The sequence below is a fragment of the Peromyscus leucopus genome, chromosome 11 (genome assembly GCF_004664715.2).
Source record: "Peromyscus leucopus breed LL Stock chromosome 11, UCI_PerLeu_2.1, whole genome shotgun sequence".
NCBI classification, from domain to species: domain Eukaryota; kingdom Metazoa; phylum Chordata; class Mammalia; order Rodentia; family Cricetidae; genus Peromyscus; species Peromyscus leucopus.
Genome location: NC_051072.1, coordinates 50,366,658 through 50,438,746, shown reverse-complemented (window position 1 = coordinate 50,438,746; position 72,089 = coordinate 50,366,658). Strand labels below are relative to the sequence as shown.

General features: G+C 43.4%; 2 protein-coding genes across 3 annotated transcripts; one reads left to right on the top strand and one right to left on the bottom strand.

The window, feature by feature from the left end:
- Window positions 1-35,682: 35,682 nt before the first annotated feature.
- On the bottom strand, window positions 35,683-55,842 carry Utp15 (UTP15 small subunit processome component). The gene is made up of 13 exons (XM_028871700.2): window positions 55,672-55,842; window positions 52,639-52,810; window positions 51,006-51,098; window positions 50,727-50,911; window positions 49,218-49,396; window positions 48,200-48,325; window positions 45,929-46,064; window positions 44,962-45,046; window positions 44,055-44,204; window positions 42,589-42,690; window positions 41,328-41,461; window positions 40,793-40,851; window positions 35,683-36,839 (listed from the first exon to the last, which is right to left on the bottom strand). The coding sequence occupies exons 2-13, from the start codon at window positions 52,726-52,728 to the stop codon at window positions 36,592-36,594; spliced, it is 1,587 nt and encodes a 528-aa protein (XP_028727533.1). The 5' UTR covers window positions 52,729-52,810; window positions 55,672-55,842; the 3' UTR covers window positions 35,683-36,591.
- A 27-nt stretch (window positions 55,843-55,869) lies between these two features.
- Ankra2 (ankyrin repeat family A member 2) lies at window positions 55,870-68,415 on the top strand. Of its 2 annotated transcripts, none has more exons than XM_037209481.1 (10): window positions 55,870-56,226; window positions 56,339-56,446; window positions 58,693-59,073; window positions 59,981-60,139; window positions 61,883-61,948; window positions 65,580-65,677; window positions 66,062-66,187; window positions 66,881-66,947; window positions 67,445-67,525; window positions 67,886-68,415. In XM_037209481.1, the coding sequence occupies exons 3-10, from the start codon at window positions 58,785-58,787 to the stop codon at window positions 67,939-67,941; spliced, it is 942 nt and encodes a 313-aa protein (XP_037065376.1). In that variant the 5' UTR covers window positions 55,870-56,226; window positions 56,339-56,446; window positions 58,693-58,784; the 3' UTR covers window positions 67,942-68,415. The 2 variants fall into 2 exon arrangements, with proteins under 2 accessions (XP_037065376.1, XP_037065377.1); XM_037209482.1 differs by having other exon boundaries at window positions 55,878-56,226; window positions 58,693-59,086.
- Window positions 68,416-72,089: the final 3,674 nt, after the last annotated feature.

The following is a 72,089-nucleotide window of genomic DNA, read 5'->3' as shown; positions in this document are numbered from 1 at the left end:
AGAGGCAGGTGGATCTCTGTGAGTTCGAGGCCATCCTGGTCTACAGAGTGAGTTCCAGGTCAGCCAGAGTTACATAGAGAAACCCTGTCTCAGAAACAAAGAAATGAAAAAACATGATAAACACCTGTGACCCCCACATTTGAAAGATGGAGGCACTGGTCTAGGTTGGAGTCTCCACTTGCCTCCCATACCCAGATTTGTTCTGGAACTTGTTTGAGTAGAAGCTGTCCACAAGAGAAGAGTTCTTACGGCTGTTGGGAAAGGAGAAACATATTCCATTGTTCTATGTAAGCTGTGTGTCCCAGCTCAGAGCAGGTGAGGGCCCTAGGTGTCTGAGTGCATTGTTAGGGGAGGATGTGTGTGTACAGGCTGGTGAGAGCAGTAGGCTGCCAAGGGCACTGTAGAAGAGGGCTGTGTGAGCCAAAAGTTCAAGACCACCCGGGTCTACCCAGCACAATCCTGTCTCAAACAACAACAATCCAAAAACAAATAAGATAAGAACCAAAGTTCAAAATAGACATGAAGGACAAGCAGAGAAATAGCGGATATCAGTTATAAAAGAACTCCTATCTCTGAATATTTTTAGTCAAGTAATAGTAAATACTGACTATCCACAAAATGCACATGTTATAATCTTTGAATAAAAGAATATTTAGCCAGTTTTAAGTATAAAATCCTTCTAACAGGGCAAACTTCTATTAGGCAAAACCAGTTTTACACCAAAGACACTTTTCAAGGCATACAAAAATGTTTGGATTTCTCTTGAACTTGGAAGCAAAACACAAACTTTTAGGTCAAGGAAAAATTGTCTTACCATATAAATTAATATCTTTATCTACAGTAGTAAAGTATGGGTTTTTTTCTTATTTTAATTTTTCCAGAGGAAGAGGCTTATGAAGCTGGAGTACACAGAGCCCACAGATATCTCAATGCATATGGGTTCTCAAGGTCCATGTTCATCCCAGGTAGTTAGAAAAGCCTGTGGACTTCCCTGTTGTGGATGATATTTGCATGCAGCTGCTTACATGAGTGGCAGGGCCGTATTAGGGAAATCATAAATACACCTCTTGAGTGGAACCAGCCCTATAAATATACAGAGTGCGACAGTTCCCACACATGTGATTTGTGGGACATTGTCCATGCACAAGATAGTGTTTATTCAGGTGATCCCTAGAGACCTAAAACTCTAACATTAAAGATTTTTCCATCTCTATTGCCACCTTTTTTTTTTAGCATTTTTAACATGAACTTTTTATGTAAGTGTACCAAGCAATGGGTTTCATTATGGGTTGTGTGTGTGTGTGTGTGTGTGTGTGTGTATGTGTGTGTGTGTTTGTACTTTGTTCTTATCCATCTGCCTTCTCTCCCTATCCCTCTCCCCATCCTCCTCCAGTACTAGTCTTTAGGGAGAACACTATAAAGAGTCTCATCCTGTCGGGCGGTGGTGGCGCACGACTTTAATCCCAGCACTCGGGAGGCAGAGGCAGGCGGATCTCTGTGAGTTCGAGGCCAGCCTGGTCTCCAAAGCGAGTTCCAGGAAAGGCGCAAAGCTACACAGAGAAACCCTGTCTCGAAAAACCAAAAAAAAAAAAAAAAAGAGTCTCATCCTCTGTAAGCTTGTGACCAGTGATCCTGTCTGGACCCAGTGTTTCCAGGTTCTTGTCCCAGTCAAAAAATTAAAATGCAGATGCACACAGATTACAATGCGGCAAGGGACCCCCAGTCAGAAGCACAGCAATAGCACACTCCAATACTCGGTCAAAGCGCAGAGGTCAACCGAGTAAAGGAGCATTCAGGGGCCGGGTCATTGTTTGGGGCTTCGTTTTGTAGGCTCTAGGAGGAGGATGGGCTTGGATATTGAGAGGACTTGGGAGTATTGTTTTCTGTTTGGGCTGACAGGTTTAATTATGTAAGATTTTTTTCTCTGAGTGTTCTTTCCACACCATATCGGACACTCGGCTCTTTTCTCAAGTTCCCAAAAAGACTGCCTGGAAGTGCCAGATAGACCAAGCTGGACTCAAACCTGGAGTAATTTTCCTCACTGACTCACCAGTGCTGGAATTACAGGCATGTGCTGCCAAACCTGGGCCTCAAAACACCCATTTTGATTGCTGTCTCTCACCCTTCCAGAGAGCCAGATCATTCCAACTTGTGAAAAGCCAGCAAATCCGACCAGTGAGCCACCCAAGGAACCACTGAGATTTACCAAGAAGTCTATTCTAGAACAGACTTTATCTCAGAATATGATTGTTTACTACATCGGTGTGCATGTGCGTCTGTGTTTTCTTGCCTAAATGGCTACAGATGACTTCCAGTTATACCCTACTTCTTAAATAGTAAGCCAACTTAAGACATCCCCCCCCGGTTTTTTTTTTTTTTTAATCACCATGGCATAACTCCACAAGACATTTCAAATAGGTATTCCCAAATGCACACCGTGTCTATACATTCTCCATCCGTCATCAGATGTTCTGGAGTGCTCCAGTGTGGGCGTAGGCGAGAACTACATGGACCCAGTGTTTTTCCAATTCCCCAACACCTGCCCAACACTGATATGAGCATGTTAAATCTCATCCTGAAGCAAGCTTTCACGGTTATATAACAAAAGCCCTTTTTAAAAGACTTGATAATGGAGACACTAACACCATTTTAATTAGGGTGGCTCAACTAGTTACTGATTATACCTGTGGGAAGTAATGGATGCACAACTGTCCCACGGGCTGTAATTATATTGAAGGCTTCTGGTGACTGGGGACATGGCAGATGTGAGAAGGAGGCCCTGCTGCTTGGCTCATGATGTCATCTGAACGCTGTTAAATGCATGTATGGCTCTGGGCGCTCCTGCTCATCCCAGATGATCCAGTTCCTGTTTTCCTATTTACGAAGGGCAGGCAGAGGAAGAAGGGACCAGAGAGGAAACTCCATAAACAAACCGGGGATGAATCTGTTTCCCTCCCACAAGAAGTTATATAAAGTCTTTGCACTGAGCTTTTCAAACTTCATCTGATTACCATCTGATAACTTCTAACACAGACTCTAAGGTGAAATCAGATTCTGCCATAATTGGACCCCAGCACTTTTGACTAGCCTACCTTAACTACCCTGCAAGTTCTGAAGCTAATTTAAAAGACCTAGAGTCAGGGCTCAAGGCAGTGCACCAAAGCTGTTTTGTTATTGTTTTTAAGTCTGAAAGATCTGTGCCTGTTCACCTGGTATAGCTTCGAATCTGGCACTCAAAGGAGGCGGGCAGGGCAGGCGAGTTTACAGAGACGGACTTCAACCCAGCCGAACCAACTTAACAACTGTATGTAACGTGCAGAGAAACACTGCACACTTCTGTAAGCACTCACATTGAGAGGGGGCGGGAGGGGGAGAGAGAGAAAGATCAATTAAATAACCTAATGATATACCCCGAGAGTTTAGAAAAACATGAAGAAGCCAAATGCAAATGACTGCAAGAAATACAAACAAAAAAACTATTCTTTACTTAATCAATAAGTAACTAATGAACTAAATACAGTTCTCAAAAGAAATAAACCAAGAAACCAATAAGTATTTTTTAAAGTGTCCAATATCCTTAGACATGAGGGAGATGCAAATTAGAATCTCTTTGAGAGTCTATCTTGCCCCAATCGGAATGGTTAATAACAAGAAAATAAATACTAGTGAGGATATGGAGAAATAAAAACCTTTAGTCCTTGCTGTTGGGGGTGTAAATCAGTACAACTACTGTGATATTCGGTATGGAGGTTCCTCAAAAAAACTACAAATAGAACTCCCCTATGATCCAGCTCTATTACTCTTGGGAATACACTCAGAGGAGTCTAAGTCTTGCTATAGAAATGCTTGTACATCCATGTTCATGCCTGCACTGGGTACAATATCTAAGAAGGAGCCTAAGCCACCAATAGTTGAACAGATAAAGGAAATGTGGTATAGATTCATAGTGGGATTTTATTCAGCCAAAAGAAGAAAGAAAAACAAAATCATGGCATTTGCAAGAAAAATATGGAATTGAAAAATATTTTGTTAAAGAAAGCAAGCATGACTTTGAAAAGAAAATACCACATTGTTTTTCTCAGGTGTGGTTCCTAGATTTTGATTTTTATATATGGGTTGGAGGTGGGGCGCAGGGGCCATGAAACTAGAAAGGAGACCATGAGAGGGGAAAAGAGACGCTGGGGCCAGAAAGAGAGACACGGAAGGTAACTGAATTCATGTGATATGGAAGCTTAAGGGAGCTACTGGAGAGAAGAAGGGGCCAGTGGGAGGGGGAAGAGGCCAAGAGAGGGAAGCAAGAGGGGATTCTTGGGGGGACCTATGGAGCAGTGGGGTATGGTGGTATTCTATTTGTAGTGAAATGTGATTTTAATTGTATGTTAATAAAGTTGCCCGGGGGTCAGAGCTATTAGAGCCATAGAAAGAGCATGGTGGTGGTGGTGGTGGTGGTGGTGGTGGTGGTGGTGGTGGTGCACACCTTTAATCCCATAGATCTCTGTGTGTTCAGGCATACAGCCAGCATTGGAGACATATGCCTTTAAGACCTAGAGGGCTGTACTTACAGGCAGTGACGAGGCAGTCATGTGTTTGGGTTTACAACCAATGAGAAGGCAGAACAAAAGACTATGAAAAGACTTACACACAGGAAATAGCTCTCTTTCGGGGAGCTTGGAGCACTGCAGGAGGAAGGGTAAGATTTTAGCTCTGAGCTCTGACCTCTCGGCTTTCTCTTTTACATTGGTTCTGTGTTTCTTGTGAGTGAAAAGAAGATGAGAGGGGAGGTAGGGGAGGAAGACAACGTGATGTAGCAGGCTTTCTTGGACTACCAGTGTAGGCAAATTGCAAAACAGTCTTATTAATAATAAAAAAAAAAACCTGAGCCAGATATTGGGGTGAAAACTGAGAGATCAGAGGGATAGAATAAGCCACAGCCAACCTCACCTCACCAACTCCTCAGCCTCCAGAGAGAGCCACTTCCTGTATACTCACACCTATATCCTTTCTGTGCCCTGCCATCTCACTTCCTCTCTCCGCCCAGCTACATCACGTCCTGCCTGTCTGTACAGACCTCCAGACCTCCATGGTTAACTAGTGCTGGGAATTAAAGGGATGTGCCACCATGCCTGGGTCTGTTCCCAGTGTGGCCTAGAACTCACAGAGATCCAGATGAATCTCTGCCTCCTGAATGCTAAGATTAAAGGTGTGTCCTGACTTCTATGTTTAATATAGTGGGTGACTTTTTCCTCTCATCCGCTGAGGATTACATAGTTAAACAAATGCAGCATAAACAAAAGCAACACATCTTTACATACTTAAACAATTATTCTGCAACACAAACAAATGCAACACATCTTTGCATAGCTAAACAAATGTTCTATTCCACAACAAAGTAGGTTTGGAAATGCCATAATAAAACACATTTTTTTTATTATTTAATGTACATTGAGGTTTTGTCTGCATGTATGTCTGTGTGAGGGTGTCAGATCCCCTGGAACTGGAGTTACAGACAGTTGTGAACTGCCATGTGGGTGGTGGGAATTGAACCGGGGTCCTTTGGAAAAGCAGCCAGTGCTTTTAACCACTGAGCCATCTCTCCAGCCCCCAAAACCCATTATTTCATATGATAATTTTGAAAATTTAAAAAAAGGAACTAAAGCATGTAACTTCAGAATTTAAAACCAAGCCATGAAAAATTTAAACCAAGATAGTGTGTGAGAGAAAAAATAAATTCTTATTAGTATACTGTGGAGGTGTACAAGAAAATTACGTATCTATAAAACAAAAACAAGTCACTGTGAAAAAGTCATCAGAGGACAAGAAATTAAAAATATAAAATAGTGAATTTTAAAAATTTAAGCAGGGTTGATAATAAAGGTATAGAAATATCCCAGAACATTATGTTGTTACTGTTTTTAAGACAAACATACAGGACTATGGATGCAGCTCAGTGGTAGAGCACTTTGCTTCCCAATTTGTTCAGGACCCTGGGCTGCCTTCTCTGAGCTCTCTCTTTCTCTCTCTCTCTCTCTCTCTTTCTCTCTCTCTCTCTCTCTCTCTCTCTCTCTCTCTCTCTCTCTCTCTCTCTCTCTCTCTCTCTCTCTCTCTCATACACACACACAGGTACATGGAAAATATGAAATAATTTTTAAATCAATATTAATCTCACCTATCTAATATCCCACTAAAAGAAACTCCAGGTATAGAAAGAAAGGGACATGAAAGAAATGATTAAAGAACAAATTTTAAAGTCAGGATTCAGGACACTGTATGTGTCTTGGTTAGGGTGACTGTCGCTATAATGAAACACCATGACCAAAGGAACCTGGGGAGGAAAGGGTTTATTCGGCTTACACTTCCACAGCACTGTCAATCATCAAAGGAAGTCAGGACAGGAGCTCACACAGGGCAGGAACCTGGAGGCAGGAGCTGATGCAGAGGCGGTGGAGGGGTGCTGCTCACTCATTTGCTCCCTACAGCTTGCTCAGCCTGCTTTCTTATAGAACTCAGGACCACCAACCAGCCCAGGGAAGACACCACCCGCGATGGGCTGAGCCCTCCTACATCAATCACTAAGAAAATGCCTTACAGCCAGATCTGATGAAGGCATCTTCTCAACTGAGGTTCCCTCCTTTCAGATGACTCTAGCTTGTGTCAAGTTGACAAAAAAAGTAGCCAGCATAGTGCATTTCTAAGAGATATTCAAGACCTGTAAGAGTGTTAAGGTTCACACACAAGACTGTTTGCTCTATGCAACATTTTCGAAACAGCAAAAAATTGGAAACAATGTATTTGTTCACAGGGTTGTTTGGTTAGATTAAACTACAGAACGTACACTATGCAGTTGTTTTCAAATACTAATGGGAGGCTGAAGGGATGGCCCAGGTTGAGAGCACTGGCTGCTCTCCCAGCGGACCCAAGTTCTGTTCCCAGCACCCTCCAGGCAGTTCACCACTGCTGCTAACTCCAGTTCCAAATGACCCACCTCCAGCCTCCGTGAGCACCTGCACTCCCATACACTTACTCACACACAAATACATATGTCTGCACATGATTAAAAGTAAAACCAATCTTTTTTAAACACACAATAAGTAAATAGCAAGGGACTAGAGGTAGAGATCCGGGGTCAAGCCCCCAGTATTGCAGAGTGAAAAATAAAGTGAGAACAGGGCAGTGTTTATAGGTGTCTGTGTGTTTACAGATGTGCTGTGACAGGCCTCGAATGCCACTGAGAAAGTATCAACACGGTGACCTCAGAAGGGAAATGAATAACCTTTAACTTAACAGTAGACTGAGTAAATGAATGAATGAATGAATGAAAGCAGCTGGTGGTTGGTCCTATTCTATTAATCCACTGTCAACCTACTATAGTTCCCTTTTTTTTTTAGAACTTTTTAATTTAATTTTTCATTTATTTGTTTGTGAAGTATGTACACCCATGCCACATGAACATGTAGAGAACAACTTGTGAGATTTTGTTGGTTCTCTTTCTATCATGTAGGTCCTGGGAATTGAACTCAGGTTGTCAAGCTTGGCAGCAGATGCCTTTACCTGCTGAACCATCTCACCACCTCCCCTCAACAGTCCTCTAGAGAGGTTTATTACTATTCAGCTCTGTCCTCCTTCGCTACAGTATAGTGTAGACTTCTGGCCTTCATGTGCTGATAGAATCCACTTCTCTCTCTTTCCATCCACGTGCCAATAGCCTTGAAGATGTTGCTATAATAATAACTGTCACACTATAGTGGGTTGTTTATTATTTTGCAGGTGCAGTGGTTGAATAAAGGCAGCGTTGGATGCTGCCATTGAACAGAATTGGCATTCTGCGTCTCTATTCTTTTAACAAGTGACTGTAACTCACTAAGTTGGACTTTCCTCACCCTCAATGTGAAGACCCTCAGAGAAGACTTAGCCAAAGACTTAGTTCTTTTAGAACTGACTGGAGCCTGGTACGCTCCAGCAGGAACGCTGGACATGGAAACCCTAATGACTATTATTCTGTCCCTGCTGGACAGCAGGTACTTAAGGGCTTCCTTGTCTTTGTATGATTCCCCCGTGTCTGTTGATGCCCATTTTGGAAACCTGAATGTCACCTGGCAGTACTTTAGAAAAGCTGTAAGACTGGCATGCAAGCCAGAGCGTGGGTCAGTGAATGCCACCCCAACCATGACGTCCATGAGTCAGGTGGGAAGCTGTAGGAACGATACCACTCCTGGGGAGAGGTGGCGGTGCAGGATTCTCCCTGTGGGGCATCCTCAGGTTACAGACAACATTGATGCTTCTTTTCTGCATTCATATGTTAGAGCTTAATATGTATTATTCACACTAGCAACGATTCCTTCAGGCGCACTCTGGCCAGAGAGCTTGTGGTAGGGGCTTTCCCGGCAAAACTCCTGGGAGATGGTCCCTTTTAGTAGCAGGGGTGAAGTTGCATGCCTGCCTGGCCAGTGCCATTCTGTGTTCTATCATTGTAGGAGTGCACCTGTACACGGTAAGGAGGCTCTATGTCTTCCGTAACTGTTGCAAAAGCTCCTAGGACTATCACTTGCCTTGCCCAAGTGACATCTCTAAGCACAGGGCGTAGCCCTCCCTGAGTGTTTGGTGGCACCTCTCTGTGGCTGCTCCTGGCCTGCCCATCATTTGCCTCTCTCTACCTCCTGATGAGTACCCACTGCAGCACCGAATTGCGAAGTGCAAAAGGACTCATCTCTTTTCCGATACTCTGCATGAACCTGTCCAAAGCCCCCTGCCCAGCTGTTGCCTGATGTTAAGCAGAGCCCTTGCTGTTCCGGAGAGCTGGGGCCTGGACAGACACATCACTCGGAGGCTGATTCAGCAGTTCTGGTGCACTCTGGGAAATTCCTCCTATAGGGTGATCTATGGGTGCCTCTCCAGTTCCGACCTTGAGAATCATGAGTGTGAATGGGTCCTCCCTTCTAAGTAGCAACACTTACCAGCGGCTTCTGGAGAGTCACTTTGTCCCTGGTCACCATTCTCAGTCCCCTAGTCCTGCAGAGAATATGCACAGCCTTAGACGCACGATAATGGCATTTCATATTCAGCCATAATGTATACCTGGCACAGTTCTAAGCTCTTACCTCACTTAACCATCACCACAACACCAGGCAAGCAACAAATGACTAACCAAGCCCAGAGTTACAACCAGCCCAGCCTCCTCACCAAATCCCTACAACGGCCTCATGTGGGGACTTTTAGCTAAATCTCTGGAGTCACCTTGTTCTGAAGATCTAACTAGTACAAGTTGCCATACAGATCACTGCTACCCTGATCCATCTGGCTTCACCACCAACTCCAGCTCTCCCGCTCGGTCTTCTGCTCAGCCAACCCAAGTTCTGAAGACAATATTGCAGAGCTCCATGTCTTTCTGCCAATCTTCCCAGCCTCCTCCCAGCAGAGGCTCCTCGACCTGCCCATCCACACCCATCTGGGGTAGGTGTCATTAACTGCATTCCTCTCTACTCTGTGCCTTCCTTGGCCCTCGGGCCTCCTGTCCGGCATCCCTAGAACCGTTTCTGCCTCTGTCTCCCTCAGCTGAGCAGTCCCTAAGGTGATCCTGGTTGGTCGTTCTCTTGTATAACCGTCCATTGACTAAACAATGTTGGTCTCAATCACCCCTCTGGCCCTCACCTAATAGAAAAGGCTTATGCTTTGTCTCTGGTGTCAGGGGAAAGAAGGGGAACATCTTGTAATGGGCCCACTGTCTCCAAAAGCTGCGGGCTCATCCTTTGGATGGTTTGCTACCTTCCTGAGAGACCTGTATTCTTTTACTCCAACTGAGGAGCCAGGGATGCGGTGGTCTTCCTTAACGTGGAAAAGATGGGAAAAATTCCCATTCAGACTCAACGTTTTCATCATCCCTAAGGCTGTGGGAAACTGCCGCAAATCCAACACAAGCTGCAATCAGAGGTTGAGAGTTGAGGGGAGCGTGTCTGGGAAGGCAGTGGATAAAAACCTTGACTGCAGACTGCCGTTGGCCTTTGTTGCCGGCTGCATGACAAAGTGCACAGATCATAAGCAAACAGCACACCACAAGATGAAAGCCCCAAGTGGGAAAGCACCGGTGCTCACGCCAAACACATATTTGCTTTTCTGTTGGCACTGAAGTACCATTGTTTCTCCAGGAGTGAAGTGTGTCCTGTGGTACAATGCCATCCAAATCTGCACCCCTGGGAGCAGGAAAAGGGGACGGGTGCCACCTGTCCATTGTGTGGGCATGTTTCTCTAAAATGAAGGGTTGGTTTGTGTGTGTGTGTGTGGGGGGGGGTGTCTGTCCTCTGGAAATGCTGCCAAGCTCGGCATCTCAGGTTTGAAGCAATAAAAAGGAAATCTCTATATTAAGTGTTCAGTGAAGGAAAGAAGGACAATCACAAAGGCATGTGAGAATCTTAGAGACGGCTCAGAAGTCTTTTAGAGGACCCAGGTTCAAGTCCCAGCACCCACATTACAGCTCACACCTGTCTGTAACTCTAGTTCCAAGGGATCCAACACTCTCTCCTGGCCTCCATGGGCACAGGCACACATGTGGTACACATACATACATGCAGGCAAAACACTCATATGCATCAAGTAGAAATAAATAATTAAAAACAAAAGAAACACCTATTGTTATTCTAAAATAATGCCCGTTTCCCCCTCCCCGTCCTAGAGAGCATCTCAGAAGAGGAGGCAGAGAGTCGTAGGAGCTGAAGAACGGGAAGAAATGCTGTGACCTACCTCCCCCTGCATATGACAGGGCCATGGTAACCAAGACCACACAGCGGCTGCACCGACCTAAATAAGGTGGAGGGAAGCTGGGTGGGAAGAAGAGGGGATCAGCAGGAGTGCGGGACAAGAAAGGGTAATAGGGGTGAGTGTGATCACGTATGAAATTGTCAAAAAGGAAAAGAACATGTGCATTTGCTCAGATCCTTCCAACTGTCCATTGTTTTTTAAGGTTTTTGGGGTATAAGCTAATCACCTGTGTTTCTTGGAAGCCGTAACAAGCATAATTTGAACAACCACTTAATTCCCATGAATGATAAAGCAATTTGTTTTCTTAATTAAATTAGCATCACATGGCCTGAGGTGAAAAGATGAATCTGTGTTGACACTGGAGTCAGTCATAAGTCATTGTTTCTAGAAGGGAGCTCTATGGAGCCTTTCCAGCTAACTCTAGTCCACAGCACTTCCTGCCAGACGTCTCCCTCTGTAGACTCCATGACCCTATGCACTGTGGAGTCTTCCCACCTGGAAAACCTTGGCTCCCATCCGTGTTTTGATCGCAGTGAGTACGTTAGTTTTCATGTGTGCATCTGTGATGCCCTTTTAGACACGATTCCTAGGTTTAGAACATTCCCACCTTTGGGTTTTTCTTCCCCAGGGGAAATAAAATCTAATGAATCATTTTCCTCAGCACCTGTGTAGCTGAAACAGGCATGGGACCTGGCTCTTCCGCTCGGGTGCCTTCCTTCAGGACATAACACCAAACAGAATCTGCACACAAGTGGGGAGAGGAAGCATGGAACATTTTTCAGCCACAGAGAAAAAAGAAATCATGATATTCTCAGGAAAGGGGACAGAACAGGGGAGGGGAGCATTACGTTAAGCAAAATAAGCCACACTCAGAGGACAAGTCCCACAGGCTTTCTCTCGCATACAGAATCTAGACTTAAATTTGTCTGAAAGTAGAAAGGGTGATGGGGGAGGGGAGGAAGAGATCTCAGTGGGGAGGGGAGGAAGGGGAAAGACAGGGGACTGGAATTAATGTGATGTGAAGTGGAAGAGAAAGCTGTGGGGGGAAGGGGAGGATGAACGAGTAGAAACGGCACACAGGATTGACAATGCATAATGAAAACTCGGGTTTTGGGGATTTTTTTAAAGATACTTCTGGGCTGGAGAGATAGCTTAGTGGTTAAGAGCACTTGTCCTTGCAGAGGATCCAGGTTCGAGTCCCAGCCCACACAGAAGCTTACATCTGTCCACAACTTCAGTTCCAGAGGATTGCCAGACTTGTACATGGTGCACAGACATATTTGAGCCAGACATTTATAGACGATAAATAAATCTAATTGTCAAAGAAGATACTGCCGTTTAGAAATAATTTTTGCAAGGGCTTAAGAGACACTGCCTATGGGGACCCCCAGGGTTTCGTACATGGCATGGCAGAGGATCCAAGTATCCTCGAGTGCAGAACACAAGATCCCTGTCTGGTTACTGGGTGGGACTCTCCTGGAACAGTCCTGTGGCAAATCTGGACACTGGCCCTAGACACTAGACTTCAAGCTAGATTCTACAACCCTGGTGGAGGGAGACGCTATGAGCCTCTTGAATATCCTTTGGGATTTTTCTCTCCTCCATCATTAATTCATTCAGTAGTCACTGAGGGAATCATGCTGATGATAATATTCTGCTATGTCCAAACACGGTCACTGCTACTGGTATTGCAGGAACAATGGGTGAAGCTTGCGTTCTAGTGAATAAGAGCAGGCAGTAAGCAAATAAATAAACTAAATAAAGGGACACACAGGGCATCAGGTGAGTAGGGGAGAAGAAAAAGTGCGAAGGGCAGGTAGTTGAGTCACACGCTCGAGTGGGAAGAGAAGTCCTCTTACGAATGAAAAGACGATGGACATTTGAACACACCGGAGCATGCATGCTTCTGATATGCAGGTGTGGAGGGAGGGTATCCCCACAGCAGGAATAGCAGGGGCAAAGGCCACGAGGTAGGAGCATGCCCTAGAAAGGGTTACGGAGTGCTTAGTAGAGTGAGCTCCCTAACGTCATTCCCTAGCCCAACGGGAACTGTCCACGGGAAGACACCCCAACCTCATGCTAAGCACCCACTTGTTCATGTGTGGTCTGCACTGAGAATCTGGGCAAGCCTTCTGGGCTATCAAGCTCAATTGATGCAATATTAGACATCTACAGATAAACCTACCTGTATCTCCAAATACACAGAGGATATAGTTGCTTAGCAACAAAAAAAATACACCTAAAATACAAATCAATAGAGCTTTGATTATGTTCAAACTTCAGAGAGGCTTATTTTGGCATCATTGCCTCTCTTATAAATGTTTGCTTAGAGGCAATCATAAAATGTGGCACTTGGGGAAAATCATTTCCGTGTGTGTGTGTGTGTGTGTGTGTGTGTGTGTGTGTGTGTGTGTGTGCATGTGTGTGGCAGGGGATGTTTTCTTTACATTTAGAGCTCTGAAAGGAGAGATTTATCATGATATAGGATTTTTTTTCTTGGTTTTTTGAGATAGGATTTCTCTGTGTGGTTTTGGTGCCTGTCCTGTCCTAGAACTCACTCTGTAGCCCAGGCTGGCCTTGAACTCACAGAGATCCACCTGCCTCTGCCTCCCGAGTGCTGGGATTAAAGGCATGCGCCACCACCACCTGGCTATGACAAAGAATTTTTAATTCCAAGTGTAATTATGACTTGAAATAAAAAAGAAAATTTGATCAATGTAAGTGCATTAAAAGCAGCAATGTCATATGGCCAAACACCATGAAGAGAGTTAAAAAGAAACTGGAAGACTAGAAGAAAATATTTAAAACGGAGAAGAAGACTAACATCCCCATATGCAAAGTCAGTTGGCAAAATTATTGTCACATGAGCACGAAGACCTGAGTTCAATGCCCAGACCTCTGTAAAAAGCCAAGTGTAGCAGCACATGCTTAGAACCCCGGTGCTGCCAAGATGGGGACAGGCAGATCCCACAGGCTCACAGCTCAGCCTGCCTAGCACAACCAGCGAGTCCAGGCCAGTGAAAAATCCTGGGCAACCAAACAAAGTGGACAGTGCCTGAGGAGGACTGTGTGAGGTTGTCCTCTGCCCTACACACACATGCGTGTGCACATACATGTATCTGCACATGCACATATATGAGCAGAGCATGGACACATCCATCCTCATACACACAAAAAAGAACCCTTGAGAGCCAAAGGACAGGACAACAATTAGAAAAATGGAGAAAATACACAGGCAATTCATTATAAGAAGATATGAAAGTGTCCCACATACATATGAAAATTGTATAAACAGAATTACATTTAGAAAAATTCAAATAATGCTAGGATGTCAGTTCTCACCAATCATATTGGGAAAAAAAATTAAAAATATAACAACTCACCGGGCAGTGGTGGCGCATGCCTTTAATCCCAGCACTCAGGAGGCAGAGGCAGACAGATCTCTGTGAGTTCAAGGCCAGCCTGGTCTACAAAGCGAGAACCAGGACAGGCCTCAAACACAGAGAAACCCTGTCTCGAAACCACCCCCCAAAAAAGTGTAACAACTTATGGTGTGGGCAAGGCCTTGAGGAGACGGTCATTCTCTTACATCAATGGTGGGAGTGCCCATGGTACAGTGTGTCTGCAGAAAAACCAGGCAATCCTCAGAAACTCAAAAGGACCCAGTCATGTCACTTCCAGAAACTCACCATGAAGCCACAGCACCAAAAGCACAGACATCTTTTTTTTTAACATTTTATTTACTGTGTGTGTCTAGCATTACTGAAAACCATCTCAATGAACATGCACATAAAAGTAGCTAGATAAATGATGGTATATCCATACACTGAATTAAATAAATGGCAGCATATCCATTCCTTGAATTACTTAGCAGCTGTAAGAGCTAAGGACTGGAGTTCTAGAAAATGGTATTTTCTGGGGCTAAATAAGAAAAGGGAATTGTGGGCTGGAGAGATGGCTCAGAGGTTAAGAGCACAGACTGCTCTTTCAGAGGTCCCGAGTTCAATTCCCAGCACCCACATGGTGGCTCACAACCATCTGTAATGAGATCTGGTGTCCTCTTCTGGTGTGCAGACATACATACAAACAGAACACTGTATACATACTAAATAAACAAATCTTTAAAAAGAAAGAAAGGAAAGGAAATTGTAAAAAAGTGTTTTTATAATATACTAACTTTTGTGTAAGAAATAAGCAGATATGAAAATACATGTGCATCTGTTAATCTATGGAATCAACAACAACAAAACCCAACTGAGAAGCTAAAGAAGCCATCTCCCAAGGATGAGCAGAAAGGGGCGTAAGGATGGGGTAGGGGGAAGTAGTAGGAATAAGCTGGGAGCTTTAGTCTTAAAATCATAGCAATGCTACATGTTTTCCAAAAAGTAAATAATACTTAACTAAATACAATCAGGATGTGGAGAGAGCCCGAAATGGAATCCAAACAGCAACAGATGAGATTAGTATTAAGAGTAAATGGTAAAGGTACAATGTGGGAGATGTGGGATGTAGAGCGAATCTCGTAACTAGGAAACTTCATACTCTCTGAAAGCAGGTAGGCAGACAGTAGCCTGCTGTTGGTTGTTTTTACTCTTTACTCTTTTATTCTATTTGGGGGCAGCACCACTCAGCTCCCAAATAAATACACACACAGAGTCATATTCTTTCTTATAAATGCCCAGCCTTAGCTTGGCTTGTTTCTAGCCAGCTTTTCTTAACTTGAATTATCCTGTCTACCTTTTGCCTTTGGGCTTTTACCTTTCTCTATTTCTGTATATCTTTTCTTTCCTTCTTATTCCATGTCTGGCTGTGTGGCTGGGTGGCTGTGTGGTGGGCCCCTTCTTTTCTCGCTCCTGGATTCTCTCTTTCCACATTTCTCCTGTCCATTCTCTCTGCCTGCCAGCCCTGCCTACCCTTTCTCCTGCCTTGTTATTGGCTGTTTATCTCTTTATTAGACCAATCAGGTGTTTTAGACAGGCAAAGTAACACAGAGTTAAACAAATGCAACATAAAAGAATGCAGCACATCTTCGTACCATTAAACAAATGCTCCACAGCATAAACAAATGTAACAAATCCTCAACTAATATTCCACAACCGTGAGTGACCTATTCTAGTAAATCTACTTTTCATAGGAGGATGGGTTGATAACTCTATAACTTTTTAAAATATGCCTGGTAGGGACCAGGTGTGGTGGCTCACACCCCTAATCCTAACACTCAGGCAGTTGGATCTCTGTGAGTTCAAGGCTAGCCTTGTCTACATTGTGAGCTCCAGGACAGCCAAGGCTACATAGTGAAACATTCACACACACACACACACACACATACACACACACACACACACACACACACACACACTGTGTGTGTGTGTGTGTGTGAACAAGTGAATATTTGTAGTGCAGTCTGTCCCAAGAGTGGAGAAAGAAGTTGTAGCTAAGCTCTGAAATATCCCATGGATGTGTAGGAAGTGGAAGGAAGCCACAGAGCTCCAGATACATAGGTGAACACATGAAGAGAATGAGCAGAAATAAACAGGTGAAAACATAGATATGTGTGCTAGCATGCATTTCCTACTTCTGTCCGCTAGAAGAGCTATAGAGCGACGATCCTCTTACAGGTCATTTGTATTTTCAGGGCTCAGATCTTGAGGTCCAACATCATGCTCTAACACATAGAGAATTGTTTGGCTCTAGGGCTGAAGTAGGGAAAATGCAGATTGGGCCAGGAACATAGTGTGATACCAGCAAGGTTTAAAAAAATAAAAAATAAAAAGAAAGAAAGAAAGGGAGGGAGGGAGGGAGGGAGGGAGGGAGGAAAAACTTGGGCAAGCATTATGGGGACACAGAATGTAACCTTTGGGATAAACAAAATATCTTTTCTTTGTGTGTGCGTGTGGTTTTTTGAGACAGGGTTTCTCTATGTAGTTTTGGAGCCTGTCCTGGATCTCGCTCTGTAGACCAGGCTGGCCTTGAACTCACAGAGATCTGTCTGGCTCTACCTCCCAAGTGCTGGGATTAAAGGCATGTGCTACCACCGCCCGGCTAAACAAAATATCTTAAGTCCATACTCAGGGATGAATGGAAGAGAGACAACGTCTCCCTAGAAAGAATTCCAAAAATGAAGAAATGGAAATTTTCATTTGAACTCCACTATATTCATTGCTGTTGGCAAGATCAGCAGGTGCTAAAATTAGTGAGTGAAAATATAGTCATTAACTGGATATTCCTGCCAAAAACATAATCAGGAGCCGATGGAGAGAAAACTTCAGACAAACCCAAACTGACAGACAGTCTACAAAATAATTGACCAGTACTCATCAAAAGTTTCAGGTTCCTGAATCCTGAACCGGAAGCCACACATTTCAGGGGTGTGAAAAAAAAAAACAACATGACATCTAAATGTAATGAAGGATGCTGGACTGGATCCTAAAACAGGGAAAGGAAAGGGCAGAATGGACTGGAAAAACCAGTATGTCTGAGTGAACAGCATTAGACCAAAGCTGACTGCTGGTTCTGAGCCTCCTGCTGCGGCTATGAGAGTTGTTAACGTTAGGACAGGCTGTCTGAAACCTCGCTGTTCTTGGAGGTTTGTCCATCAGACAAAAACGACTTCAAAATAAAAATACATACGAGTTGAAGACTCTGAAGTCATCCGCCCTTGAAGGTTCCACTCTTATGTAGTTCTCCACAGAGCAAAGGCGTGTCTCCTTATCAACATGACCAGAGCAAGTGCCTCTCTGGCATTGCTGCTAGTCCCACGTCAGATATTTGCCCCTCAGAATTCATCTTTCAAAAGCAAACATTGATTCTGGCTGGTGTTGCCCTCTGGACATGAGGTTCCTACGGACCCTGTCACCATGCAGCCTGTGCCCACTACTGATTAAGAGAATCACAGCTCCCTATGCCCTTACCCCAGCTTTTCCTAGATGGATCCAGACGACCTACACCCACATCTCCTGGACTAGTCATAAAGAAATCCATAGGTAACTACCCATTGTGACTATTATAAAAGGGATATTGGTGATGCTGAAGCTTACATTAATATCCTCTGTCTGTCAAGTGACTTTCATGTCCTGTTTATAAGAGAAATTTGAATCAATAATGTAGCAGGGACAGTGTTTTAGCTGTGAGTACAGCCAGCTATCTTGGGTTTCTGTGGGAGGGTTCAGATGCACCTTGTGACAGCTTGGAAATCAACATACATTGAAGGGGGTAAAGTGGGTCATGGAGACGGCTCAGTGGGAAATGTGTTCTGTGCAAGCGTGAGGACCTGAGTTCAGGCCCCCAGCACTCATGTAAAAAGCCACCCGTTATGGTTCATGCCTGTAATCCCAGCTCTAGGAGGTGGAGCTCCACGGAGGTTAGGGAAGGTTTACAAAACAGACTGTCTAGCCAATCAAATGAGCTCCAGGATCAGGAAGAAACTTTGTCTCAAAATATAGGGTGGAAAGCAGCAGAAGAAGCCATCAACATTGGTATTATGTCTCCAAGCACACACTCACAATACACACACACACACACACACACACACACACACACACACACACATACACACAGGATATAAGATGTCCTCTACCCTCCACGTATACATGATGGTGTGATTGTGAGCGTGCACACACATGCATACATGCACACACACACAGAGGATGTAAGTTATCCTCTACCCTCCACATATACATGATGGTGTGATTGTGAGCGTGCACACACATGCATACATGCACACACACAGAGAGGATGTAAGTTATCCTCTACCCTCCACATATACATGATGATGTGGCTGTGAGTGTGCACACACAGAGGCATGTACTCACACACATGATAGATAGATGATAGATAAGTAGATGGGAAGGTGTGGAAGAAGGCAAGAGTGTTCACTCACTGCCCTTATTCAGTATCTTATTAGAAGTCCTTGATAATGCAGTAAGAAAAAGGAGGGAAAAGCAAAAAGATTGGCAAGGAATTAAAAAAAAATCTGTGCTTTCAGAACGGTCAAATGTCTATGTGAGAAATCTCAGAGAAACACACATACACTCAGATACACATATACACACATTCACACATGCACACACACACACACTCAGACACATACAATAACACACACACACCCCTACACATACACACCAGCTCTTAGAACTAGTAGGCAATTAGAGCAAGATTTCTGTGCACATGCTTAGCCTAGCAAAGAACAGTTGGAATTTAAAATTAACACATTGCCTTTTACATTATCACAAAATAAAATGTTTATGCATAAATGTACCCAATATCTTTAAGATATATATGCAGGGGCCTGGAGAGATAGCTCAGAGGTTAAGGGCACTGACTGCTCTTCCAGAGGTCCTGACTTCATTTCCCAGCACCCACATGGTGGCTCACAACCATCTGTAATGAGATCTGGCACCCTCTTCTGTATACAAAAAAATAAAAATAAAAAATAAAAAGGTATATGCAAAAAGCTACAAAACTCTGATGAAAGAAACCAGGAAATCAATGAGAATGTTTCATGGACATAGGTAAATTCAGCATTGTCGAGGCGTCACTTTTCCCAACTTCAGCTATAGACTCAATGTTATACCAACTGAAATAGCATGTTATGGGGGCCAGAAAGATTGGTCAGTGGTTAAGAACATGTTCTGCACAGGCAGAGGTTCCAAGTTCAGTTCCCAGCACCCACAGAGGGCAGGTCACAACTGCCTGTCACTCCAACTCCAGAAGACCCAAACCCTCTCCTGGGCTCCACCAGCACCAACACTCACACCTGCACATACCCACAGACAGACACATACACATTTACAAATAATTTAAAAGAGGAGGAATTTTATATATATATATATATATATATATATATATATATATATATATATATATATATATATATATATATAATCACCTTGTGCATACTGACAATCTTATTCCAAACTTCATTTGTCAAAGCAAAGAACCCAGAATAGCCAATACGGTTGAAGAAGAAAAAAGTCAAAGAACCATCACTACCCAAATTCAAAACTCACTATAATGGAGCAGAATAGAAAACCCAGGAATAAACCCCAATAGTCAGGATGATCTGAACTTTGGTCAAGAGGCAAAGGCAACTCTGTGGAACAAATCTAACAGCAACCAAAAAACTTTTTCAGCAAATGGGCTGCTGAGATGAGTAGGATGTACATTTGAGTATTTTTAAATGTAGACAGACTTGATCCCTTTCAGAAAATTTTAACTAAAAGATGAATCACAGACCCAACTTTAAACATCAAACATAGAAAACAGCATGGGAGAAATTCTAGACAGCGGGGATCTTGGCCATCACTGTTTAGATGTAACATCAAAAACAGTCCATGAAAGAAGAACTGATGTTGGACTTCATTTAAATTTACTTCACTTACATTTAAAAAGCTGTGTTCTATGAATAAAAAAAAAGTACATAAAAAGAAAAGCCACAGACTTGGAGAAAATCTTTCCAAAACATATATCCAATGAAGAGCTGGTACCCAAGACAAAGAAAGCACCCTTAAGAATTTATCCATGGGGCTGGAGAAATGGCTCCATGCTCTAGAGCACTGGCTGCTTTCCCAGAGGACCTGGGTTCAGTTCCCAGCACCCACATGGTAGCTCACAACCATCCATAAATCCAGCTCTAAAAGATCTGATGCTCTATTTTGACCTCTGCACACACTGTACCCATGTGGTGCACAGATATACATGCAGGCTAAACCCCCGTGCACATAAAATAAGATAAAAAAAATAATAATAAAAATGAACTTAACCATTAAAAACTCTCAGTTATTGTTGTAGGAATGCAAAGTGATTCAGCCACTTTGAATGGCAGTTTGGCCATTTCTTTTTTTTTTTTTAAGATTTATTTATTTATTGTGTATACAGTGTTCTGTCTGCACATATCCCTGCAGGCCAGAAGAGGACACCAGATCTCATTACAGATGGTTGTGAGCCACCATGTGGTTGCTGGGAATTGAACTCAGGACCTTTGGAAGAACAAGCAGTGATCTTAACCTCTGAGCCATCTCTCCAGCCCCAGTTTGGCCATTTCTTACAGAATTAAATACATTTACTATCTGATCCCTTAATCACACTCCCATAGTACTTACTTGCTGTGGGATGGTCTGTATGTCAAATGTGTTGCTCTGACTGGTCAATAAATAAAACCCTGATTGGCCAGTAGCCAGGCAGGAAGTATAGGTAGGACTAACAGAGAGGAGGATTGAGAGAACAGGAAGGTGTAGGGAGACACTGCCAGCCTCCGCCATGACAAGCAGCATATGAAGATGCTGGTAAGCCACGAGCCATGTGGCAAGGTATAGATTTATAGAAATGGATTAATTTAAATTGTAAGAATTAGATAGCTAGAAGCCTGAGCCATTAGGCCAAACAGTTTAAATAATATAAGCGTCTGTGTGTTTATTTTATAAGTGGGCTGTCAGACTGCCAGGGCTTGGTGGGACATGGAAAGAAAACTCTCCAGCTACACTTACTCAAATAAGTTTAAAACTTATGCACAAAAATAAACCTGCACATAAATAAACAAGTGTTTACAATCACTAAAACTTGCAATCAACCAGAATGTCCTCCAATAGGTGAAAAAATAAACTGTGGTGTGTTCATACAGTGAAATATTGTTCAGCAGCATTTTCTGAAAATGGGCTAGCAGGCCATCAAAAACCGCAGAGAAAACTTAATTAAATGCATTTGTTGACTGACAGGAAACAGCCCACAAAAGGTATACACTGCACAGGCGTTCTCAGATGAGAGCACTGTTATCTGGCTCATTTCCTCCGAGTGTTTGGGGACACTGCCAGACTAAATGGCTTCAAGCAACATTTATAGCTTAAAATATGGCTGTTTCATATATTTTCTGGATTTCTAGGTGTTGCTATCATTTTGCTTTGAGTGTTTTCAGCCTAGCTTCTCAGCTACCACAAGGGAAGCGGCTTTGCTACACTATGTACCCAGAGGCAACGGGACCAAGCAATCAATGACTTCTGAAATCATGACTCAATCATCTTACATTAGTCTTTCCTCTTTATAAGTTGATTTATCTTAGAAATTTGATATAGCCATGTGCAGCTTACCAACCCAAATTCTCAAAATTTTAGTAATTTAGAGCATCAAAGGTTTAATTCATGCTCACATGTTCATGATGTTCATCATCCCTGTTCCATGCCATCTCCCCTCTGAGATTAGGTGGTTTTTTTTTTATTTTTAAGAAATTTATCTAGCAAGTGGCTTTGCTCATGGCATAGATGAAATAACTTGAATTTACACTATTTTGTTTTGGGTGTGGGTGACCTGCTCACATACACATCTGTGTAGCATGGGCATGCCTAGTACTGGAGGGGGCCAGGAGAAGGGTTCGCATTTCATGGAATTGGAGTTGCAAATGGCTGTAAACTACCATGTGGGTGCTAGGAATCAAACCTGGGTGCTCTGGAAGAGCAACAAGTGCTCTTAACCTCAGGGCCATCTCTCCAGCTCCAAGAACTTGCTATTAAACATCTGCTTCGAAGTTGCATGGTATCCCTTCTGCCCTGACTCCATGAAATAAGTCAAATTGCACGGCTCCTCCTAACCTCAGCCAAGTGGAGATCTGTGGTCCTCCCAGAAGGGGAAGACTCAAGGCCTAAGGCCTAACTCAAATCCAACAAGGTGGAGATCTGGAATACATACAACAGCAACTGAAATGCACGGAAAATAGTCAGATCTAAGAACAAAGATGTCTGTCAGGTTTATCTTTATTTGGCTGACTTCAGAAACTACTTTTTCCTTTAAGTTCTAGATCTGTGTAAATGGCATTTGGCTTGAAAAGGTTAAATAATTCATTAGCACAACACTCACATCTAGGTCAGGCAAGATGGCACTTGCCACCAAGCAAGATAACCTGACCTTAATCCTGAGCATCCTTATGGAGAGAACCAGCTCTCACAAGTTGTCCTCTGACCCCCACACACATGCTGTGGTAACTGTGTGTACACGTGTGTGTGTGTGTGTGTGTGTGTGTGTGTGTGTGTGTGTGTGTGTGTTCGTATGCATGCACTGACGTGCTTTAAATAAATACATATAATTGTTTAAGACTTTTAAAAATTAAAACCGGTTTCATTGTTGAAGATATACCCGCTAGGGCTGGGTCTACTGCAAACAGTTCCCACACCTAAGGCTCAGGGAACATCGAGGACAAGGGGTAGAAAGATTGTAAGAGTCATAGCAGAAGGTCTGCTATGAGGCTGTGTCTCCTAGAAATACCAGAAAAGCTTCACCTTTTGTCCTGTTTTTATTTTTCTATTGCTGTGGCAAAATGCCATGACCAAGGCAACTAACAAAAAAGAAATCATCTGCTGTTCACAGTTCCAAGGGTTTAGAGTTGATACCTTGAAGGTGTGGCAGCAGGGACAGTTGAGAGCTCACATCACTACCCTGTGACAAGCAAGGAGGCAGGGAGCAGGAACTGGGAATGTCCTGGGCTTTTGAAACCTCAAAGCCCACCTCCAGTGACACGCCTCCTCCAACAAAGCCACACCTCCTCCAACAAGGCCACACCTCCTAATCCTTCCCCAACAGTCCCACTAACTGGGGATCAAGCATTCAAATATGGGAGCCTATGGGGGCCATTCTTATTCAAACCATCTACAATACCTTAACAATATTGCTGCCTAAAGAAGACTGGAACAATGACAACATCAATAGGCGAGCTGTGGCGCACGCCTTTAATCCCAGCACTCGGGAGGCAGAGCCAGGAGGATCTCTGTGAGTTCAAGGCCAGCCTGGTCTACAGAGCGAGATCCAGGACAGGCACCAAAACTACACGGAGAAACCCTGTCTTGAAAAACCAAAAAAAAAAAAAAATTCCAAGCAACTAAAGACTGCTGAGAGAAGGAGAATTAGTTTTTCCCAGGGATGACCTCCCTAACTGTTTACCTAATACCAAGTAGTTAGCCCTGAAATCATTCCCATACAAGTAACATAAGGACTAAGCAGGTTGTATTTACATATTTATTATATATATATATATATGTATATATATATACATATCTGTAATCGATATGTAAAATAAAAAAGAGATCATGAATTTGAGGAGGGGTGGACAGGGACATAGGAGGGGTAGGAGGAAGAAGATTGGAGAAAGGTTAGAGAGAAGAAAGGGAAAGGCTAAACTATTCATTATAAATTAATATATAATCAATATATTATTAATAATTATAAATAATTATATTTTAATTTTAAATTTTTGAATGACTCCTTCCCCAGAAATAAAAACTTACATCCATAATTTCTCATGTTACCTTTCCCAAAACTTCCCCCCTAGTCAATGGTCTGTCTCAGTTTCCTGTTTCTTTGGAATCTAGTGGTTCGTATTCAAATTCTAGCTGTACACAGCTGTACACATAAAAATACACCCACACCTGTGTGTGTGTGTGTGTGTGTGTGTGTGTGTGTGTGTGTGTGGCAGGCTGGTGAGATGGCTCAGTGGTTAAAGTACTTGCCACACAGGCAAGGAAACTGGAGTTCTAATTCCCATCACCCACATCAATGCCAGATGGGTGTGGCAGCCCACCCACAATTCCGGTTCCTAGAATGCAAGACCGGGGGTGGGATTCCCTAGTGTAAGTTAACCAGTGGAACTAGCTTTATGGGCGAATTCTGGGTTTAACTGATAGACCACGCCTCTGTGAATAACGTGGAAGAGCGATGGAGGAAGAGTCCCTGTATCAGCCTCAAACTGCCACATGAATACACATACAGATGCCCCTGCACACACGTGTACCCATGCACATGCACACAACACACACACACACACACACACACACACACACACACACACAAAGCACCACTGTCATCCAGCTTCTAGACTCATTTCCATAAAGATTTTCCACATAGTCTTATACGTTGCTTAATTTTCCTCTGCATATAGTTATGTCTTGTAGTGATTCATTTTTATTAATCTGTACAGTGTAGAACAGATGTTTGCACAAACTGGAATGATTGTGAGGTTAGTCATATGACCTTCCTGTGGGGTTCTGTGAAGGTCCAACAGGTAGTACGCACATAGATAGAGCAGTTTCCTATCCAGCTCACTGCTAGTGTTTGACTCTCTTGTCATTGTCTGTAATCGTCCAGGTTTGTTCTTGTTTGTTTTTCAAGGCAGGGTCTCTCTGTGTAGCCCTGGCTGTCCTGGAACTCACTCTGTAGACCAGGCTGGCCTCAAATTCAGAGACTCACCTGCCTCTGCCTCCCAAGTGCGGTGACTAAAGACGTGCGCCACCACCATCACCTGGCTCAGATCTGTTCAGTTTTACACTTCATCCTAGAGCAGAATTTTATACATTCTTCTCTAAGAGTTGGCCTCAGAGGTTGTTATCAACGGTGGCTGACTTATCCTGTGGTAATGACCTCGTTCTACATTCGTAAGTTAAGTAAATAGAACCACCGGGCTCTGCTGAAGAGCCACGACCTTACAATAACAAAGCATGTGTATAACGTAGAGTGTCTGTGTACAAGTTAATAAGGAAATTAACATTTGCTCTTATAATGTCACCGCACAGGATCTATTTTGCTCTTTCCCGATTTTCTGTCCGGAAGAATTTTATTCTTTTGACATCTACTTCCACCAAGAGATAAAAATGGATGATGCAGGGAAGCCATAAACTCACTCTTAACTGAGCCACAGAGAGAGAGAAAAAAAATCTGGCCACTGATTCCCCTTTGTTTCCTGTGAGGAAATTGCTTTTAGCTTGTGAACTCTCAATTTTTGTATTACTTTGTCAAAATTATGTCTCCTATCATATAGGTCACAAGGCTAAAAGTAGAGCCACAAAAAGGGAGGAAGAGTCTTAAGGAAGGTGGGAGGTAGAGAGGGTAATGGAATATGAGAAAACAGAAGCAGATTTGGGGAAAGCAGACTGGGCAGGGGAAGGTACGGAGGAGAACAAAGTATCTCGGTCTATGTACAAAGATACCATGATGAAACCCATGACATTGCGTGATAATCCCAAACACTGATCTAGAAAAGACAATGCCTTATAGTGATGCTCATAGGAAATTGCCAAACTCATTAAATTAGCATAGCTTATATTTTTAACCCTTTGGTCAATAAAGCTGTCATATATCCCAAGCTAATAGGGATTTGAATAGGGGAAGTCTGTATTAATATATATGTTTGAAGATGACAACAGTGTCATAAATCTAAAACATCCCCCAGAGGCTCACGTGTTTTCACACTTGGTTCCCAGCTGCTGCCATCACTTTATGAGGTCACTGAACTTTGGGTGTGGGGGCCCTAGCTGGTGGAAGGAGTCACTGGGTGAGTCCTGAAGGCTACGCCTCCAGGGCCAGCTCATGGTTCCCGTGTCTGGGCTCCCCACCACACACTCTGCTACCATTAGCTCTACTGTGACCCCTACGCCTTCTCCACCGTGGTAAAGGGTGCCCTCTAAAACCGTGAACCAAAACAACCCCCTCCTGCTTTCCTTTAATTCCTTCACTCGGGTCACAGTGTTGAGTGACGTCATAGACAAATACCATCAAATATCCTGCCAGAGCATCAATAACACAGTGATCTGTATAGACTCAAACCATACCGTGTGCTTCCAAAATTCTTGTTAATTCAGTCAATCTGAAATCAGCTATGTGCTTATTTTGCCATTTTGTGTATCTTGTTTATTCAGAAAATATTCACAAGAGCTGGGTAAATAGCTCAGTGTCAGAATGCCAGCCTAGCATGTGTGGAACCCTGAATTCAATATACATATCACACACACACACACACACACACACACACACACACACACACACACTCATATCCTTTATAGTAATATAAAATTTTATAAGATATAAAAAGAAAACTTGACTTTAACTCTTACCCAAGAGAACCAGATAATGTTAGTAATCAGATAAGCTAAGTAAAAGCTCAGACCAAAACCAGTGAAGTTCTCTGTGTGTCAGTACCTCCACCTCCCAGCAAGCCTGAAGGGGAGGCCATGTTTGCCCCATCTTGCAGATGTGGAAGCTGATGTTCATGGAGTTGTGACTTTCCCAAGGTTAGAGAGCTCAGGTTCTTCCCATTACTCTACATGGTTGAACACTTAATCTTTCTAAATAGAGCCTTGCTAAGATTTATTTCCATATTTCTGGTTGTAATATACTAATAACTATTCTTTAAATCTACTTGCTCAGCACAGCAATCAGCAAAAATCTTGAGTTCCTTCTGAAGGGACTGAAATCACTCCTTGAGAACCTGCATTCAGAGAAGGGACAGAAGAGGGAACTGTTTCTCACGGTTTTCTAAGTAACACTGCCCCCTTGTGGACGAAGGGTGAGTTGAGGCACCGTTTCAATTTCTCATGATCAACAAGCAGCGAGAAGAGTAACTTCCAGAACGTCTTTCTGTTTGAGTTGGATCTCGCAGAGAAACGGAAGCTATCTTCATGTTACCTTATAAATTCTAAGTAAAATATTTTTATACAGCTCAGCACCTAACGACAATTCATTCACTCAGCACAAGAGATGTACTGTGCAAAAAGTTAATATAAAGGTGAATAAGGGCATTCTCCATTTTTGTAGAACATAAGACATTATTCCTGCACGGCCTGAAAACATGCACTTTTAAAGCTGGCGACTTGAGCTCAGTCCAAATTTGCCACTAACTAATCATGTGACATGTCACCTAAATTATCACCCAGGTGTGTCGTTGTGTGCAGAACTGGATACCAGCATTACCTGCTTCAAGTAGATAGATAACTAGTACTCTGTGAAATATTAAGCACTCTGTGTGTGTGTGTGTGTGTGTGTGTGTGTGTGTGTGAGGTTTCGGGGAAACTGATATTTTCTCAGATGAAAGAAAGCCCCTTGGGGATGAGGGGCTACCAAGCACAGACTTGGTAGTGGGAGAAAAGACCCATTCTCCAGGATCTATGTTGATAATGTGCTCTCCTCAAAATGCACCAAAGCTTAGGCAAAACATTGCTAGATGTATAACTGCTTGCACATATAACAACCTGAAAGCCAGATGTATAATTGCTTGTAGATATAAAACACCGAAAGCTGTCAGAATGCCCATCTATGGGGGACCAATGATACTGATCGTGCTACATCTGTATGGTGATGTAGGAAACCAGCCTAAGAAAGAATGAAGCAGAGCTATATGCACTGAGATGGCTCAGACAAGTTGTATGCTCTCATTTGTTCAAAAGCGAGCTAACACATACAACTGTATTCAAAGATGTGCCGACCACTGCGGGGGGAGGGGGGAGTGTACTTATCAGCATCCTGACCCCCTTAGGATGCTAGAATGTCTTCAGGACTGTGGGGCTGGACATTTAAAGCCACATTTCCCAGAAAAACCTTTGCTAATGATGCCCCAGATGAAAATCGGGCTCCTAGATGAGATGGATGTGACAGTGAATCACATATGTAGATTGGGAATCACCTGGGATAGAGAGCTCTGGGCATGTCTCTGTGTTTACAGAGGTTTAACCGAGGACAGAAGAGCCACCCTGAACGTGGTGGCACCATTCCATGGGCTGGAGTCCAGGACTACATTCCAAACAGGACAGAGAAGTTGAGAAGCAGCGTGCATCTCTCTGATTCCTGACTATGGGCCAATGGGAGCATCCGCCTCACAGCCCTGCCACCATGCCTTCCTTGTCCTGATGGACCGACACCATTGACTAAAATAAACCCTTCCTTAAGCTGCCTTTGCGAGACAATTTGTCATGAGAACACTAATACAATATACCAACACGTGATCTGGAAGGCAGGGGTAAGGAGAAGCCAGTTTTCTGCTTGTTACTGTTCTCAAGTCAGGAGATGGAAACTGAAAGGTAACTAGACCACCCAGGATCTATTCTCTAGCTTGTAGACAGCGGAAGTCGTGGACTTTTGCTTTCTGGGGCTGTGCTGAGCAGCGGCTCCATTCCAACCCTTTGATGTCACAAAGACCTAGTTCCCTATATTAAATCCTTATCTACATTAGCTTCCTAGCACCTGGATAGATACTTAGGACACAGGTACTTGCTGTGTTGTGGTTAATAGGAACTGTCAGCCTGATTGCCCTAAAGGAAACCAGAGAGCTGGTAGAACATTACCATGGGCGTATCCGCACGGTGTTCTCTGAAGAGATTAGCATTTCAATCAGTTGACCCAGTTAGGAAAATCTGCCCTCAGCAATGTGGGTGTTTCTTGAAGGCCTAGAAAGAAAAGGCATAGGAAAGGCAACTTCCCACTCTTCTCCCGGACACTAGAATTCCGAGTTCTCCGGCCCCCAGATTTGGAGGCATAGGTTGGAATCCCCTCTATCACATACCCTCTTCCAGATTCAGCCTGGAGTCCACACCCTTTCTGGTTCTCCATGGCGCCAGCAGCAGATCATGATATCTCTGAGCCTTGGCAATCTTATACAATACATCAACCATGGGTTCTGTGTCTCCGAGTAAGCCTAGGACAAGTCTCTACCTGGAACAAAGATCTTTCTTTTCATCGTGAGCTTTTCTATGTTATCAGAAAATGTATGCTATGCATCTTCCCCCCGCCCCCTTTTTAAGATTTACTCGTTTATTTTATGTATGAGTGCTCTATCTGCATGTACACCTTTAGGCCAAAAGAGGGCATCAGATCCCACTATAGATGGCTGTGAGCGACCATGTGGGTGCTGGGAATTGAACTCAGAACCTCTGGAAGAGCAGCCAGTGCTCTTAACCACTGAATCATCCCTCGAGCCCGAATATATTTTATAAAAGGCAGCTCTGTAGGTGCTGATCTAAAGCCAACAGCTGTGTCATTAAATTTCTAAACAATGAAGACTGCATTATATATAGTATTTCTCAGGCACATTGGGAAAAATCCGTATATAGACTCTCTCTATAGATTTAAACATCCCCAGACACTCAGAAATGTGCACATACAAATACTTATTTGGTTTTGTTTTGTTTGTTTGAGACAGGATTTCTCTGTAGCTTTGCACCTTTCCTGGATCTCGCTCTGTAGACCAGGCTAGCCTCAAACTCACAGAAATCCACCTATCCCTGCCTTCCCAGTGCTGGGATTAAAGGCGTGCACCACCACCTCCCAGCTTAGATTTACTTTAAATAACACCTCCAGCCAGGTGTGGTGGCACACACCTTTGATCCCAGCACTCAGAAGGCAGAGGCCGGAGGATCTAGCCTGTTCTAGGGACCCCAGGTAAGACACCACCCACCATGCACTAACACTCTTTAAAGCCCCACAACAGCCCCCCAACAGCACCCCCTCGCCTGGACTCCAGATCATGGCCCACAACTCCAATAGAAGACTTCTGCTTTATGGAAGGCCAGGCCAGCACTAGGAACCCTAGAACTCAAGCAGGTACCCAGAACCCCAGAGGCCACACAGGTACTTGGAACCCCAAAGGCAACATAGGCACCCAAAATACCAGAGGTCATGCAGGCCATGAAAACCTCAGTGGAGGAGACAACCTACTGGGCCTAAAAACTCACTAGTCACCAGAACCTCACTCAGTCCAGAAGACAAAAAAGGAAACAGAAACCAAGGGGGGAAACATCCAAAAAACATCCATCTATCAAAACTCAGAAGGCAGCACCTAACCCTATAATAACGCCAAACCCTGATGAATAGAACACAGTATAGGAAAACCATCGGCAGCAACCAGGGAAATATGACATCGCCAGACCCAAGTTATTGTTTCTAACAAAATCTCAATTGTTCGATTTTACCAATAGACTCAGGAGCCAGATGCTGGGGTGAAAACCTGCTAGCTCAGAGAGGTAGAGGAAGCATCCACCCAACCGTTCTCCCCTGCCGACACCCTAGAAGCTTCCTTTCTCCTCCACTGCCTCCAACTACCCTCCTCCAACTGAATGTCCCTCCCTTCTACTTCCTGTGCATCTCTTTATCCGTCCTCCTGACTCCTCTCACTCTCTGTGGTTTTTTCTTAATCATCCTATGTCCACTTCCTGTCAACTGGTTGCTTGCTCTGCCTCTTGACCTGTGGTTGACTTTATTTAATCCTTTTACAATATTCAAGCAGAAAGCTCTTTGATTAAAGGTGTGTGGCAGGGCTGAGCCACACCACAACTAGTAACAGGTTTTTCCAGGAAATAACACAATTTTGGGGTTCACAGTGTAATCAAATATCCTGCAACAGCCGGGCGGTGGTGGCGCACGCCTTTAATCCCAGCACTCGGGAGGCAGAGGCAGGTGGATCTCTGTGAGTTCGAGGCCAGCCTGGGCTACCAAGTGAGTTCCAGGAAAAGGCGCAAAGCTACACAGAGAAACCCTGTCTCAAATAACCAAATTTATATATCCTGCAACAAGCGGTCCAACTACAGCAAACCCTGGCTATCCCAACATACCTGAAGCACAGGAAATTGACATTAGGCCCTCTGTATAAATGTGACTTTGGGTCGCTTCGTCTTCTTGTGGGACTCCTAACAGTGGGAGCAGGGGCTGTCTCTCACTCTGTTACCTGCTTTAGGGACCCTTTCCTCTGACCAGGTTTCCTCATCCAGCCTCAACAGGAGAGGAGGTGCCTAGTCTCAACATCAACTTGATATGCCATGGCTGGCTGATATCCATGGAAGGCCTGCACTCTTCTAAAGAGAAATGGAGAAGGAATGGATTGGGGGTGGGGTATATGGGGGGAGGAACTAGGAGGAGAGGGGGAGGGGAAACTGCAATTGGGATGTAAAAACAAAACAAACAAAAATTATGTCATGTTGTTTTATGTTCTTTGTATCTGCTGTTTTATTTATACTTATACTTGTTTATGAAGAAAGACAAATGAACAATAAAGGCTATGATTGGCAATAAAAATAAATGAACTAAATTGGATCTAAATAAAAACTCTGATGTGTTGTTCATGATGGTAACAGTTGCCTAGTTATGAAGGCCGTTCTTACTGAAACCATCAGTACAGATGTCATCTTTTGATATCAGAAGACCAAAACACCACCCTCAAATGTTGTGGAATGATCTTCTTGTACACTGTGACGATGTGTCACTCTGACTGGCTTATAAAAAGCGGATCGGTCAATAGCTGGGCAGGATTTGCGGGCAGAGAGGATGCTGCGAAGAAGGTGGAGATGCCAGGAGACACAGAGCAAGCAGGACGGGCAATACAGAGATGAGGTAATAATGCCACAAGGCAGAAAGTAAATTAATAGAAATGGGTTAATTTAAGTTATAAAAGCTAGTCAGAAGCAAGCCTAAGCTAAGGCCGAGCTTTCATAAACAATAATAAGTCCTGACGGTCCGATGAAGAAGTCCGACTACACTCAAATCACAGTAATGCACCATTTTGTGAACATGCATCTTACTAAAAGGCATGAGCCAGGCACGAGCCACATTTAATGCCAACATTCAGGAAGCTGGGACAAGTGGAACTTGATGAGTTCCAGGCCAGCTGGTCTAGAGGGCAAGTTCCAGGCCAACTAGCGCTACCCAGTAAGACCCTGTCAGCCCTCAGACCTGCTCCAGCCTGCCTGCATGCTGCCATGCCATGATGATAATGGACTAAACCTCTAAAATGATAAGCCCCCAATTAAATGCTTTCTCTTGTTAGAATTGCCTTGGTCATGGTGTCTCTCCACAGCAATAGAACAGTCATTAAGACACCTAACAAAGTGGTGAGAAAATTTAGGCTGGCTTCAATGTAAGAAACCTCAAGGGAACAGAGGCTTCCTAATGTTCTAATGCCTAATGTAATAACTGATATTGTCACAACCCTCGGACCTCAGGGCATCAGCTTGTTGTAAATAAATAGAGTGCTAATGTGTATACATGAGCTACCATGTGGATTAAACAGCTAGACGGAGAAACATTAGCTCTAAGTATATCTGGCAGGACAATTCTAGAACAAACTCGAATTTGAATCCATGGAAGGAAGACCTCATCAGTGGAGACAGGTGTCATCCAGTTGGCTCAAGGCCAGAAGAGAATAGAGGGACAGAAAATTGGATCCCCACCTGTCAGCTGAGACACTCTTTTCTTGCCCTTGGGTGTCAGAAAGGGACCTTCGGCCCCAGACTGAAAATCATTCTGTTGACTTTGAACTTGGTTCCAAGTCCTTTTGACTTGGACTGAGCCCCACTTCCAAGTGTCCCCATTATCTGGCTTGTTAGACAAGCCTGTGTTAGACTTAGCCCCCATGATTGCATGAGCCAATCTCCTTAAAAAAACAAACAAACAAACAAAAAAAAAACCAATACCTTTTAATGTTTCTAGCTCAATCTCTCTAGTATGCAAACCAAAATTCTTCAACCGACCTCATTTCCTCAGCCAGGTTTCAGTCTGTCAGCAGTCAAGTCATTTTTGTATAAATCTTACCCTGCTTTCTTTCTTAATTATTCTGAACCACCCGGCAGCCTTCAGTGCCAGGACCCTAGTTGCTCTCTTGCTGTGATAAAACATTGACCAAAACCAATCTGGGGAGGAAAGAGTTTACAGGTACGGCCCCCCCATTAAGGGAAACCAGGAGCTGAAGCGGGGACCATGAGGAATGCTGCCTACCAGCCTGCTCGCAGGCTCAAGTTCAGCTACCGTTCTTACATACCCTAGGCTCATCTGCCTGGTAAGGGCACCGCCCACGGTGGGCTGGGCCCTCCTACATCAATTAATAATCAAGAAAATGCCCCCCAGATATACCCACAGGCCAACCCAACGGCGACAACTCCTCAATTGAGGGTCTCTCTTCCCAGGTGTGTCAAGTTGAGAATGAAGCTGATTACCGCACCAGTGGGAAACATTTTGGTCTCTCCCACATGACTGTTCTCTCCATCACTCAGCATCATGTGACCCACGCTATACTTTACCAGACTTCTCCCTCAACCACAATGTCAGCTAGAAGAGAATAAGGACTGCTGTCTATTTTGTTCATTCTTATAATCTCTGAATTTCAATGTCTCAAGGTCAAGAAGTCTTCAGTCAGTCATTTTTCAAATCCACTCACATTCATGTAAGAAAAATATATTTATTGAGAGTTCCAAAAGAACTTCATGGAGGAGGAAGTACAGACAAGATATTTGAGAGAAAACCAGCGGGAACGAAGACGGGTTTTCTATCTGGGGAGGCAGGAGAGCCATTGTCTTTATTTTCTCTGCATTTAAGATGCATTCTGGAAACTGCTTTCTCTGCTGAAGACCTCCAGCATAGCATTCCCAGCCTCCCACATCTCCCTAGAGCAGTGGCTCCCAACCTTCCCAATGCTGCACCCCTTTAATATAGTTCCTCATGTTGTGGTGACTCCAACCATAAAATTATTTTGCTAATCCGTAACTGTTATTTTGCTATTGTTCTGAATCATAATGTAAATATTTTTGGAGACAGAGGTTTGCCAAAGGGTTTGCGACCCGTAGGTTGAGAACCAAATTGTTCTGACCTAGAAGAACAATTTCACTGTAAATTCAGATTTGTAGACACAGCCTGAGTCGGGTATACCACCCCTGGCCCAGACAACCACGGCCAAAGGAACAGAAAACATCATCTGCCAGCAAATGGTTTTCAGTTTCTCAGGGATACTTTGTTCAAAGATAAAACTATTCATGGTCACTTATTAACGTTATAGATATTCAAACTTTTCTTAAATGTTCAACTTGGAAGTATCCCACGGAGTAAACTACTCCATTGTAATAATCACATTCAAAGGAATCTTTAATTAATGTTTGAGAGAATTCATTTCAGTTAAATCAGTGGAATTTCTAGGCATCCCATTTGACATCAATTCCTTACGCAATTTAACAGCACAGGCATTTGAGAAATCTGACTCAAAACAAGCAAACAAGCAAACCTCCCCATATGTTTAAGTATGTGTTAACATAATAAATTAAACATAAATGACTAAGTTCTCAGCAACATTTCATTATTTTTGCATCAAACACTTCCCAGCTAAGAAGCACAAGTCTAAAAATCAATTAGGCATTTGACTCCCGAGGCCAACATCACATATTGAAATAGGTCAATTATGTTAAAACACTTCACACTGCAAGTAATCGTTTCAATAAATACAAAAACAACTCCTGAGTTGGGTGTGGTGGCGCACGCCTTTAATCCCAACACTTGAGAGGCAGAGGCATGGGTCTCTGTGAGTTTGAGGCAGCAAGGTCTACATAGTGAGTTCCAGGACAGCCAGGACTATATATAGAGAAACCCTGTTTCAAAACACACACACACACACACACACTCCTGCACATGACTGCACTGAGGACTGGGAAATGTCTCCTAATCCTTTTCAGGTCTGTAATCACTATCAATTGTCCACGGGAGCTGCAGCGCTCTGGAGGCCTGTCAAAGGGAGTGAGCGGTTAGGGCCCCGGCAGGCCGGCCCAGTGCAGGGATGGTAAGGAACTCGAGCAACTTTAATTCATTCAATGTCAGAAGAGATAGATTCGACACTTGGATAGTTGTGATGAGCAGGAGCAAATGAAGTGATGGCCAGGGAGTGCTCCAGAGTTGCACAGGACCAGCAGCGACAGCTTCGGGGAGAATCCCAACTGCTAGTGCCGACTCTGCGTGCTTAGGAGGATTTACTACACTAGCTGGACTGAAGTCGATCAACCGTCCTGGCCTTACATCGCGGGCTCTCATTTGTGACTAAGGCTGTGAGTACTTACACAGCAAACTCCAGGTTCTCACAAGACACCATACTGCAGAACCGCTTCGGCTCACTAGAGGGAACTATAGCCTGTTATAGCTGAGCTTGTGTCCACACAGAACATTCTAGACGTATCCCCACTTTCTTCTGCTGTAAGGAAATCTAAATTTACAGAACTGGCTCATTACAAAATCTTTCCCTTTTAGCTCCTTTAGCTCCAGATGCCGTCACCAGACACATTACTAAGCTAAGCAGGGTAACTGAAGGAAGGCAGGAAAGTAATGGCTGTGGATCAGTGTGCTGGTCACAAGCCACTGACTGTCCATCAGGAATTGACACACCTCAGCAAGTCAAGAAGAAGAAAAGAATCTCTTTATAAAAAATATGGTTTACAATGAACTTTCAAAAACACATTTTTTTCAAAGCAAACTGCTCCTGTTTGAGGTTTGGACCCACAGAATGAAGAACAGAGAAAAGGAAGTGTAAGTACAGCAAAGAGAATTGTTACCGGGGGCTACACACAGGAGACAGGGCCCGACCGTACGCACAGGCTGAAAGGCCGTTGCTGTGAGGGAAGGACAACCTTGTCCCAGAGCTGAGGCAGAGAAGGGAGAAAGGCAGCGCGCTGAGGAGGGGACCTGCTTCAGTCAGATCTCTCTGGACTTGGTCGTGAGAGAGACAGGCGAGACTAAAGGAAACAGCGCTGGAGAGCTCAGTTCGTAGGTAACAAAGACGTCTCACACCTAAATACGCTTCCAGGAGCGGCATCCAGTGATCTGCCCCACTCGGAAGACAGTCCCACAGGCAGCTGGTGAGAAAGTGTGACCCAGGACTTGGAAAATACCAGCAAGAAAAGTTCTCGGGGGCATTGAGTACAGTGAAAGACGTTTTGCTGTTGCTGTTTGTTCTTGGTCTTTCCAGGCACAAGTAAAAAACAAAAGGAAAACCAAGGTTCTGTCCCCTGGCAGGACTCCACTTGGAACCCTCTCCAGAGGGCCACGTCACTGAGGGTTTGGCTCCATTCAAATCAGTATCAACTCATCCAAGGTCGACAGACATTGTGACCAAGACAACTAAGACCTTCCAGTGGAAGAAGCCACAAAGCAAATCAAAATAATACATGGACACCGCATCTTCAAACAGGTGCTCACTTCCCAATTAGAGTTAATTCAGCCTCTTCCATAACACTCCTGTAAATTCTCTTTTTGAATGTCTCAAAGATGCTTTCTTTTCATAATTAAGAGTCAAACCATTCCCAGTTAGGAGTCCTTGTCTGTGTCACTGGGCTGACGGGGTGACTCTGTCTTCTTTTCTGGGAGTTTAGCAGGTACATGTTCCGACACACAGATACTTTCATTCCTTGTCATGGTAGCAAACAGCATGTCCATCATCCCCAAGGTTTCTAGGAGTTCTCTTTGGTAATCAATTTCTTTTTCTACGAGTCCTTGAAGCACTATAAACTTTTTATCAACTACTGGTGACTGGCCAATCACAGGCAGGTAAATATCTAAAAAGAGACAGAAAATACATTAACTAGAAACATTTTCTGTAAATGAAATCACTGTTTAGAAACAGCATGATACTAAATATAAAGACATTGAATACCAATATTTTTAATAATTAATTTGTGGTTTGCAGGAAACATAAGAATCAATCTGATAGCCGGGCGGTGGTGGCGCACGCCTTTAATCCCAGCACTCGGGAGGCAGAGGCAGGCGGATCTTTGTGAGTTCGAGGCCAGCCTGGGCTACCAAGTGAGTTCCAGGAAAGGCGCAAGGCTACACATAGAAACCCTGTCTCGAAAAACCAAAAAAAAAAAAAAAAAAAAAAAAGAATCAATCTGATTAAATGCATTTTGAAAAAAACAATTATACAAAATACAGTGTATGGGGTCTTATTCTCATTTTCATATTAAAAACTACATGTCTGGGGGCTGGGGAGATGGCTGGGGGTAGAGCGTTTGCTTTACAAGCAGTTAAGGTATGAATTTGATTCCCAGAACCCATAACAAAGAAAAGAAAAATAAACTGGACACCGGGCATACAATTAACTGTAGTTCCAGCCTTGGGGGGGAGGTAGAGTCAGGCAGGCCCCTGGGGCTTGCTGGCCACCAGCTGAGCTCAACAGTGAACTTGAGGTTCCATGAGAGAACCTGTTTCAGAAAAACAGATGGAGAGTGGTGGAGGAAGACCCGGGATGCTGACATGAGGCAAGCCTGAAACAAAGTATCAGGTATAGAGGGGCAGGAAGAGATGGAGCACATGAAAAGGCCTGAGGGTACAAGGTAAGTCACAGGCAGGACCAAGTGAAATCCAGAAACACTGGACTTGAGATTCGTAAATGACACAAAAGACCCTAAGGTAAGGACTCAGAAGTAGACAGGGTGAATCCCCCTCATTGCGCCTTCCAGCAAGAGAGAAAAAGACCACTTCAGTGGGCTCCAGTTACACAACCCGGCCCTCTAGAGAAAGAGCTGCGATTCACTCGGCAAACACGTCTTCATTTGCTCACGCTTGTCGTGCTGGGAACCACCTGATGTTACTAATCTCTTCCAGCCAGGGGCCCAGGAGCCCCTGCATTTTCTTGTTTCCAAGCCCCTCAGGCCTCTCTACTCTACTGGACAAGAGAGCAGCCATCACAAACATCCCTATGGACTTGGGAAAATGGTTATGACTTGGAGACCACAGCAGAGACACAGGACTAAGGGATGACAGCTAAAAGCACCCTCGCCTTTTCACTGCGGCTGAGGACCGCAAGTGAAGAATGAAAGACCAATCCCATGGGAAGACAAGGGAGGAAGGGGTTGGGACAGTGGCCGGCCCGGCCAGAGCACTCAGGGTCACTTAATGGTAGTGCGGATGCCCCCAGCACGGTCCATTTGGCCTGACTGCTTTCCACCATCTGAGCCCCAGAGAACCACTACGTGGCATGTCCCATGCCCACATGGGTACTGGGAGAGTCCCTCTGGTGTAAGCCCTCCAGCTTGGTGTCCTCTGGCTCCTGAGAGCAGCCTGAGGGTGGATGCTGCATGACCCACACTACTGAGGCTGCACACGGACATGCACTGGCTGGAACTCAGCCCAGCGACAGCCACCCTGTCTCCTCGGCAGGAAGAGCCGCCCTGCACCCCACTGTTCTGTACTAACTGCATTTGTCTCACTTTCTTCTCCCTCACTACTGCTGCTCACACTTTCCTCCTAACACTCTCCTCCTATCTGTGACCTCTCTGTCCTTTCACGAACCCTGTTGTTATTTATTAGAGCTGTACCTGTGAACTCCTAACCAACCCTACCACGCCCTCAGGCCTTCCTCTTCCCTTCTTACTAAGGGTCCATCAGTTCTCGGGTGGTTTGCTGTATGTAAACATGGGTCTGGCTTTCAGCCATGACTGCAGGCTGCTTTCTTTCCTGTGTGTAGCAGACATAGACGTCAGGCACAGGTCTCCATAAAGACTCAGCAGATCTATCCATCCCAAGAGATGTGCAAATCACAAAGAGAGTGGAAGAAATGCGGGGCGGTATGCCGCCCCAGGGCGCTAACTAACTAACTAACTGACTGACTAACAGCTGGACCCGCAGAGACCGACAGAGCTACAATACCTACCCAATAAAGGACCTCAGAGAGGCCACCATGAAACAGATGAAGGAAGTAAAAAGTCAGACCAAAGACACCCACAAGGAATGCCTCTGAAGGATTCTAAGGAAAAACCAAGTGGAAACCTTGGATATAAAAGATCCAGTAAGTCAAATCGAAGTGGAAAACATCTGGATTAAGTCAAGCAGGAGTGGGCCGAGGAATTATCACATCCATACACTGTCAACAACCAAAGCAAACACACTCAGATTCCAAGAGCTCTGGGGCATGACAAAAGAAAATCTAAGAATCTTCGCTGTAGAAGCATACAAAATCCAGACAATAAGACTGGAGCAGAACATTTCAAAATCCAGGGCAGGATGAAGACATCCAAATACAGGAGGCACTCGAAACCCTAAACACGCATACCCAGTGAAGAGCCTTCTATGTCGTACCATAGCCAACAGGGAACAAAACACCACCCCAGAGCAGGACCAAGCTCCTCACAGAGAGAGCTGAGCTCACCGCTAGACCATCAGACCTTTCCGCAGAGCAGGGAAACATGAAGTGATCTCCAGCCCGAGAGGAATAACTGCCAGGAGAGCTCCATCCAATGGAGCCAGCCTTTAGAACTGACGGAGGACGTAGACTAAGCAAAGCACGACCACTCAAGCAGCAGAGAAGACGACCCTGAAGGACGCCAACACACGGACAAGAAAGTCACAGTAACAGGAGCAGAGAGAAGTGTCCCGAGGAGAGAGACGAGCAAAAGAGCATTAGGAGAGATCAGACGGTTCCAATTCAAAAACCAGCAAATCTCTAAGATGAACGGAAGAGGGAGAAAAGAGCAAAGGTCAGTTTGGGGAAAACAAGGATCTTATAGGAATTAGTATGCAGTCGTAAATTTTCTCAGGTCCCACCGTCCACACGGTCCTGCAGCCGCTTATAAAATAATCATTCAGACTTATTAATTGTATGGCCTATGGCAGGCTTCTGGCTAGCTGGCCCTTATAACTTAACCCATTTCTCTTAACCTGTAAATTGCCACGTGGTGTGGCATTACTGATCTGCTGGCATCTTGCTGCTCCTTCTGCGGCGGCTGGCGTCTCTTCCGCCTCTGCCTTCCTCTTTCCTGTCTCTCTCCTTGGATTTCCCTCCTGCCTTTCAGCTGCCTTGCCATAGGCCAAAGCAGCTTATTTATTAACCAATGGGAACAACATGTATTCGCGGTGTACAGAAAGACATCCCCCAGCATTAGCACACACTTCTCAATTCTAACCCCAAATATAAATGATTTCTCCCATTAAAGCACGCAGGCTTGGTGCATAGTGGCACATGCCTACAATGCCAGCAGTTGGGACATACACCTGTGCGCACACACATTCTTTTTTTTTTTTTTTTTGGTTTTTCGAGACAGGGTTTCTCTGCGTAGTTTTGCGCCTTTCCTGGAGCTCACTTGGTAGCCCAGGCTGGCCTCGAACTCACAGCGATCCGCCTGGCTCTGCCTCCCGAGTGCTGGGATTAAAGGCGGCGCACACACATTCTTATAAACCATATAAACATAAACAAACACACATACACACACAAACAATAAATTAACTAATTTTAAAAAAAAAGACCACCATTACAGATGTTTATGGGAAAAACTTTCTTAAGTTGTAATTATCCTAGTCCAATCAATTCAAATCTCCCCCGTAACATTTACTACATTTTAACTGCACCTGTACCTCTAGGTTTTCTGTTTCAGGTTCTTTAATCTTTTTCAATGCTGAGGCTCAAACTCAGGAGCCCAGACGTGCTGACAAATGTCCTGCTGCTGAGCTCTCGGGTCCCAATACCTCCACTTTCACAAGCATGCTGGAAGGTTTAAGTTTTACAACTACTCACCAATGACTATTTCAGCAGCATTAATCAGAACAGGGGCAAATCTTGGCTGAGACAGATTCCTACAAAGCAAAAGTTCTGTTTAATGAATCTTGCAAGGCCTGTCCCTGGAGCTTGAGCTGGCTTTTGGGAACCTATTCCCCATGCTGGGTTGCCTTGCCCAGCCTTGATGCAGGGGGAGGAGCTTGGTCTTGCCTCAACTTGGTGTGCCATGCTTTGTTGATGCCCATGGGAGGCCTGACCCTTTCTGAACATAGACTGGGGAGGAGTAGATAGGGGGAGGGAAGGCAAAGGAAGGGGAAGAGAACAGGAGGAGAGGAAGGAGAGGAAACTACCGTTGGGATATAAAATAAATGAAAAAATTTAATTAATAATAATAATATAAATTAAATAAATAAATATTTAGAAAGAGAGAAAAACATCCCTAAAACAAACATTAATTGTTCCACCAGCTCTCTGTAAAAAGCAAACTAGAAGTAGGTGTCTCCCACTGGGTAGTAACAGAGGACTTAAGCCACAAAACCCAAGTCATGCATACCTTATCAAAAAGTTCAGAACCCGGGTAATCTCCTTCTCGTCCCGACCTGCAAGAGCATTGGCAAGAACTCCTCTCCGATTCAGTTCCTTTATGATGGAAACTGTAACCTCGGGCGTCTTTATTACACAGTTAGGCTAGAGAAAGGTTCAGAGTCAGTACAGCCAAAAGACAGACAAGAAGAGCACTCCACGGCAATACACTGCCAAGCTTATCTTCACACTCCCAAGTCATGGTAAATCCTAAACCCATCGTCAAGATGCTTCCCCCACATGTCCCTTCCCTTTTCTTCTGACAGGGTCTCACTTTACGAGCCTTATCAGGCCTTGGAATTTAATATATCCCAGCTTGACCTCAAACTTGTGATCTGCCTGCCTCAGCCTCCCAAGTGCTAGGATTAAAGGCAAGTGCCATAACACCAGAGACTATTTTTTTTTGGTTTTTCGAGACAGGGTTTCTCTGTGTAGCCTGGCTGTCCTGGAACTCACTCTGTAGATCAGGCTTGCCTCGAACTCACAGAGATCCACCTGCCTCTGCCTCCTTAGTGCTGGGATTAAAAGTGTGCACCACCACCGCCCGGGTAGAATGATTCTTCAAATGCTCCTCACTAGCTCAGCATGGCAGCATACACCTATGATCTCAATGCTGGGAGGAAAAAACAAGAGGATCCTGAGGGCTCACTGGCAAGCCAGCCAGCTACCTGGTGAACTCCCAGTTCGGTAACGGACTCTGTCTTGGATAGACTTTTTATCACCTGACACAAGCCAGGGTCATCTGGGAAAAAGGAATGTCAACTGAAAAATGCCTCCATTATACTGGCCTGTGGACAAGTCTATGGGGTATTTTCCTGATGTAGATGCCCAGCTCACCATGCTGGTACCACCCCGGCAGGTGGTTCTGGGTTGTACAAGAAAACGGGTTAAGCAAGCCATGGGGAGCAAGCCAGTAAGCAGTGTTCCTCCATGGCTTCTACCTCAGTTCCTGCCTCCAGGTTTCCACCAAGATCCTGCCCTGACTTCCAACTTCATGCTGGATTATAAACTGTAAGCTGAAACCCTTTTTCTCCCCAAGTTGTTTTCGTCATGGTCTTTCCACAGCAACAGAAAGCAAACTAAGACAGGTATGACCTCAAGAAGACGGAAAACAATTGAGGCCAACACCCAACGTTGATCTCTAGCCTTTTCACATGCATATACATGCACCCTGCCACACACACCAACAAAATTAAAAAATACTCAGTGAAAAGAAAATGTTTCTCACTCACCTCAAGCACTCTGTCAAGTGCCTTTGAGATCCGAAAACTTTTCAGGTCCCTGTCATACCATTCTAGATGTTTCTTTACTGGCCTATTGATCATGATATCATCCTGAATGAAAAAGCAAATTTATAGAGGAAGGAAATTAGTATCTATATAGTTCCATTAGAAATCAATGTTTTCCAGTAGAGCGAGCCCTGGAGATATGAGTGAGGGGGACCTGGATGTGAGGGCCCGAGAGCAGAACTTGCTACTAGGGCTCCTTGCTGTAGGCTGCATTGGGTGAGCTAGCCGAGGCAGTGCTGGAGAGCTCACTGGGATCGTGATGAGGAGGAAAGCCAGGGAGCTGACCAACCCAGCTTCCACCCAGGCCCAGAGCCAGGGCTGTGAGCTGGTCCACGCCAGCATCCACCCCATCTGTCAACTGTTAGAGTATGTGAAGGGGACGAACCTACGGATCCCAAACAGCAGGATCCCCACAACACTGAACATCAAAGATATCCAAGAGGAGCCCCAGTGAGAGTCCGTTATCAGCGGTGTAGCAGAAGCCAGAGGCCTGTCGTCAGAACAATGACTCAGGGCAGTGAACACTTACAAGTGAACATGAACAGACTGAAGGGTGAGCTGTGTGACTCACCGGGCCACACTACAGCTTCCATGACAAGATTCTTCTTCTTTGTTTTTGTTCTGATTTGTTTCTTTGGTTTGGTTTTTCTTTTAAATTTGGTTTTGTGTTTTGGGGGAAAGGTTGCAAGGGCAGAGGGCAATGTGAGGGGGCAGGGAGATGAATGGGATTGAGATGCATGATATGAAATTCACAAAGAATCAATAAAAGTAAAAAAATAGATGTTTTCATAATAAAGTGATACATACATTTTTAAAGTCAGGATGCTTTTACACTACATGACAAATAATGTTTCATAATCCAAATGTTACACTTTGCCATGTTAATGTGCTCTTATGATTTTTAGCATATATATATGCGCATATATATATATGCGCAAGTGACTCTATTCTGAGCAAAATTTCTCAAAAAAAAAAAATTGAATAAGGCAGGTTGTATGACTACATATAAAGAGAAATAAAACAAACCAGAGACTAAGATCTAATCATCACAACTCTGATGACCTCCTGGGTTGGTCAGAGCTTTACACTCAGTCCTTCCTCTCTGACACAGGGTGGCATTACGGGCATACACTGTTTAGAGGGAAAAACCAGATCGTGGGCGACAGACACTATTTTGAAGATGGTAAAGCACTATGTTATGTCATGATTCGGAGTATTAAGTAGTCCCTGCTCCCCATTATTTTTCAACAATGTTCTATAGCAATCTGGAACCAACTTTGATGGAGCAAGAAGCAAAAAAAATATACATATTGTGCAAATCATTCTTTGCAATAAATTCCAGGAATGGGTAGAATTGACCCTTCCAAGAAATGTCATATTTTAAAAATAATAACAAAAACGATAATCACCCGTTGCTTCATGTAATTTTTTCCTTTAATAAAGGTCCGATATGCAGGCCTCTTCCTCCTCTGGAGAGATTCCTTCTTTGCTTCAGATTTCCGGTGTTTAACGCTCAGTATTCCATTGGTCATTCCTACAACTATCGTCTCATCTTCGTGCTAATGGGAATCAGAAAAGTCCGGCTATTGTTAACCAACAGTCTAGTACCTTTAGCTCAAAACAGCATTTGCATCATGTCCGATACTTATCTTACTACCCACAGTTCCAGTCAATACATACACTCCTAATAATGATCTGCTCAAAATGTTATAGCAAAATCCCTCTTCCTCCAGGGTACCACTATCGGGACAGACCTTCTTATCCTCGTACAGCACTGTGGGGAAGGGCATGTGAGGATCATGCTGATGTTGGCTGACCAACATCAGGTGGCTGATGTTAATGGCATCCTGACAAGCTTCAAAATAATTGTCTATGTTCTCTGAGTAGAAAAGGGACTACGCAATAGCATGACTTTCATCAGCTGGCTCCTCAACAGAGTTTCTCTTTACTTTTCCTCTCCAGGTTGAGATTTCCACATCACATATTCGGGTATCCTCCAGCCCAAATGTGGCTCCTCATGAAACCTGACAGTGAACATTCCAGAAAGCACAGTGCTCACTCCACTGCTCCTGCCCTCTCTGCCTTTTCTGGAGCCAATCTGCCACTCTTGAGCTTTGTAACGCCCTTGGGTAGGTTGAAGGGAGAGTTAACAAGGTCCAGTCTCGGTGTGACCATGACAGCAATCAGTGCAGGTATCAGGTAACGGCACATCCTGGCCTCAACAGCTAACGGGCCTTAATAAGTCTAAAGATTCCTCTTTACTTTCACTTCGTAGGCACAGGGTGTAACAACGTGAGAAGAGCTGGAAGTACGTACAGAAAGCGCCAGACTCAAGATGGAAGCTGCGTAGTCAAAGCTGTGGACCACTTTGTAGGAAGTTGTGCTGTAGACCTTGACTTTCCTGTGAGAAAGAAAGCTCTGTCAAGTCACCTCAGAAATGAGGGAAAAGATCAAGTGTCTGTCTTTAGCAAACTATATGACTATGAAAATTTATAGTCCAAGCCGGGTGGCAGTGGCGCACGCCTTTAATCCCAGCACTCGGGAGGCAGAGCCAAGCGGATCTCTGTGAGCCTGGTCTACAGAGTGAGTTCTAGGACAGGCTCCAAAACTATACAGAGAAACCCTGTCTCAAAACACCAAAAAACAAAAGGAAAAAAAAAAAACAAAAACCTGGCCCAGGCAGGTGGATCTCTGTGAGTTCAAGGATCAACCTCCCAAATGCTGGGATTAAAGGCATGGGCCACTACTCCTGGAATTACATATATCCTCAGAATAAAACTTTCAAAATACATATGTATATATAAAAATGACTTTAAAAGAAACTACAGGAAAATAGGCCATTTCAAAAGATCAGTGTTCAAGTGGATAACCAATACTGTTCAAGTGTATAAGCTAAAGCAATCGATAAATTATTTCTGGGGGAATGTAAGTAGTTATATGTAAATGAAAGGTCAAACTATTTTCAAATCAATAGATTTTTTTTAAAGATATATTTATTTATTATGTATACAGTGTTCTGTCTGTCTGCAGGCCAGAAGAGGGCACCAGATCTCATTACAGATGGTTGTGAGCCACCATGTGGTTGCCGGGAATTGAACTCAGGACCTTTGGAAGAGCAGTCAGTGCTCTTAACCTCTAAGCCATCTCTCAGCCCCCCCAAATCAATAGATTTTTATCCTCTATGAAAACCATTAGAACATTTTATCACAAATACTGCTAAAAATAACGCAGTTTCTCAAGCAGTAAGTGCCAATAACGATGCACAAGAAAGCTAGAATGCTACCTATCCAGTGAGCCGGAGAGTAGCCTCTGTCCAGAGCTGCTCAGACACAAGCACGTCACAGTCTTATGATGATTTTTCAAAGACACGAGCAACTGCCCTCCTTTTAGCATGTCCCAGACTTTAACGTAACGACCTCCTGTGGAAAGAAAGAACAGCGAGTTTGATGTTCTGCTTACATTCTCCGAGTGAGGAAGGTCTGCAGCACTCACTGCTCACGGAGCTAAGGGCAGCTTCTGGAGCCAGACCTCACGTGCGGGCCCCTCCCAGCACTGGGAGTGGTGCTGGGTGGGAGTCCCTACTCACAGGAACGTTAACGTGACTACGCTACTGCTTATTTTAGGGACAGCAAACGAACAGGAACCGAAAGTCTTTCAAGGATAATAGATTCGCTGAGAGAAATGCTGGGCCGCCCGCAAGAGGGCTCAGTCGGTAAAGGCCCTTCCCACCAAGCCCGAAGGTCTGAATGTGATCCCTGGGACCCCATGGTGGGAGACAGCTGACTCCTGAAAGGTGTCCTTTGAACTCCACTCATGTACACATGTACACACACACACACACACAAAAAAAAAAAAAAAAAAAAAAAAAAAAAAAAAACGGAAATCAATAATATAACTACTGTTTCCTAAAAATTTTATGAACCCCACCAAAAAAAAAAAATTTACTCTAAGAATCATAAAGGTCTTTAAAAGGTAATTTAATTCTATGATTTAAAAAGTGTTTTGTTAGGACCTGGAGAGATGGCTTAGCAGTTAAGAGCACTTGCTGCTCTTTCAGAGGACCTGGGTTCAGTTCTCAGCACCCACATGGTGGCTCACAACCATCCATAAATCCAGTTCCAGGGAATCTGACACCCTCTTCTGGCCTCTGAGCGCACTGAATGATATGGTATACAGACATACATGCAGGCAGACCACCTATACACAAAATAAGTTGTAAATATTTCCAATAAAATACCAAGTATAGCCAGGCAGTGGTGGTACACACTTTTAACCCTAGACTTGTGAGGCAGAGGCAGATGGATCTCTGTGAGTCTGAGGCCAGCTTGGACTACAAAGCAAATTCCAAGACAGCCAGGGCTACACAGAGAAACCCTGTTTCAAAAAAAAAAAAAAAAAGGAAAGAGAAGAAAAGAAGAGAAGAGAAAAAAAAAGGAAGAAGAGAAAAGAAAAGAAAAAGAAAACACCAAGTACAAGTCTAATAGGAGACACAGCAAAAGGAGTGTGAGGGAGAATGTTGTTCTCATCTACCCTATTTGAGGCACTGGGCCAATGCTCAACCCACACTGTCCACCTTCCCCTTTGAATGTGGCAGCTTATGAGATGGATCAGTTTAAATCACTCATCTAACACGGCTCCTCCTTCTCAGGGTGCCGGGATGTTACGGGACTGCCCAAGTCACACAACCAGCTGGGGCACAGGAGTGGTCAGTGCACAGATTTTCACCCGCCCCACTCGACACGGTTTCATTGCCACTTCTCAAAACAACAAGAAAGAATTATGGCTGACAGTGACACAAGATTTTTTTAAGTCAAACGTGCCAGAAAAATGTATGAAATAGATTTTAAAAAAGAAGAACTAAAAAGCTATAGAGTACCAGGTAAATACATTCTTCTGATACCAACAGTTTGCCTTTATTGATGAATGAAAAGGTCAAACTAATTCTTCCAATGATCATAAAAGTCACTTTAGTAGACACAGCCAAAACCTGCTCAACTCCACTTTGATGAACGCATCACGACCTGTTAAATTCTACATTGGTCCTCTCTACCACGTGTGCTGTTTGCTGGAGAGGAACTCGCCAAGAGTCACAGGAAAGGAGACCAGCATGATTCCAGACCCGAGGGAAGGCTGTCAAAGCTATGCAGATTTCTTAGCTGGACTAACAGAAGGGGTATAGAGTGGACTTCTGGGGTCAGATGGGACACGCATGTATCTATTAAGTTCTCACGTTGAGGGACTTTAGGCCTGCGACTCACCATGTTGCCTTGGACAAACTAGCTGATTCTTTCTTTATCTCCTTAACTGTAAACAGAATGCTAACTGCCTGGGAGGACTGTCCAGCATTAGAGATGCCATGCAAACAACAGAACAGTGTCAGTGCGGGTCCGACACAGTAAGCGACAGCTACTGGCCACCCCACTTACCAACCGCACAAATGCTTAGGTATGTAAGTCAGGTGAACACCAACAATCCACAAATGGTAACTCATAAAGAAAAATCTAATCTATCTAAGACCAGAAAGAGTGGTGAAAGTTCTTTTGAAAAGCAATACCTGAAGACACCAGGAGACCTCCGGAGGGGAAAAGCAGGACGCTCTCCACAGGCTGACCGTGCTCGACACAGAGAACATTTTTATTTGTCCGAGCATCAAACATCTTCACAGTGTGATCATATGACCCTGAAATGTCAATGTTTGTATTATGTGAATTTTGCTCTTTAAAACAATAAAAAGTTTGTCTATTCACACACTGAAATTAAAAGGACAAAAACATTAATAAGAATTTTTTTTTTTTTTTTTTTTTTTGTGGTTTTTCGAGACAGGGTTTCTCTGTGTAGCTTTGCGCCTTTCCTGGAGCTCACTTGGTAGCCCAGGCTGGCCTCGAACTCACAGAGATCCGCCTGGCTCTGCCTCCCGAGTGCTGGGATTAAAGGCGTGTGCCACCAACGCCCGGTGAATTTTTTTTTTTTCTTGGTTTTTCGAGACAGGGTTTCTCTGTAGCTTTGGTGCCTGTCCTGGATCTCGCTCTGTAGTCCAGGCTGGCTCCAACTCAGAGAGATCTACCTGCCTCTGCCTCCCGAGCGCTGGGATTACAGGCATGCGCCACCACCGCCCAGCAGAGGTTTTTTTTTTTTTTGAAAACACACACATGATTCATAAAGTCAGTACTTCCAAGCCTTCTGCTGCTACTGTTTCTAAAGCACTCTGTAATACTAGACAGACTCTAACTGCTCTGACCTTCAAGCTCCTGGCACCATGTCACCCACACAAACTGAGCTCCACCTACACACTGTGGCTCTGTGACAACCAGGCACCATGAGCCCACTACAACCTGAACTCTATGATGCTGTCAAGACACATTTAGAAACAAAACCCACTAGCAAGAGAAGAAAACAAAAAAACTGACTTTAATCAAAACCATATATATTATGGTGCTGAGAATTGAACCCAGGGTCTCATACATACTAGGTGAGTGCTCCACCACTGACCTATACCCCTGACCCTACTAAAGTAAATTTAAACCCCTCCACCGCAAAAGAATGCCTAGCAGTAAGTGAAAGAGATCACCAACCTGTTACAAAGAGGTCTGGGTTCAGTTTGCTAGCACAGCCGCACCTCACATAATCAGAATGCTCTTTGAATGTCAGAATTTCTTTGGAGTTTGGAATATCCCATAATTTAACTGTATAATCATCAGCTCCAGAGACCACATGGTATTTGTCAGCTGTAAAATCTACTGTATGAACTGCTCTGAAAGATGAAAAGTCAACAGATTACAAAAAAGGGGAGCTCTACTGTTTGTATCTTCTAACATGAAGTGTTCCTTCCTAGATTTCAAGCAAACAAAACAAACCAACAAAAACCCCTCGGGTTCAGGCCAGCGAGATGGTTCCCCGGGTAAAGGCACTGGCTGTCAAGCCTGATGGCCTGAGTTCTCTCCCTGGGGCCACCACAACGAAAGGGGAGAACCAACTTCTGACTGTTGTTCTCTGACCTCCACATGAATGCTATGGCATGTGCACACCCAAACACGCACAATAATTAAATAAACACTCAACTCCAGAAAATAGCAAATACTTATAAAAAACTAAGAGAAAAGGGAAAAACTTTAAAATGGGTGTTGGTATGTAAGTGTAATACTATGTACCAAAGAGTAATACTATGGACTGAAATGTAATATTATGTTACTATTAGGTTGACAAGGATATTAAGTAACAAAATGCAGTAATTAGTAAAAATTAAGTTCTAAATGTTGCAACAAGAGTAATTTTTAAAGTATTTATATTTATTTACTTATTTCATGTGTATGGTGTTTTATCTGCATGCGTGTCTAGTGCCCTCAGATGTCCTGGGACTGGGCTTAGAGACAGTTGTGAGCCACCATATGGGTGCTGGGAACTGAACTTCTGCAAGAGCAACTCTGAGCCACTGAGCCATCTCTCCAGCTCTGCAAAGGTACACTTTTTAAAAAACATAACAAAGAGCTCTTTCAAAACACCCGAGAAAGACTTGCCACAGAGCAGAATCCTATTAAAACAGCTTCTGTTGAGTGTTTCAATGATGATGGGTACAAACATCCTAACAGCTTGTAATAAAAATAAAAAAGAAAGAAACACTTTGGTATTTTAAATCAGTAGCAGACTTCAGCAATGACTTTAGTAATCCTGAAACAAAAGTTAGAAAACTGAATTCATCAAGGGGCAAATACCACAAATCCAAGAAAAGAAAGGTAGCATGACGTCAGTGTGAGCAGATCTGAGAGAGCTGGCCTACAGCATCCCTAGAGCCGTAAGGCTGCTGTTAGAGCAGTGGGTTCGTATCTTCAACCGCTCAGATCCCACTGCACCTCCTAGAAAGGAAGACCCTTTCTAAAACATCACACACAACTCTAGAGAAGTCACAAGTTCTAGGAACTGGACAGTGGGACTCAGGTTAAGTCCTTTGTCTGAGAACAACAGGAAATAAAGTATATATGGGTGTACTCTTCACACAACCAATATGTGTTTATCAAAAGCATGAAGGCTGAGCTCTCAAGAGAAAAACAACAAATGAACACAACACACATCAAACTGGCTCTTACTTTGTGTGACCTTCAAACTGCCTGAGGGGCGCCCTCCCACTTATATCAAAAAGTTGAACCACACCATCTTCACTGCCAGCGACAAGCAATTGGCCATCCTGTCGAAAGGTAGCACAGTACGCTGTGTCCTTAAAACGGGAAAAGGTTTTTATAGGTTCTTGAGAGTACCGGCCATAAATGTGGATCTGTAAGATAAAAAGCAGTATTTCACTAGAAGGAAGGCCCAAGCTCAGCAGTAAACCCTATCACAAGAGCAAAGACGATCACTACTGCACTTACTCTTGAAGAGGCTGTGACTGCGTAGTTATATGGAGGCTGAGGAGAAAAGTCTACTTTGGACACCGCACCAAATTCCTTAATCTGCACAGGAGTCTTAATGAAAAACAAGAAGAGTATTGGCAGAGTTAAAAAGGGCAAGCCATAGTTAAGCATTATGCTATTTCCTGCGGACTGTTTCCTTTGGTCCTTAGTACCAGTTAGTAGGTTGTATTACAGAGAAATACAAGGCAAAGAGAAAGGAAAGGGTGAATCAGAATCCACTCTGCTGCCCACCCCTCAGACTTCCCTTTGACACGCCAGAAAATAAGGACAGCTGGAGAGCGACATCCCACTGTCTCAGAGGCTGACTTTATTCCGATTCCCACCAAGAAAAGAAAGAGCTAAGTCCCTATCAATCAACTATGATTTTAAGTTAATACAAAGATGATCAGACCATGTAAACAGATCTTTATCTTTTTTGCACCCACTAACCGACTTTAGCAATCTTTGTACATAAGCAATAAATTTACCATCCATTTTTATAAAGATACACCATAATTTACAGAGCCAATCCACGTCTAATGAACATATATTTTAAGAATTCCAGTATTACAGTGGATACATCAATAAACACTTTTACATGTCTTAGTAAACTTTTCAAAGTAGGCCATGTTTCAAGCTATGAATACAGAGCAACAATGTTTTTATAGTTATGACATTTATTGTCAATTCCCTCCCTCAATTTTTTTTCATCTATGCCAATATAACAAAATAAACAGTATCTAAATTGTTATCTTATTTGGTTTTATGTTGTGCTTTTTTTTAACCTTATTTATTTGTATTTCTGTGTATGTATGTATCTGCTTGTCTAAACATGCACATGTGAAATGCCTGCTGAGGCTAGCAAAAGATGTTAGATCCCCTGGAAACGGAGTTAAAGGCAACTATAAGCTGCCAATGTGCTGGGAACTGAACCCAGGCCCTCTGCAAGAGCATCAAGTGCTCTTGATTTCCTGTAGCTGAGACTACCCTCAACCTCCCTGAGTAACTAAGAATGACTCTGAACTTATCCTCTGGCCTCCAGCTCTCAAGTGCTGGGATTACAGGCATGTACCACCAAATAGGTTTGTGCAAGGCTGGAAACTGAACCCAGGGCTTATGCATGCCAGGCAAGTACTCTACCAACTGAGCTACATCCGTTTTTGGCTTGTGAGCGAGACTCAGTCTCTTTATATTTTTATTATCCGATTATATTTCATTTTCCACAAACCTAATTCCAAACATTTTCTAGTTTTCTAGGTTCTCAATTAAAAACAAACAAACGAACAAACAGAAAACATTGCAAGCCTAATTAGAAGGTACAGAGAAGCTAATTTCAGAATAAGAAAAAGCAAATACGTTTTCCTGCATATAAGATTCAAGTTTTACAGTTTCATTTGCCATCACACACATGTTCTACATTAAGCATCTGCATGGCTAAAATAATTAAATGGTATGGATTTTTACATGACACTCTAAGAAAAAATAGATAACAAAGTATCCACTTGAACTATTATTTAGTTAATGGTTCTGCCTGCCTAAGCTTGAAAAACTGATATAAATGGATACAGAAATGTCCAAATTCCCTCCTCCCTCATTTCCTCTCGTTCTTTACCTTATAATTGTTCCAGTACAGAGTGTCTTGGGTGATTTTTTCACCAAGTACAGGATATGTCTGAATTGCTACAGGTTTATAACCAGCCATGATTTCATATAATTCCACTGTTGTCCAGGGGTCAATAATCTGGAACTGATGTCAGGATTACTGCAGCGACTCTGCCTTATGTCTGAAAAAGGAACACATTTTAAAGTACATATTGTTTATTAACGTTCATCTACAAGTATAATTCTCCTTCTGCGTTCTTTCAAAGACTGTGTGGAACTTCATAGATTAATGACCAATAAACCATTTCATTAGAACCCTAGAAGAGAGAGACACTTAAGAATATAGATCAAGGGTACCACAGTGCACCATCTGTACATACTGGCTGTATATGTATGTTCTCCTCAAACCTCCAAGAGCAGTCTGCAACACTTGAGAATAAATATGACTCGACATTGCAAGAGGCAAACCAGAAAAGCATGCAGGCCTACAATATTCATTTTCTTGACAATATTCGCTTTCTTCTATATTTCTAATATAGAATTCTAATATAGAATTAGAAATATAAAATTATCTCTACAGACTTGACTTCCTAAAGAAAAAGATACCAAGAAGAAAGTAAAACAAAGCTAATGTTTTAGTGTAGAAGCCTATGATGAAATTAGAGATAATGTGCTGACATAAGGCATACAATTCAATGTTAAAAGGTTTAAACTGTAGGATAGAAAACTGAAATAGAGCAAACTTAAAATGGGAGAATAGGATTTTAAAAAAAAAATGAATTAAAGCTCTTAACATGCAATGAAACTAAAACATCTCCCGAGAAGCAGTCAACTGAAGACAAGTCATCAGGTGAATGGTACCAGTGATGCTACTCTACATCCAGTCTGAAAAGCCTGCAAGATGACATCAGTAAGGCCAGAAGAAAAAACAGTATGACGTGTTTTAACTGCTATTTTGATGAAGCAAAGCAAACCAAGATTCTATTCAGTCAAACACGTACAATGTGCAAGATAGCATTCATCACTGGGAATACAAGGACAATAAACAGACATGATCTATACCTTCAAATACTCGAAATGATTGGGTCTATGAGGAATCTAGACTTAGCTTTCCTCCTCATTCCTAAGACTCAAAGAAGCACAAAAATTTCATCTCTCAAAGATGTCTTTATGTGCAAGTGTGTGTGTGTGTGTGTGTGTGTGTGTGTGTGTGTGTGTGTGTGTAAAGCCAGAGAGCCTTTCTCTATGGTGCTGCACCTTATTTCTGAGACAGGATGAGATCTCTCATTGAACATAAAACTCACCAACTGACAATAATGCCTAGCTAGTGAGCCTGACTAGCAAGTCTGGGGGATCCTCCTGTCTCTGGCTCCCAGCACTGGGATGATAGAAACACTCCAAGCCCTCCTTTTCCCGTGGGTGCTCAGGATTGACCCCACTACATCCACGAAGACGTCTCCCCAGCCCTTAATCTCTCAACTATTTCTAAACCTCAGGTCCACGGAAGCCTAGTTCAACTGCACTAACTTGTGTCTTTTTGACTACTGAAATAGAAGCAACACCATTTGAAAGTCTCCTGGATGCCCACATCCATCTTCCAAATAGTTACCAGTGCACTACAAAACTGAACATGGCCCAGAAAACGAAGCTCTAGCTCCATAGCATGTAAGGTTCCCTTTGCTCTGGCCCTGTAAGTGTCACCTCTTGCTATTACCAACTGTTTACCGTTCTCTAAACTCAGCACATTCATTCATTCATTCTTGCTTCAACACATGCTCTCCACCAGGAATGCCCTTTCTATCTACTAAGGTCACCAAAGGAAATCAGACTGTCCTTCAGAAATTCCTCCTGCCTTCTGAGACTGGCTGGTGCTCTCTCCCACGATCCTATTTGGCTCTATTTCTGTGAGTGCACATAATCACACTGCATTGTAATGACCTCTTTTTCCAGTTAAATTGAACAATATATTGGAAGTATTTGCTTGGGAAAATGATCAAACAATGATCTTTAAAAAGGGGGAGGGGGATCATGCAAATTCCTATTGGAAAATATAGTCAAAATCAATAGTGGTCTATAATAAGAACAATGCTATACAGCATGTGTTCAAAGTTACTTTCTATCAAGGGACAACCAACAGGCAAAATAGGGGATATTCTATGGTTAATGGCATAACAAGAAAAATTCACAATTTTTACAGATTTCCCCAATAATCACAGAAACAATCTTTGTTGTTGTTGTTTGTGAAAGAGAGAATTCTTTGAGGTCAAGGGCTACTTCATTTAATTCCAACCAAATCACTGTACATATGACAGGATGTTTATCTGTTTAAAAAAAAAAAATCTTAGTTCACTAGACACACAAAAACAAGCACCTGAAGAGATCCAAGGAAGAGTACCTCCTAAGTCTATTTTTCAAGAAATAAAAGCATTTAGAGGAAAGAAGTGAAAAGTAGCAATGACTTGCTAGTTTAAAAAAAATGAACAGTATTAGTGGGACGTGTGAAGGAAGACAGTGCAAATAGCGAGATGCTGTGAAAACGAATGGGAGAAAACTGACTAGACCAAAGTCAGGGCCTAAGAAACTGGAGTTCACTGAACAACCGGTATTATTACTGCAATACAATGTGTGATCAAATAAACTCTGTAATCAGAGTACTGAGAACATGGACGAGGAAGATATTTAATGCTACCTGGAAAGAGTATGCCATTTCAGCGGGGTCTATAGCATAACATTACATGATGGGCATAAAAGGAGTAAGCCATAGCGCCGAGGGAGACGAATACCCGGCCATTCTCAAGTCACTAAGACAGAAGTCTGTCCTTGGCTTTGGAGAAGAGCAGGTTATTCCAGAGACTGACAGCGGTGGCTAGGAGAGCGACGACGGAGGAGCAAAGCCTGGGTCGAAATTAAATCGCAGGGACCCTCGGAGGCAGGTAAGCTCAGTGATCTGGAGCCTTGGGAAGCCCAGAGCAGCATGTCTGGCTTGTCAAAAGACCACAGTGAGGCCTGAGCGGAGCCTGGGCCGCCAGTGGCCATCGCCTACCTCTGCGGGGGCCCCGAGGGTCCACCGGGGCACCCCGATCCCCAGGACGACTCCCCAGACTGGGCCAGCTCCCTACAGCGGACGTCTCTGCAGCACTCGCTCAAACTCACGCGGACCCGCCAGGAGCCGGAAACGCAAGGGCGCGGGAGCGCGTCGCGGGGGGATGACGTCACGGCGCGTGTGCGGAAGCCGTGCGCCGCCGGGAACTAGGAGGAAGGGTCCCCGGTGGGTGGAGCAGCCGGGGAGGGGCCGTGGGCTTCCCTCGGGCGACCCGCCACTGTGGTGACCCTGAGTTCTCTGCGAGCATGGGCGGCGGAGCTCCAGAGAAACAAGAAGAAGCCCCCGGAAGTCGTCTCGTCTTGGCTGCACGCTCTGGGCTCGTTCCAGCAGAGGAAAAGAAATAGGAAGTGACGTCTCGGCCCGGAGCAGGCCGGGCTCTGAGGACCTCACCCGATCCGCTGCCGGCCCTGGCCCGGCGGAGCCGCCCCTGCGGTTTGGGGGGCGTCGTGCCACCCGCCGGACGGTCCCCGGCCCCGGGATCCGCTCGCCGCTCGAGTGAGTGGAGGCTGCGGCGACCGAGCGGGAACGCCCGCCGGGACACCTGTCGCTTGGGAGACGTCTTTCAGTTTTGTGTTATTTTTTTAATAGCACCTTTCTCCTCTCGTAGGACAATTTCAAAAGTCAGCAAGAACGGGGAGCCCCTGCGATTAGCTTCCCCTGGGTCGGGGCCCACTGCCCGCATTTAGACTCTCCGACCTTCCCTGAGCTCTGGCAGGTGAGCCTACCTCTATGTTAGCTCTTTCTCGTCGCTGTCCACTTTCCCCTCTCCCGCACTTCACGTTTTGGCATATCCGCAGTCTTCCCTTCTCCCTGGAGTGGAGTCTAGCTAAGCGTCTCCCCTACGTTTGCTGCTCTTTCTTCAAAGAGTGGTAATTCTGTATATTGAAACCTTGACTTGTTCTGTAGGGGCTGCAAAGAACATTGGAGATGACTGTTTTCCCACCATTTTATAAAGGATTGAGTCTCGGGAAATTTATGCAATGGGTGTGTCCAGCGCATCTAATTAGCAGATGTTGAGAATGGAGAACCAGATCCAATTAGAAAATGTGAGAAAGAAAATGAAAAAAAAATTGTTCCAATTAAGATCAGAAAATAGCTATGTAGCACCAGGTAGGTTTTGTGTGCGGTGGCTCCTAAGAGTGGTTAGGAGGTGTGGTTGTGCACGCCTTTAATCCCAGCACTCCTGAGGCAGAGGCACGTAGGTATAACACTGTGCGCTCTAGACCAGCCGGCTCGAATACAAAGTCAGACCTTGTCTCAAAAATAAAAGAAAAAAAAAAGTGGTCTCCATCTGCCAGTTTTTCCCCTTAGTGGGAGCTAGAAAGGAAGCGGTCAAGAGAATAGCAAGCGTTAAAAGAGACACTTGACATCCCCTCCGAGAGCTGCGGGGAGGGGGGGATGGCAGTTGCTTTCACTCCGCCCCATAGAAAATGACAAAATGGTTCTTCGTGCTGTGTCTTTTTAAAGACCCAGTCTTCTCTCCACTCCTCCGTCTCTCATTGAGTCACTGAACTAACTTTCTGTTCCTGTTGCCTTCTGACAAAATGTAACGACTTCGTCATGCGATACTTTTTCCGGACTATAGTGTGTCTGCCTCTCTCCCCTGGAAGTTTGGAATTCTTCTGTTGCTGCTTATTTAATGGCCACAGTGTTGGAGTTGATAGAGCAGGGGATTTTTTTTTTTTTTTTTTTTGAGATAGTGTCTCTCGATTATGTAGCTCTGATTGTCCTAGAACTTTCTATGTAGACTAGGCTGGCCTCAAACTCACAGAAATCCACCTGTTGCTGACTTCCTAGTACCCGGCTTTGGATAATGTTACTTACGTGTATATTTTCAGGACTGTTTGGTATTACATAACCAGTCGGTGTGCTCATCTCTGGGGAAGACTGTTTCTCCTGCTCTCTAGTGCTCCACCATGCCCAACAGGATCAATCTTCTGAAATTATTTTAAAACTCTGAACAGTGGTCATATGACATCAATTCATTTCTCTCTTAATTCCAAGTAATTCTGATCATTGCTTACCCAGTACCCTTTCAAAATGTGCAACGTGCAATATGCTGTCACATGACGAAAATTGACTGGATGTTCACTTCTTCCTGTTGCAAGGATCTACATATCTGGGACTGTCATATCATACCTGTGATCCCAATACGTAATCTACATATTTTATTTTTTATTACAAATTACATCAAATTGTTTATGCTCACTCTGAGTAAAAGCTGACAAATATACTTTTGAATCTTCAAAAATAAATTGTGTAGGTCCAGAGAGATGCCCCAGTGAGTAAAGGCACGTGCTGCCAAGCCTGATGACTTGAATTCAGTCCCTGAGACACACATGATGGACTGGAGAACCAGCTCCTAAAATTTGTCCTCTGACTTCTACATGCTTCCTGTGGTCCATGTGTTCCCACACACATGCAAACAAAATAAATAAGTGTAATAACTAATTTTTACACTAAATTTAGTGAAGTGCTTTGCTGAATCATGGGTATTACTGAAAACAGTGCTAATCAACTTGGCTACAGATTGGTTATATCGCAGGTCAAACTGGGAGCCACTTACAAGGAACAGCATTTTTAAAAAACGAATCTCAAATACTAGCTTATTGTTTTAACATGAGCCTGATCCTTAAGCAGTAGTCAGTTATAGGAAATGTGTTGGAACATAGTGATGGAGGTGTACTGTATTTCCTTTGTCCTTTGCCAAGATCCTGTAAATTAATGACGAGATCTCTTCTTACAGACGAGACTTTCTCAGGTTCACTCGTACACATCACACAGCTAGTGAATGGCAAAGCTTGAGTTTATAGGCAGGTTACCTACCTCTGAACACTGTGTACTTTTTATGTTATAGGGGTTTAAAAGAGCACTGTTTGGTCGTGTGGTTGAAAGTGATTGCGTGTATACATTTACATAAGTTAATATGCTACTTCAAATTTTCTAAATTTGTTCTTTCAGATACTTTAATAACCCAGTTCCAAGAATACACTGGAAAACACCCTTGAAAAACTAAGAGGAATCCATGAAGAAATGTTTTAATTATTAAAACCATGGCTACATCAGCAAATCTGGACATTGGGGCCCAGCTGATCGTGGAAGAGTGTCCCAGCAGCTATGGTCTCTCTGGCATGCCAGACATCAAAATAGAGCACCAGCTGGACCCAAATGCAGAAGAAGCGTCAGCTCAGGGTGTTGCCATGGGAATGAAATTCATATTGCCAAACCGATTTGATATGAACGTATGTTCTCGATTTGTGAAGTCCTTAAATGAAGAGGATAGTAAAAATATTCAAGATCAAGTTAACTCTGACCTGGAGGTGGCGTCTGTCTTATTTAAAGGTTGAAAGTTATGGTACAACTCCCTACATTCACTTTCATTTGTCTGATTTTGTTCTGTTTTTCTCCGTCATGAGATCAGAGTTGAGGAAGCTTGAAAGTCATCTTTTAGAAAGATTTTCTAGAATCTCAAAGAAACCAACATTAAATTTCTGTTAATTTTAAAAAATATTTCTTGTCTAAGCCAGTATAGTGACGTATGCCTTTAGTTAGTCTCAGCACTTGAGAGGCAGAGGCAGGTGAATTCAGAGCCAGCCTAGTCTGCATAGTGAGTTCCAGACCATCCAGAGATACATAGTGAGACCCTGTCTTAATAAATAAATAAAATATTTGCCTGGTCTTTATTACAGTTTCTCTAATTTGGTTATTCTTAGTTGTATCTGTCTGTCTGTCTATCTATTTATTTATTGGTATTTTGAGGCAGGGTTTCTCTGTGTATCTCTGGCTGCCCTAGAACTAGCTCTGTAAATCATGCTGGCCTGGAACTCACAGAGATCCACCTGCCTCTGCCTCCTGAGTGCTGGGATTAAAGGCATGCACCACCACTGCCCAGCCTAGTTGTATCTTTTTAAATAATAGAAAATATGTCTTTTCTCTTACAAAATTATTTTAATATCTCCTGTTTTGTGACTAATTTATATCTACTTCTACTTTAATTCAGTGATCTGTCAACATGCTTTAAAGTTACTTTGTTATCTGTTAATATTAAAACTAGTCTCAAAATTTTTCAACACTAATAATTTTCTTTGTAGAACTTACACTGTAGTAGTATAGACTATACAAAATTGGTATCACCTGATAAACACTTTAATTGAAGCTGTTAAACATCATACATTGCTTCATGTGAACATTGACACTTTTATTTAGAAAGCTTTGCCATTAAAATACTATTTTGATTTGTTTTATTTAGCTGAGTGCAATATCCACACATCTCCTTCTCCTGGAATTCAAGTAAGGCATGTCTACACCCCCTCTACAACAAAACATTTCTCACCCATAAAACAGTCAACTACCCTCACCAACAAGCACAGGGGAAATGAAGTCTCTACTACACCTCTGTTAGCAAATTGTAAGTATGCGCTAAGAATGACTAAAATATTACTACTAGTGTAATTAGCTATTGCAATTACAAATTAGGAGTTTGGCTTTGAAATATTAGTTTCAGTAAATAAACACTTCAGTTTTGAAAGCTTAAATGATATATTAATCACTTTAGTAAGTTGAAACTTTTTCATGTGTTTTTATTTTGACTGTTTCCTGTTATACCTCTATGAGGACAAATACAGTTTAAAATATTATTAAAACCTGTATTGTTTTACCATAAAGAAGTGAGTTACGTGAATTATTTACAAGTTAAGATATCAATGTTTTTGTGTTCTTAGAGTTTCATAATTATTATAAATATGTACTTATATTATTTCACTGATCAAGAAATATTTTGTACTTAGAAACTAAGTAATTTCTACTGAAATGTTTCATTAGTATATAAATATGAAATCACCCTTTAAAAAACTTTGAATGTAAAGTCATTATATAGGATGTAAAGTTTCTCTACCTAAGCTAACAAGTATTCAGTGAATCGTGAGTATTTGAGAGAAAACCAACTAACAATTAGATGATAGTAATGGCATTTGACACTGTAATGGGAACGTGTCTGCATTCCAAAGCCTGGTGAAATCTGGAATCCCTCCGACTTCAGACTTGTGGACTCAGCAGTTGAGCCAGGAGACTCTTCTCTAGCCCCCTAATCCCACCTGTGGGCCATTTCTAGCTTCCTTAGATGTGTGTGCTTCACAGCTGCTTCTGGAGGCCGTATTAGTTAAAGGTGTTCTCAGAGATTGTCTTACAATATTCCAACCATAGAACTTCTCTGCTGAAAAAAAAAATAAAAAGCTAAAGACTGTCCCCCATGTTATGAATACAAATGCTTAATCAGCCAGCCGGAGTTAACATGCTGACTAGACTAGCCTCAACTAACCCTCCACTCCTGTGATTACAGAACTCAGGAGAATGAGGAAGGACAATAGTGAGACTATCTCTAAAATTAAACATCACACACACACACACACACACACACACACACACACAAATCTTTCAAGGCCAGTTTCCTATTTATGAATTCATTCTTAATGTTAAGAAAACCCATCCAACCTCAAATATGTAGAGGGCTGGAGAGATGGCTCAGCGGTTAAGAACACTGGCTGCTCTTCCAGAGGTCCTGGGTTCAGTTCCCAGCACTTCCTTGGCTGTCAACCTGTAGCTCCAAATAGAGGGGATCCGAGGCCCTCTTTGGCCTATATGGGCACTGCCGGCAAAACCCCCAGTTGCATAAGTTTAAAAATACATGTACTTAGAGTTTAAAGGGCTGGGGAGTAGTGGTATATCCCCGTGGTTCCAGCCACTCAGAAGGTTAAGGTGGGAGGATTGCTTGAGCCTACATGCTCAGCTTTGGGCTGGGCATCATGGTGAGGCACTCAGGGAAAACAAGTTAGTTCTTCAGTGGAATCACTAAGAAAACTAAAAGGAATGTTGTGTCTTTTGGGGCCTCCTTCATAAGTTTGGATATGGACGTAGCATGTAAAAAAGTACCTTATTCACTCTTTAGGATAAAGTTTGCCCCCAAATAGTAATTTGCAGATGTCATATCCTATGAGTCAGTTCTCAGAGAACACTACCTGTAATACTGGGGTACTTTGTTAGGTTAAAATGATAAGGTTGGTTTTGTTTTGGAAAAGACACTGGCTTCACCATGGTACAGTAGATGTGAATCCACAAGGTACACTTGAATAATTTTATCACTATATTGTTTCAGCCTTGTCTGTTCACCAGTTGGCAGCTCAGGGAGAAATGCTCTACCTGGCCACTCGTATTGAACAAGGTAATAGCCTAGTTTTAAGTATTATATTTTAAATATTCGTTTGAATTTATTAGGTTTGTTATTGTTTTATTTTTGTATAGGAAACTAAAAAGACAAAAGAAGTCATATAATCTCACCAAACATATAGCCCAATAGATAGCAAAAAGGAAAAATTTAAGTAATATAAACTATAAAATTTGAGGCCTTAGGATAGCTCTGAGATTAAGAGCACTGGCTCTTCTTCCAAAGGACCAAGTTTAGTTCCCAGCACCCATATGGCAGCTCATGACTGTCCGTAACGCTAGGGGATTTAATGCCCTCTTTCTAGACTCCAAGAGCACCAGGGACACATGTATGTGTATATATACACAAGGCACAACACCCATACAAATAAAATCACTTGATTTGCCAGGCGGTGGTGGCACACACCTTTAATCCCAGCACTCAGGAGACAGAGGCAGGTGGATCTCTGTGAGTTCGAGGCCAGCCTGGGCTGCCAAGTGAGCTCCAGGAAAGGCACAAAGCTACACAGAGAAACCCTGTCTCGAAAAACAAAAAAAAAAAAAAAAAAAGAAAAGAAAAAAGAAAATCACTTGATTTAAAGTTTTAGCTTCCTTTACTTTTCCCCAAAACAAACATTGTGAGGGTGTTTTTAATTATTTATTTTTATTTCATGTGCATTCATGTTTTGCCTGCATGTATGACTTTGTGAAGTTGTCAGATCCCCTGAAACTGGAGTTACAGGCAGTTATACGCTGCCACGTGGGGGTGCTGGGAATTGAACCCGGATCCTCTGGAAGAACAGCCAGTGCTCTTAGCCACTGAACCATCTCTCCAGCCCCCACATTGTGAATTTTTTGTGTTTTCAGGAAATTTTTCTAGAAAACATTTCCATGTATGGTTATATTTGAGAAGATGCATGTGCTTTTGTTAGGTACACAAGCAAGAAAACGTTATATACGCTGCAGTGTGTCTGTTTTCATTTAATATTTTGGAGAGTGTTCTACTAAAGCATACCAAAGTTGTTTTTTTTTTTTTTAAATTTTTAATGTGTGTGCATGTTTTGCCTGTATGTGTGTGTGTACCATTTGCATGCCTGGGGCCTGTGAGGTAAAGAGGATCCCCGGGCACTGGAGTTAGGATGGTTAGAGCCACCATGTGGATGCTGGGACCCTGGGCCCTCTGCAAGAACAGTGAAGTTCTCTTAGCCACTGAGCCGTTTCTCCAGCCCCAGGATCTTTTTATTGAGAGCGAGTCTCACTATGTTGCTCAAACTCACAGTCCTGTCTCCCCCTCCTGGGTGCTGGATCGCAGACATGCACCTGCACACCCAGCCGTTGTATACGTTGTCACTGTAATGCACACATCTGTGCTGTGATTTCCGTGTGTGCTCCTGGCTGTTCGTCCGGTGGGTTACAGATGTTTGCTGGCGGGCTCTGCATTCCTTATCTCCACTGAGTACATTTTCATACAGAGGTGTGCCAGGTCGCAGATAGATGACCTTTGTCATGGGGAGGGTTGAGTCGGCTCCTCACATGTGCCAGGCAAGTGCTCTACCACAGAGCACTCCTGGGCCTCTGCCTTCTTGTTTGTACATTTTAACTGCATGTTTGGCCTCACGTTAGCGTTAGAGTTGCAGTTTCCCCAAACTGTCATGGGCACAGTGAGACTTTAATTCTTGGTTTTGTTTTGGTTTTTTTTTGGGGGGGGGTTGTTTTTTTTTTGTTGTTGTTGTTTGTTTTGTTTTGTTTTGTTTTCGAGACAGGGTTTCTCTGTGTAGTTTTAGCACCTGTCCTGGATCTCACTCTGTAGCCCAGGCTGGCCTCGAACTCACAGAGATCTGCCTGCCTCTGCCTCCTGAGTGCTGGGATTAAAGACGTGAGCCACTGCCTGGCGGAGACTTTAATTCTTACTAATCTGTGGAGAAAGTGGTACCTCACAGAAATTCCATTGCTATGTTTAAGTTATAAGCCCTTTGAGTTTCTTGTCTGAACTACCTACAGTATATTTGTGTCATAGGAACTCCAAAGTGAAAGAAACTGACTTCTGTTGTTTTGTGCATTTAGTTTCCCCAGTTTCTCCATTTTTGGGTGACCTCTTCAGATTTTTAATTGTAAATTTGTGTTCTTTTTGACTTTAAAGTTTTATGTCCTGCTTATAAAAAATTTCCCAATTCTAGGATTATAAAGAAACCACCCATTCTTATGCTGGAATTTATGTAGTTTTCCTTTTTTATAATCTTTGATGCATATGAAATACTTTTTAGTTTAATAAAGAATATGAAAACTGTTGCTTTTTTTTTTTTATGGCAATGGTGTTTTGCCTGCATGTATGTCTGTGTGAAGGTGTCAGATCCCCTGGAACTGAAGTTATAGACAGTTGTGAGCTGCCATGTGGATGCTGGGAATTGAACCTGAGTCCTCTGAAAGAACAGCCAGTGCTCTTAACCAGTGAGCCATCTCTCTAGTCCCATCAGTTGCTTTTTTTTTTTTTTAAATGTAGGTGTCCCATCTTTGTTGATTACAGGGAACATGATCCAAGAATTTTATTTTCATAAGACTTGGATATATTTCTGCTTATATTTAAATATTGAGGGCTGGAGTGATGGTTCAGAACCCAAGCACTGGTGCTGCTGTAGAGGACCCAAGTTCAGTTCCAGCATCCGCATTAGCTGGCTTTTATGCTCACCTGAAGCCCCTGGTTTTCACAACACTGCACTCACATGCACCCATACCCCACCCAACACATACATAATTAAACAATAAAAATAATTTTTTTAAAAAGTAGAAATTTCGCCGGGCGGTGGTGGCGCACGCCTTTAATCCCAGCACTCGGGAGGCAGAGCCAGGCGGATCTCTGTGAGTTCGAGGCCAGCCTGGGCTACCAAGTGAGCTCCAGGAAAGGCGCAAAGCTACACAGAGAAACCCTGTCTCGGAAAACCAAAAAAAAAAAAAAAAAAAAAAAAAAAAGTAGAAATTTCATGTTCAACCTACCAAATAAGCGTAGAGGGAAAGCTGTGCAGTTTATAACTGTTTGGCTACATTCAGGGACTAAGATGAGGTTCAGGGTAGAATTGTGTGATACTGTTTCAGATTATCCAGTCTGCATGTTATGCCAGCAACTTAGGAATGAAAGAAAATCACAGGCTGCAAGTTAGCTAGAGTGGAAGGCAGCTTTTGTAAGCTGTTGAAGTTTTTAAGTCTACATCAAGTATGCTAAGGGCTATTGTCTATCAGTTTGTTGTGATCTTCCCAAGTATGTGTTGAGATAAGCAAGCTATTGATCTGTGTTTAGCAGAAATTAAGTCACTTGCCTAGACCCAAATCACTAGAATGAAAGGACCAAGATTCTACCTTAAGTCTCTTGTCCCTGAGACCAGTGTTACCAACCTTGTACCTAACATGATACTGTGTGTGGCAGTTTATGATTTACAGAATGTGTTCCATGAACCCACCCAGCTTTGTGCATGCAGTGAGGCACATTTTAACATGTCCAGACTGAAAACCACAATATCACATCCAGACTTCAGTAAACAAAAGTCACCTTATTGAACTTCATTGAGTCATAAGTTTTTAGAATACCAGTGCTTTCAAAGTGATACTAATATGTGGTTGTTAAATTAGATCACAAAAATTGCTTTTCTTTTAAATAGAAAATGTTATCAATCACACGGATGAAGAAGGATTCACTCCCCTGATGTGGGCTGCGGCACACGGGCAAATAGCTGTGGTGGAGTTCCTGCTTCAGAATGTAAGGAAAACGTGTGTGGGTGTAGTTTCTTGAGCTCAGTCCTGGAGGGAAGGGCTCCTGGAGGAGTGCCGTCCACAGGTCCTGGAGGGAAGGGCTCCTGGAGGAGTGCCGTCCACAGGTCCTGGAGGGAAGGGCTCCTGGAGGAGTGCTGTCCACTGGGCCTTTGCCAGAGTGAAGGAGAAGGAGGACTGAGGCAGCTGGAGGGAGGAGGGAGGGAGGCATCCAGGCCGTTTTGGTAACAAACACACCCATCACGTTTCTGTTATTTCCTCATTAACCCTAGAACGTGGCCTGACCTCAGTGTTAAACTGTGATCATTATTGACAGAGACAAGTGTTCTTGTTTAAGTTCATTGAAAGTCCTCTATGTTCACTTCCATGACAGGGTGCAGATCCCCAACTTTTAGGAAAAGGTCGAGAAAGTGCCCTGTCATTGGCCTGTAGTAAAGGCTACACGGATATTGTCAAAATGCTGCTTGACTGTGGAGTTGATGTGAATGAGTACGACTGGGTGAGTCCACAACACTGAAGTTAAAACTGCTGTAACACGCCGGGCGGTGGTGGCGCACGCCTTTAATCCCAGCACTCGGGAGGCAGAGCCAGGCGGATCTCTGTGAGTTCGAGGCCAGCCTGGGCTACCAAGTGAGCTCCAGGAAAGGCGCAAAGCTACACAGAGAAACCCTGTCTCGAAAAAACAAAAAAAAAAACAAAAAAACAAACTGCTGTAACAAGGCTGTACCTTAGAGTTAGAGTGCTGGCCAGCGCCATGGGCCCCGTGTGAGTCCCCAGTGCCTTATAAACTGCTTGGTGGTCAGCAATAGCTCCCAGGAGGTCGAGACAGGAGGATCAAGGTTATCTTTGGCCTCATGAATACTTCAAGGCCACAGGGCTACTTGAAACCCTGCCTCAAAAATTAATTAATTAATTAATTAATTTAAAAAATTAATTAATTAATTAAATACAATTATTGTAATAATTTTTAGGATTTAATTGATTTCAGGGAGATATAAACTTTATTAAGGACTTGGAAGAAAAATGTACTTAAGATGAACAACTTAATGTCATAAATTCAATTACTTGTGACTTAAATATTTTTCACAAAATATTAATATTATTTTAAACTACTTTTACATGCCCAGTTTCATAGCAGCATTTGATTGACTCTTGCTCAGTGAAAAATGATGATGACCTTTTCCTTCTTCAGAACGGAGGGACACCTTTGCTTTATGCTGTCCATGGGAATCACGTGAAGTGTGTAAAGATGCTGTTAGGTAAGCGGGTGAACATAGTCGTTATTTAGAGGGAGCCCTGTGAGCATTTTAGTTTAAATTTCCCTGTTAGGAGAGCTTACCTGTTGTTAGGTTGTATGACCCTGCAGGTGTTTGCCCCTGGGTTTTCCTTACCGCAGGGCTGCCCCGAGAGAAGCGGTTCTCTCACACTGCCCTCTGCACTTGAAGCTTTTGCCCTTCCCACTCGCTCACATCGGAGGTCACCTTTGACTCTACTCTGGTGTGCTCTGGACACAGTGTCTTCACATATAAGTTTTGTCCAGTTGTTTATGAGTTTCAAGTACTCTAGAGACGGTTGGGTATCCTCTCCAGCCCACCAAATGAACTCTGTGTATCCATGTGCTCAGTCGTTGTGTGAGCATGTTGGGAATAGCCTCCAGATTGGCTGACAATCTGTTCAGCCATTTGCTTATGAGCCAGGAATAGACAGGCATTTGCATTTTCACTTTCTTTATCTAGATTTTTCTGTTTTGATACAGAAAATGGAGCTGACCCAACAATGGAAACAGACTCTGGATACAACTCTATGGACCTAGCTGTAGCTTTGGGCTACAGAAGTGGTGAGTGTTTCAGAACTCCCGGGTTCCATTTTAGGAAAACTTTATACACAGTACATGCGGGAGTCCAAACCTTCCTTCTTCATTGTTTCACGTGTAAAACATTATGTTATCCTAACGCCACACATATGCTTTAATGGAGTGCAAAGTAAACACATTCCTATAAAGTTAAGAAATGAATTCATTCATCCATCGTACTTTTTTGTAAATAGTTACTGGAGGAAAAGTGGGCAGTATTTGCAAGATTTTCAAACATTTTTTTTTATAAAAAATGATTTATATAACAGTGTTGTACTTTGGGCTCTTCCCTTCTTTGGTTCTGCTTTGTTACTGTGCTGTGACCTGGGTGGCCTCTCTTTGCAGTCCAGCAGGTCATTGAGTCACATCTGCTGAAGCTGCTTCAGAACATCAAGGAGTGACGCAGCGCTCAGAAGATGCCATCTGCCCTTCTCCTCACTCCTTGGTCCTTCTAAATGATAGTTTTGTTTACATGTAAATTTTTACCTCGGTTGCAATATTTGCTGGTTTTTAGTGAGTTTTAATAATTATTCCTCTGGATAATTCACTGGTTTATAATGAAATTAATCCTGATTTTTAAAAATAAATGTGTTTTACTATATATTTAAAGTTATAAATTAATGTTTTATGGCATGGAAACTTTTATGGTACAGGTGGTTATGTGTCTTTGTATCAAGTACCACAGTTTGACACTTTGAGAAATCAATTCTACCTTGTTTATCTTCATTCCTGTATTAACTCTTTGACTTTGCACAAGGCTCACTGTAAGTCTGGGGTGGCGGGGAGGGGATAATGTTCTTGTTGAATTCAAAAGTACACAGTGTGATGGTTTACAAAATCATGTTTAAATAAAATACTCTTTCTGTCTGTTTGCATTCTGGCTCTTTGATTGTATGTTTATCACAGATGTCTCCAAAATTTTCAGTTTATCATTTATGTTCTACAAATTTATCAACAAAGATTTATTGCCTTTATTGCCAGGCAGCGGTGGCGCATGCCTTTAATCCCAGCATCCCAGCACTCGGGAGGCAGAGCAAGGCGAATCTCTGTGAGTTCGAGGCCAGCCTGGTCTACAGAGTGAAATCCAGGAAAGGCACCAAAATGACACAGAGAAACCTTGTCTGGGGGGCGGGGGAAGGGGGGGTGTCAGTTCTGAGAATTGAACTCATCCTCAGTCTTGGCAACAAATGTCCTTATTTGCTGAGTCGTCTCACTGACCCTGGGCCTGATTGTTTACATCCATACGGCAAGTTAACAGTATAAATGACCCAAACCAGCAGGGATCAGGGTTCCAAACGGCAAGGTCTTCTTGATTGGGAAGACCAGGGATGGGAAATAGAGAAGACAGATCAATAAGCCAAAGCAGTGGCTGGGACGGGAGGTCGTGCACAAGCTGGTGACTTACATGCCAAGCAAACATCATATATACTATTTTCTGGGGGTGGGGGGCAGGGGTAGCCAAGGTCAGGAGAAAACAAAGTCTGACAATGTTGGCAAGGAACATGGGATAGATACCTCAGACACAGCTCTCTAAGGACTCACAACCACAGCCCAGCGGGGAGAATGGGTTCCCCCGAAACTGCAACCTTGACCCAACCTTGGGAGGAGGCACTGTCCCAGCCCTAAACTGTCCTTGCCAAGTCCACTCCTGGACAAGGACACGGAACTAAAGTTCCTTTTGTCCTTTCATCAGGACCTCTGAGAAAGTCTTTGGTTGCTCTGGCTCCCTACTTACAAGCCTCACTTTTTTTTTTCTTTTCCCCACAAATCCAGAGCTTTCCATGACCTAAGAAGTAAGGTCAAAACAATGAGTTTCTGCTCAGCAGTCTTCGGGACAAAGTGCAGGGCTTCTGAAGCCTGCATTATTTGTTCCTCTATTCTAGGTTAGGATCCTAAGCCCAGGAAATTCTTTCCACACTGTACCACCATATCAGTTCATCAGCCTAAATCCCTCTTCTCTTTGAGATCTGCACAATGTGCTAAAAGATCTCTGCCTTCCTTTCTTTTAGTTTTTACATTTCCTTGTTTGGAAAGATAGGGGCATGTGCTCGCAAGCACACACATGTACCGTGACACACATTCAAAGGTCGGAGGACAGTGTACAAGAGTCAGTTCTCTGCTTCCACCAGGTGAGTTCCAGGATTGACCTCAGGTTGCCCGGCTGGACCTGCCATGGAGTGTGACTGCTGTTCAAGGGAGTCTATCACTGATATCATCAGCCGTGGGGTCTGGGACACCCTTCTGCAGGCTCTCTATAAGGCTCTACCCTTGAGAGGTTCCAGGCCTCGAACAGAACCTTCAGGAGCACTTCCAGTAAAGGCAGAACAATAGTGAGACAGGACAGGTAAAAGCCTGTGTTGTAGCACTCTGTGGTTATTTCGTAAGCAGTCTGCCAGTGCCTCCCCTGAGGGTGAAAACCTATTTCAAATAGCAAGGCTGTTAATGAGTCTTGGAGGCCTTTCCACAAAAATGCGATCTGGAATGTTTACCCTCACGGCATTTCACTAGTGGGAAGGCTAAGTGTCACTTCCAGGCAGTTATTCCTCCCATTCTCTCTACAAGTCAATCAGAATAATGTTCTTTTATTATCAGAGACATAATCAAGTGCATTAATAGGTTTTAGAGTTAGGAAATATGTTACACTTCAATGATAGGTAAAGATGTTTCTCAGTTACAGACAGAGAGCCATAGGTTTAAAAAAAAAAGAACTTGCTCTCTCTCCCTATTTATTTGTTTGTTTGTTTATTGTTTATTGTTAAGGACAGAACCCAGGACCTTGCACATGCTATTTGCTCAGCCTTTTGAGCATGATTTTTTTTTCAAATTGTTTCCATTTATTTTAAATGAAATTGTATTTCCCATCACAAACGCTTGGCCCCAGCCCTGGTTACATAAACCAGGCTAATGGTGGAAAAAAGTGAACAGTGTCTTCAGGGAAATGGAATTAGCATCAGCGACAGAAGAGATGAAGACAGTGATGTTTTGACACAGAGCATGAAAACACTTTTTTCTTTCCTCTCTCTCTCTCTCTCTCTCTTTTTTTCCTCTAGAGCATGGAATTGTTAACTGACTGGAGGCCAACACATAGACAACAGACCAAACCAGGCAACCCAAAACCAAAAGCACTAGGGATTCTCTGTCACCTGCTACTGAGAACAGATCTCTGCCTGCTGTCCATCCGGCAGGGAGGGATCACCAACAGCCAGACCACAAAGGCTAATCCCCAGGCTGGAGAGAGGGCTCGGGATTAACAGCCCTTGTTGTATGGTCAAGACAATGGGAGCTCAGAGAGCAGCATCCGTGTAACAAGCCCATCACACACACACACACACACACACACACACACACACACACACACACACACACCGCTACCAAGGGGGCTGAGCCTGGGGGCTGGCTGGGGCTTTCTGGATTCCAGCCTAGCCCAGACAACATGAGCCTAAGGTTCAGGGAGAGACCCTGCAGACAGACAGACAGACAGACAGACAGAAGGTGAGAAAGGAGGACACCTGGCACTCTCTCCAGGCCTCCATGCAAGCACACAGGCATGGACAATCCTCTCCCATACCACATACACGTGTACATACACTCACACAGATACACACATGCACAAATAAACTAATAATAATAAAAATAATTTTCAAAAAGCTAATCCCCGGTCACTTAGTCACTAGTAGGTAATATTTTCATGAATGTGTGCAAAGTTGAAAGAAACACAAATACATAAACTCTGAGGATGGTAGAAAGAACTGGAATCAGAAAAACTAAATTTCTGTTGCCCCATGGGGTATCCTCCAAGGTCAAGGGAACATGTGCAGGTAAGTAAGTCTAGGTGGCCCTGGCATATTAATACCATCAAATACCAGTAAATGACCTTTAAACTGTTCCAAGATCATTTTCAAAAGGTTACAAAGACAAGACACCCTCATACAACTAAAGCCAGTGACAAATACTTTAATCTTCTGGGGAGGGGGGGGTTCAGTAAGAAGCTAAAACTAGCCGGACTTGATGGTGCACACCTTTAATCCCAGCGCTCAGGAAGCAGAGACAGGAGATCTCTGTGAGTCTGAGGCCAGCCTGATCTACACAGTGAGTTCCTGGACAGCCAGGGCTAGACAGAGAAACCCTGTCTTGAAAAAAAAAAAAAAAAAAAAGCAAACAAACAAACAAAAACCCAAACAAAAGTTAAAACTGGCTCTGACTCCATATAAGAAACCAAAGAATTGGGGTGACCTTAAGACAATATTGCTGGTCATATATAAACCTAGCTAACATCTAGTAGGAACCCAAACTGCATCAAATGGTTCATTCCCACACTACAGAAATTGTTTCTTTACAGATAAAAACCTCCAAAGTGGGGCAGAAGAGATGGCTTTTTTTTTTTTTTTATTCTCAGCGCCCACACAGTGGCTTGTAACCATCTCCAACTCCAGTTCCAGAGTATTTAACACCTTCTTCCAGCCTCCGATAGCACCAGCCATTGGTGTGCTACACAGATATACATGCAGGCAAAACACCCACACATGTAAAATTTTTAAAAAATTTAAAG

Excerpts from the sequence above, each read along its gene's own strand:
- Ankra2 (XM_037209481.1), top strand. The coding sequence starts at position 58,785 with ATGGCTACATCAGCAAATCTGGACATTGGGGCCCAGCTGATCGTGGAA. Across the intron at positions 60,140-61,882 it reads TACACCTCTGTTAGCAAATT|CCTTGTCTGTTCACCAGTTG; the intron begins GTAAGTATGCGC and ends ATATTGTTTCAG. Across the intron at positions 66,948-67,444 it reads GTGTGTAAAGATGCTGTTAG|AAAATGGAGCTGACCCAACA; the intron begins GTAAGCGGGTGA and ends GTTTTGATACAG.
- Utp15 (XM_028871700.2), bottom strand. The coding sequence starts at position 52,728 with ATGGCTGGTTATAAACCTGTAGCAATTCAGACATATCCTGTACTTGGT. Across the intron at positions 41,462-42,588 it reads CACTTGACAGAGTGCTTGAG|CCTAACTGTGTAATAAAGAC; the intron begins GTGAGTGAGAAA and ends ACCTTTCTCTAG. Across the intron at positions 40,852-41,327 it reads GTTCTGAACTTTTTGATAAG|GAATCTGTCTCAGCCAAGAT; the intron begins GTATGCATGACT and ends TTTGCTTTGTAG.